This window comes from Rutilus rutilus, assembly GCF_951802725.1.
Source record: "Rutilus rutilus genome assembly, chromosome: 22".
In the NCBI taxonomy this organism is placed as follows: Eukaryota; Metazoa; Chordata; class Actinopteri; order Cypriniformes; family Leuciscidae; genus Rutilus; species Rutilus rutilus.
The window spans coordinates 22,290,044-22,362,132 of NC_140227.1; the positions used below are offsets into that span (position 1 = coordinate 22,290,044).

Sequence of the window (72,089 nt, forward strand, 5' to 3'; positions counted from 1 at the left end):
GTATATGTATTATATATACACATACATACATATATATATGCATATATATATGCATGTGTATTTTTTGTAATTTCCATATATGCTTTATGATAATTAAAAAAATTCTTTATGAAGATATGTTGTGACATTACTGAGAGCATATTTAAATTAAATACTAAAGAAATATGTAAATATTCATAAATATAAAAATATTTTACATTACGTAAATTCATCACATTATTATTTTTATATTATTTAATATAATAATACAATTATTTTACCATTATTTAATATTAAAGTATTTAAAAATGTTTTTGCTTCCTCTTCTTTACTCCAGTGACTTTGCCTTTGTTGTCATTGTATTCATTTTGGGGGTTTTCTTATCATTAAGTTAATTAATTCACATAACATTTTATTAATTTCATGAAAAGATTTCAGACATGAAGAAAATGCATATTTTTCACATAATTTCTTTCTGTCATCTGGCTTCATGAAAGACCAATTGTGTTCTGTCTTGTCGAAGCCAGTAGTCTATGAGGCCTCTGTGGCATCTGAACAGCTCGAGTCAGCAGTGGTACTCAAACAGCAAACAAATATGTTCACTTTCAGCCAAACCCCATTTCAACCAGGCACATAAAACACAATTCAGAGTTTCAGTCCTTCTAAGAAACTGTAAAATATTAAGCACAACATGACCAGTCCAAACAGAATCACACCCAGGGATGCACAGTTAGCATACTGTATAGAATTTCTGGCCAGACGTACTTCTCACGCCCTCAGAGGAGTAAAGTTCTGTCATTTGATGACCCTGACAGGGCGGGAGATTAACAAATGAGGGTACTGACAGAAAGGGCTGAATCTCTTCCAACGCGGGAAGCACAAGTCTTTCTGGCATTTACAGAAAACTTATATTATGGGCCTATTTTGTCATGTTATTTGGAAACTATGAGACACAGTTTGAACTAAAATGATTCTTTCATCGAACTCTTAAAAAAAATAAAAAAAATTATAGCCAAAGGCTTCAAGATTGTGTAGCTCTCCCAACCTAATGTCACAGCCATACTTAAATCATACATGCAATCATATCATACTTTGTATATGTGTATGTGTGTGTATATATATATTTGTTGTTGCTGTTGTTGTAGCAAAATTTTAAACATCTAAATACAATTCTGCTATTTTTGTGTGCAAATTTAGCCTAAATTAAGCACACTAGCTAGCTTGGTTTGTGATATTGATAAATGTATATATTTCTCATAATTTAAACAAAATTAATAGTTTGGTAATTTTTCTTACAATCACTTTGGTAAAATGTTTGAATGGTATGGAAATCGAGAAAAATGGAATAAGATTATTTATTTGTTGTCCCATTTGCTGTGCTGTGGAAAGGGTTCAAGTTATGTCACTTCCTTGGTTTTATGGGCTACTTCAGGCATAATTCTGTCCAAAGACAGACTCATAGACACTTTCCTGGCGGGTCTGCCCCAGCAGATGTGCAGACATGTAGCAGCCAGCAGCATGTCAGCGACCGGCAATGACAATGGAGTCTTCCCTTTACGTCTCTTTCCAATGACATGACTCACTGAAAGTTTGACTGGAGGCTCAGAGACCTGCCTGTATCCGGTCTAGGGCTTTGCCTTGAGGGTTTTCTCAACCATCTGTCGGCCCCAGGTCAAAGCAAGGTGCAAGTGTACAGAATAGCTTGAGTGCTGATTCTATCAACAGTGGTGATGGATTCATAACCTCTTTCCTATAACCTGCCCTGCTTTAGTATTTACACAAAGCTGATCTGGGATCAATTCCTGCATTTTCCATGCTCATAAAGAATGTGATTCGGTAAAAAGGAAAGTCACACGGTGTAAATGACACAATACAAAATATGCCCAGATTCCTGTACTAAGTCTCAAATGCTGCCTTTCAGTGAGGCAGTGAACCACAGCTATGAGTCAGAAATTCGCCACTGATCTTGTGAACCGTCCAATTGTATAAGGCACGAAAGCAGTTCCCTGGTATGAGTAAAGCATTTGTTTGTCACTGTGTTAATATGTGAATGCGCATGCACGCTATTTGAGAGTATGTGTGAGAGAGAAAGCACATTTCATTCCACATCAGAATCAGTGACATGGATGTGGCCTAATTTCTGTCCACATGCCAATTTATAATTCTACATAATTCATATAATATAAAAAAATGATCTGAGAATCAAAGTTCAGGTGTTTATTTTTATGCAAAGCAGTAAAGCTTGTTTGATACTTGGTAACACTGACACATGATCTGAGTGCTGTGATGCATTATTTGAGGTCTTTCCCTGGTGGTAAGTATCATCCTCACCCCATTAATACTTTCAGTAGCAAGTGTTTCATTTACGATCTCAAATTACACTCGGATCAGACACTAACATTTTGGGGACTGTGGTCTGAAGTCAAATTAGCCTATCTGACAGGATTTTAAAGCAGGTTAGAGGGTTTCTTTTTGTCAGCTGACAATTATTATTATTATTTTTTTTAAATATTTACTTTCAATAGTGCATGAGATTTTTTTCAATAGTGCATGAGAACCACCTGGTGTTGGTTAATAATCACAAGACATGACATGCAGGTATGCTTTAAAATATTTAATCTTTATTTAGTATGTATTTTATTTTGATTGTTTTTTTATTTATTTTATTTTAAGGTTTTCATCGACCAGTGGAAAAAAAAGAGACAATTCTGTCATAATTTACTCACCCTCATGTCCTTCCAAAACTATGACTTTTGAGATTTTGAAATTTTGTGTTTTTATTTTATTTGTCCATTCAATGGAAGTCAATGGTAACCAAAACAGATTGGTTACCAACATTCTTTAAAATCGTGTTCCAAAGAAGAAAGTAAGTCAAACAGGTTTGAAACAACATGAGGGTGGTAAATGATGACAGAATTTTCATCCATTTTTTGGGGGGGGGGGGGGGGGGGGGGGGGTGAACTATCCCTTTAAGAGTCTGGCTCCCTCTGATCCAATTTTAACCAAACAAACCAGTAAATCACACGTCAAATGTGTCAAATGTCATTCAACCAGAAACAGTTAGGACATAATCATGTGTTATTAAATGTAGAAACCCATCCGAATCAAGGAGGGTTACGACGAAGACATAAATATACAGACGAGAGGACCACCAACAACAACATGCTGATCTCCGCTCTGGAACAACATTACGACAACATGAAGTCTCATGATAACGACAAAGGTCACAACTTCTGGTGTCAGAGATTCCACGGTGTTGTCTTCCTTTCTAGAATTACACTACAGATAAAAACTTCAACCGTTGGACAACTTAATCTCCAGAGGAAATGGTGCAAGACATGCCTAAACATGATGTCATATATGCACAGCTTGTAATCGGTGTCTGGATTTAGGCCGAAAAGCTGGTAACCATACTTGCTATTTAATATAAACCAGTATAGTAAAATGTATTTATGTCCTTGATGCACGCTGCTCATAAGCACATCAACATTAAACTTAATCTTTTTATTTAAAGAACATAAGACTGAAGGAGTTACAAGGCAGACCGTGTTTACAGCCCTGTTGTTGGTCTGCGTGCAGATGTGACTGTTGCCATACGGAAACACTCATGATGAATTATAGGTAATAAGTAACCTCTGTTCAAACAGAGTAATGCAGTAGCCTACACGGAACTGACTTAATGCAACATATAACAGTAATGTAACTTAAAGTATTAGAACAAATAGAAGTGATTACCATGATTAACAGGGACTGTTAAGTAATATTAGTTTCCAGATAGGCACACAATCTTTAAATTGATCTGTCTTTATGACAGAAAGACGTTTAATAATAAAGATAGAAAGACGAGACATGTTATACTGATATATAATGTTGTTACATTTATACAGCTCTACCTACTGTAGTCAAATTCATATGGAAAAATGTACAACATTCTTTAAGCTAATTCAGCAATGCAGTAACATTCCAGCATTTGTTATTTTGACAAACAAGGAAAAGTTCCGTTTCCTTACCATTATATGTTTAGGCTTTCTCTCTCTCTCTCTCTCTCTCTCTCTCTCTCTCTCTCTCTCTTTCCTGTGCAGCAGTCCACTTTCTGGTGTAATTACTATATTACATATATTTTTCGGGTGTAACAAACTACTCCAAGCCAGTATTCCCCTGTTGACTCGACATAGCGTGCCGTACACACTACACGAATATACACAGACAGTTTAACTGCAACATATACCCGTCGGGATTATAATAGTAACTTCAGTCAACCAATCAAATTCCAAAGCAGGTTCCCACTTTCTACTTCTGACCAATTGCGTTTTAGCTGTGGGCGGGTCTTTGATGGCAGCCCAGAAATGAAAACAGGGTCGATGGGCTCCTACAGAAAGAATTGAATGATTTTTCTTTTTTAAAATGAACCTCTTGTCAAGTAGTGCAATATGATCGATATATGTTTTTTTTTTACAATCTAATTACAACCATAAACGCTTGTGTCAGATTCTGTTCTCATTAAAAATTAACTATAATGTAGCCTACCTTTTCTTTATTTATTAGTAGGCTATTATTATTTAAATAAATAGACCAATACGGAAAAGTTTTAGCTTTAACAGTAGTTCAGTCACTGCACAATCTGATCTGCTCAGTGATTCAAATCTTTTGAAATATTTCACTAACAAGATTCAAGCATGGTAAACTAATATTAGCCTTTTGAGCATTAGTGAGTCCCTGGGCACTGCAGCAAAATGGCTGCCCACTTCTCTGTGTGTGTGTATCCACGGTTTGCAGTGTGTGTGTGTGTTCACTACTCACTGCTCCTAATGTGTGTGCACTTACTTGGATAGGTTAAATGCAAAGGACAAATTCTGAGTATGGGTTACCACACTTGGCCTTCACGTCATGTCACTTTCACTGAATCATGATTTAAGCGATTCTCTAGAAACAAGTCACAAACAAGTTATTTTGTTCTTTATTAAAATATTCGAATCCATTTGATTACAGAACCAGTAAATCTACTAATATAGTCCAAAACAAGTGTTCATAACCATTTCCCCACAAATGTCATTGCAGAACTTATTTTTTCATCAATGTCCACTTGTCAACTTGTATGACTTTAAATAGGACTTATTATGGCCATTTACTTCTTGATTTAGTTTTTGGGGTCTTGTTTTCATGCTTGAATGTTCAAAAACACTTAGGCTACTCTTCTCAGTCTGTCAGTAATGCTCTATCCTGACACATCTCTGGGGTCCTGAGATATAGTGGTGCCCAGGAACCTAAATGACTCCAATGCTTCCACAGCAGTTCCTTCTGAAGTCCACTATCGTCTTGACTCTTTTGAGCGTGTTCAACTCCAGGTTGTAATAACTGCACCAGACAGCCAGTTGTTTGACCTCTTTTCTGTATGCAAATTCGTCACCATCCTGGATGAGACCAGTGACTGAGGTGTCATCTGCAAACTTCAGAAGCTTGACTGAGGGGTCTTTGGAGGTGCAGTCAATTTTGTACAGCGAGAAGAGCAGTGGGGAGAGGACACAACCCTGAGGAGCACCAGTGCTGATTGTGAGGGTCCTGCATATGAGTTTCCCCAGTCTCACTAGCTGATGCCTGTCAGAAAGCTGGTGATCCCCAAAAAGCTGGGTCAGTTTGTAGATCTGGTCTGATGTTGTTGAAAGCCGAACTGAAGTCCACAAATAAGATCCTTGCGTAAGTCCCAGATCTTTCGAGATGTTGCAGGATATAATGCAGTACCATGTTGACTGCATCATCCAGACCTGTAGGCAAACTGAAGAGGATCCAGCAAGGGTCCAGTGATGTCTTTCAGCAAGGCCTACGCCAGTCTCTAAAATGACTTCATGACCACAAATGTGAGAGCGACAGGTCTGTAGTCATTATGTCCAGTGATTTTGTTTTTTTGGTGGGGACCGGAATGATAGTGGAGCGTTTGAAGCAGCAGGGAACTTCACACTGCTCCAGTGATCTGTTGAAGATCTTGCGATTGGGGCCAGTTTGTCAGCGCAGACTTTTAAACAGGCAGGTGAAACATTGTCTAGGCCTGGAGTTTTCCTGGTCTTCTTTTTATGAAAACCCGGTTCACGTCCTCCACTGCAGGTTAAATAGCAGTAGGGGGGTTGCAGGAGATGTTGGTATATGTGTGAAGTGCAGATCAGAGCTGATGTGGGGTGTGAGACTGGGCTTTTCAAACCTACAGTAAAACAAATTCAGATCCTCAGCCAGTTGTTTATTCTCCAGATCGTGGGGGCATTGTCTTGTACTTGGTGATGTTCCTCAGACCTGTCCAGACTGATGCTGGGTCATTGGCTGAGAACAGTTTTTTCAGCTTTTCAGAGTATCTTCTTTTAGCCTCCTTTGTTAGTCCGTTTCTGGCCTGGTAATACAAGATTTTATTCCCACTTCTGTAAGCATCCTCTTTGGCCTGATGAAGCTGTTTGAGTTTCCCAGTAAACCATGGTTTATCATTATTGAATGATAAGAATGTTTTGATAGGAATGCATCCCCACAGAAACTGTTGTAGCCTATGATGTTATGGTATCTTTGAGCTCATCCAGACCTGTGGCTGCAGCTTCAAAAACACTCTAATCAGTGCAAACGAAGCAGGCTTGGAAATCCCGCTCTGCTTTATTAGCCTTATTACAGGTTTAGCTGATCTCAGTTTCTGCTTGAAGGTTGGTATAAAATGAACTAGACAGTGATCAGAGAGCCCAAAGCTACACATGGGACAGAGTGATATGCATTTTTTATTGTGGTGTGGTCCAGTATATTAAAGCCTCTGGTGGGACATGTAACATGCTGTCTGAATTTTGGCAGTTCATTGGAGAGATTTGCTTTATTAAAATCCCCAAGAATGATTAAAAGAGAGTTTATGTAGCCTACCTTTGATCCATTCTGTTTCAGCAGGCCCAACCAATGAAATGCTCCTTCACAGCCTGCACTCGAACATTGGTTTCCTCTTAATGTCCATCTTTTTTTCGAAAACAGGGAACCAAAATATCTACAACTCTTAGTATTTCTGCCATAGAAAGATATGGTAAAAGTAGCCTAAGAGTATAGTATGCGGTCCCGAATTCAGCGTCACCCTTACAAAAAAGAAGTTTATTCAAGTGTGCTAAACGTCTTTTCAACTAAAAATAAGAAAGTATACTTTCAGTCTACTTTTTATGTACTTCTCAGAAATATACTTTATGTACTTCTCAGAAATATACTTCAAATTCCACTTAAGTATACTTGACTTATACTGACAGAAAAGTCTAAGTATATTTGGCCTCTACTTGTTGATCGAGATATACTTAAAGGTATAATTAAGTATACTAAGTGTTCTTGGCTTGTACTTGTGTTTACTATTTTGATTGAGTAGCTTATTAAATACTCTTTTTTTTTAAACACACTGTCTTATAAACTAACATGTTCAAGTTTATATAGTAACAAGCTTTCGGGTGGAATAGTTTATAGAGTAAATAAAATAAGCATGGAATTGAACCCGATCTTGTACACAGCGATAATAATTCCCTTACGAAAAATAAGTTTATTCAAGTGTTCTATTACTATATTTCTTTTCAACTAAAAAGAAGAAAGCATACTTTCAGTCTACATTTTATATACTTCTCAAAAATATACTTTATGTACTTCTCAGAAATATACTTAATTACACTTAAGTGTACTTGACTTATACTGAGAGAAAAGTCCAATACTGGGCCTATACTTGTACTCAATCTTTTAATCGAGATATACTTAAAAGTTTAATTATTCACACTATTTTTACATCGTTTTTCATATACAGTCTTATGAAACTTGCATTGTTTGAAAATATTGATTAAAATATTGATATAAAACATATGTTTCTAATTCTGCGTATCTGCATTTTTGGGTAGGCTAGTCCACTGGTAGTGCACATAGGAATTTACTTTAATTCTTCTTTACTCTTTCCCCACCATTGACTGAATTTTCCAGCTATCCATGTTTTCACTGTTATACGGTATCAGAATCTCCGGATCAAAACACAGGAGAAGAAGAAGCTGAAACAAGTGATAGAAGATTGCTCACTCAAATGTAAAATAATGTGATCATCAAACATTAAACAGCTTGTAAATCAAAACTGCTTAATGTTTCCAAATGAAATGAAGCGTAACCCATGAAGAGAAAACGACTGTGAAGCTTTGGGGGTGTTCCATCTGTGTTAGTCTTTGACAAAAATGAGATTTTCTCATCTTTTTTGTTTAAAATGTTGCCTTTATTTATGAAACTTACCAACATTCAAGTGTTGATAAAAAAGGATGCATGAAGCTAATAAAATGTTTTTAAAATTAAAGTACAGTTAAAGGTATATTTCAAGTATAAAAAATAACATTTGAACATAGTAGTATAGGCCTACTGCAAGTGCAAAAATTATATATAAATAGTAAACTATAAGTATAATGTTAAGTTCACTTAAAGAAAACTTGTAGTATAAAACTACTGAACTAGTAGTTTACTGAGAGACTGAGAGTACACTAAAAGAAAACTTGTAGTATAAAACTACTAAACTAGTAGTTTACTGAGAGTATACTTCAAAGTTGCTACAAGTATTAAAATAGTAAACTACTAGTATACCCATAAGTTCACTTGTAGTAGGGAGACCGGGGACAGTTGCAACATGGGGATGGTTGCAACATGTCATTTTTCTCCAATCAGAAACAAGCTAGAGTGATGACACTCATACTGTACATGCACAGTTAGACCCTCCACCCACCAAGAAGACAGTAGACATATTCAACATTTGCTGATGCATTTATTGAACAAAACTTGTTTTGGAGGTATGAAAGTAAATTTTTTCATGAGATACTGTCCAGACATTTTGTATGAATTAATCAAAACTTACTTAGTTCGAATTATTGTTTAGTTGACTTCTAAGTGACATGGTTAGCATGTGTCAAAGTCAGTGTGTCTAGCAGGCACATGATGTTCTGTCATGGCTGATAGGGTTGGGGACGGTTGCAACAAGTTATAAATTGCATGTTTAATAAAGGTTTGTTGCATTGCAAATTGTTCAATTCTTCCTGTCTGACACTGAAATATGGACAGATTGAATAGCATCTGTAACACCTGCACACTGAATCTATGTAGGCCTATGTTCTACACATAAACAAAAAAAAACTCAATAACTGTTATTTGATAAATATGACTAAATAAATAAATTATAGGCTACAATAATATTATTGAAATAAATAATACTATAATATTATAGTAGGCCTAAAACAGTTAATATTTTCAGAATTATATGCTCATTGAGACAAAAAGCTCAAATTAAAATTTAGGTATTTTTAACGCGTTGCAACCGTCCCTGGTTGTGTTGCAACCGTCCCCTGGGTCGGGGTCAGTTGCAACATCGGACTTCTTCCATTCAAATAAATACTGTGAACGATATGTCATATATAATCATCTTTAAATGGTATGGGTAATTAGCAGACAGATGCAAGTTTAATACAAATTTGGTTGGTCTAGTCCAAATAGTCTCTGAGTAACTGAGAGAAATGCAAAAAGTGTTGCAACTGTCCCCGGTCTCCCCTACAAATGAGAAACGTAATTATGAACTAGTTGTGCACTTAAAGTTTACTACTGTTACACTTATAGTACACTTAAACATATACATTATATACTAAAAGTGGGCCAATTTAGTCCCAAGCGGTATTAAAATAGTACACTTACAAGTTTACTACTATATTGACATTAGTATACTTACTACAAAATGTATACTTCAAAAATATCCTTGAACATTACTTAAGTATACTTCATAAAATGAACTTTAAGTAGGCCTATACTTCTTTTTCGTAAGGGCAGTCAATGCATTGGAATCAAATGGAAGATTTGTTCACATAAATGATTCATTCATGAAGTAAATACTATTTAGAGGTACTTTTTAAGAAGAGATTATCAGGAAAAATACAGCTTTTATGTCTGCATTAGTTCATTCTGAGCGATTACAGTATTAGTAACTAATTTTACGCAAAACCTTTCGGAAATGACCTCATCCTTCACGTGTAAACATGATGTCAATCTTTAAGTAGCCTATTTATCGCTAAAAATGCGCTGTTAAAGTTATTAGGAGGTTTATGTGGATTATTGCGAGTCTTTAGACTTTTCACAGCTGGAAATCACTGCGGGGGAGCAAATGCCCACAGTAATGCAGGGTCAATGACCAGCCGATTACCAGTCGTTAGACTTTCAATGAGCGAGATAGTTCTCTGATGGGCAATCAAGCGCATTGTTGCGTTCTTAGTGACATCTTGTGGTTAGTCTGATCAGAATGTCAACGAAGTTTAGAAAGTCAGGGTAGAAAGTTTAGAGGTAATGTAAGGTAAATGCAAGACTAGACACATCATTAGCACATCAAGTCTCTTGAGACCTTGTTGTTTGTAAGCTTATTTTTGTTTTTGTCTTAGAGAAACACTTATAATGAGTTCTAGGTAATGAGTGCACATTATGTTGCACATTTGTTATTATATGTATTTTTATTTTTAATAATCCCATTCCCTGTAAGTTGTAAGCTTTTTTTTATTTTAATTTATTTTCTAAATGGCTGCGATAAAACTGAATTTCCAAAAACTTCTGTACGTTTTAGTGTTGTGTATTTGATACACCACTTGACCTTTATTTAGGTTTACATATTATATCACCTTTATATAGGATACATAAACAAGTGAAATTGCAAAAAATTACCAACTTCAATGTTTAAGGCTGCACTGGTGCACATATCACTTTTATTATATCTTTATATTTCATTGCAATCTATTCATTACTTTTACACTGCTTAATTCTTAAGTGAATCTGCTATCTGCCATGTCTGCTGCTTTGAAAATATTGTTGTTTAAGCAAATAAAAAAATGCAGGAATGAAAGAAGAGATATGTACGAGGTAAAATTAAAACTGCAAATCGAATCCTACATGATGTTCTTCTTCAAACGGCTCCTATCAACAGGAGGAGCTCGCGCTTCAGATAGCGCTATTAATTATAGTGGACTCTACTAACCGGGGGTCTCTCTCTCTCTCTCTCTCTCTCTCTCTCCTGGGCTGACGCGTTGTGTAGCGTTATAAAAGCCCGACTAGAGAACTACGTGAACGTGAGTCCTGTGTAGCTGGAATCTCAGAGGTGCACGGATACAGAACACGAGCACAGGGGTGAGTATAATCACTTTTAGCGCTGGTTATCTGCTGAATGACTCTGTTCATACACCGCCTCATGTGACTGGAGTTCTAATGACAACGCGGGGAAGAGTTGGGGAGTAGTGCTGTTATTCATTCAAACCAATCCAACAAGTTGCGTTGTGAATGATCTCAGTTTGTATAACGGCGAGTCGCTCTTCCAACTTTACTGCAATTAAACAATTTGCGATTCACAATGACTCGCTCCAGCGATGTGGGAAATGTTGATGGTTTTCCTGTTCTGTCGAGCGGTAATCGCGTGTTGGCATCCAATGGCTACATTGTATATAATCTCGAGAGTTAAAAGGATGTAATTGCTTCTCTGTGCATCACTGCACACGAGACACTGGTACATTGTAGGCAGGGATCCTGGGAAAACGATTATAACTGTAAAGACATAGAATTAATGCATCTGACTAAGCAAGACAAAATATAGGTTAATGACAAATAAATGTCAGACATGAGATATGTAAAACAGAAGAAATGTAGGCTACTCATTCATGTTGGTTGCATACATCAGTCAAGTACTAAAATACCTTTCTTGCTCAAAAATACTTTCATTTTAAGGCTAAAAGATTTGCTACAACGTTTTTGGGATGTAAATATGTGATATAAAAAAAAAAAAAAAAAAACTTGAATGACCTTGACACCTTCCCAAGGTCTGAAGGGGTCCTCTCTGTTTTATGGTGTCCTTGTCACATGACCGTATAATGGCTTCCTGCATGTTGGTTAAATCACATTGACTGGTGGTCAGAAGTTTTTTCTTATATTTGAATGCTATTTTATAACACTTCATCACTTTTAAAGAATCAATATTAAAAGAGTATGCAAAAAAGTTGGCCTATTAAAAAGATGTTAATTAAAGAGGTGAATTGCATTTTAATCTATTTATGAATAACATAATAGTCTAAGTGCATGTTGGTCAGTCAAGAAAAAACAACATACTGTTAGAGGTTACATAGGGAGAGATGCATATGCCTTTGAATATTACTCTTAATTTTTCATATACACCAAGTATATTACACTTTGTGTATATTGGATTGGAAATGGTTCTTTAATGTATTCATTTACATCATTTTAGGGCACAAATTCACTTTTCTGTACAGTTTTACCCTACTAAACCATTGAATTTTTTTTTTCCTGGCTGATCTGAATGAATGGAATTTCTATTGTAATTTGGAAACAATCCCAACTGGATAAACCAAAAACAAAAGTCATTTAAGAAATCATGTTTGATGAAAAACCTGAAAAATAGGAATTTTAGTTCAAGCAGAATCTTATTTGGATTTTTCAAGGATTCCTGTTTGATCTCATTATGATTGGTTCCAAATTATTATAAAAAATTCCGTTGGCATTCCTTTAGAAAGTTTGGACGAGGGATCAAACTGTTGAGACGGGTCTATGACATTCTGTCAGACTATGAATTCCAGCCTTGTGCCTCACTTTTGTCTTCCTCTGCTTTCTCATATTTGTGATTGTTGGCTATTAGAAAAGGTTTTCTTGTCTAAATCAGAGCATAACAGAATTAGAAGAAAAATAGAAACAGCATAAAGAGAAAACAATGCGATGCAGGGACAGGAATAAAAGGTTTTGTTTTACAACTTCCTAAGTGCTTCCCAGACATAATATGAGTTTGTTAGCTTTTTATTGATCATGTGCCCAACTGATTTGTATGCACTGATACTAATGTAGTTGTAGATGTAACAATAGCACCATTAGAAAGCCCAGTGCAGCCTCAGTTTATATAAACTTGAGAACATTTCAAATTTCTGCTCTTCCTTAAAAGGGTTTGTTGTTCAGAGAGACTCATCAGCATAATTAGATTCATTTTGTTTTGTTTTGTCGTGTTTACCAAGATGTACAGCCTAATAAAATTCTTATGTCAGTGTTTGATGTTCTGTGATTGGATGGCCTCTAGGATGTTTAGAGTTAAATGCAATTCATGTCACATGATGTGATCTAATGTTCCTGTTTATTAGAGCGATCGAGTTGCAGTTATACCTTCAGGGGTTTACTGGCATTAACAAAACATGACAAGTTCTGACAAAACAACATAACTGATTCGGTGTTGGTTGATTCACTCTAGGGTAGACATGAAATTGTCTGAAATGATGAAATGTCCTACAGAAAGCATTGATTTTGATAGGTCTGAATATATTATTCACTAATGTTCTTATGAATAATGTAAAGTCTCTTTTTGTAAGATGAAGGCATGAAGGAAGATTGTCTCCATCAGTAATAACACTAATCTAATCCTCTTGAGCACATACTTGCAGCTCTAATTCGCGGTTGTAGTTCAGGCCAGTGTGCCGGAAGGATAGGTGGTTTTCTTTTTCTGTTTTGGATGTGATTTTTATTTTATTTTCTTCCAAGAGAATAACATCTCTACATTCAGATGCCATGAATCGAGAAGGAGTTTCTGTTTTGTTGACAACTTTGTTCTCCGGTTTGCTGTTCCTTTGTGTTTTGGCACTGCTGTGTTTCTTCACCTGCAGACTAGCTTCTAGAATAGTGCCAGCTGGAGCCCCACTGCGTTTTTGACCGAGCTTGTGAACGAGCTTCAAGTCATGGTAAAAATCTCTCTGTAACAGAACTAGAACTAGTGGGGGGTGCTTAGAAGTTTACTGGTTCAAGTCGACGTGCAATGGTGTGTCGATTATAACACAGGAAACAAATGTTCTAAATGACTTGCATTAGTGGTTGGTTGTTGGCCTCTTGATTTTTATGGTAGTGAACTGTTTTATAATCAAACACCAAAGGGTTTGGACCAATAACTTGATCGAGCGTTGTTATCTGTGCGAAGCACGCATAAACTGAGGCTCATCACCGAATTTATTCCTCTTTCGCGTCTCCTTGTGTTTGAACAGACACATACACAAAAAGTTATGTTAAAAAACCCATCTCTGCTGGTATTCTCGTAAACACAGTCATTTTTATGTCATAACCTAAACAGTTGAGAAAGAAATCAGATGTGTATCATTATATTGGATTCATTCATTAGGGTTTAAAGTGATAGCAGCCTATTAATATCTGCTGCTAGGTCATTATTGTTAATCACACAACAAAACACATCTTTAATTAAAAAATGAACTATATTTAATTTATACAATGAACATTATTACTGAATATTTACTTGTCTTTGATAATGTTTAATTATTAAAAACAAGATTTCTGCTGTGGTATCGATGTACTTAAAGTGGGCTTTACGTAATAAATGAAAAGCAAAGTTACATTACCACCCTTCCCTCAATTTCTTTTGCTGATCCAAAAAATGATCCGGTCCCTGACTCAAAAACAGTAATATGATCCGACCTGTGAGTTTATTGAACCTTTGCACCACTATTGAAGCCTGTCACTAAATTGTTTTGCAATACAACTTGAACACAATAAGTAGCATTGTATACTGTGGAGATACAATTTTAAAAGACAGTGTAATAACAATTAACCATTTGTGTTTTTTATTCTAAGTTCTCTCCTCTTTGATGGGAGTCAAGTGTATAAGTGATATTGATTTAATCTCTCATTGCCAGGTGTAAGTTTCTGTAATGCTTTAGATGCTTTTGTTTAGTGGTCACTAAGGCTGTGTGTAAAGTCCATACCTTTAAGGACTGCTCACCAAATGCCTATAAAATACAGCTCCTTTAGAGTCTTCACGTCTGGGTTTCCTACAATACCTAACAATTTTGATGTAAGTACATAGTAGTTAATGACACCTAATATAAAGTGTCACCAAAACGGTTATGTAAACCCTATAGCTGTGCATTTCAATGTTTTACGTGGCTTTTTTTCCCCAGTTTTACAAATGTAAACACCAAGTGGTCAAAGCTCCAGCATGGGCAATGTATAGGTTGAATGAATGTATGGCTTTGATGATGATTGATGTTTTCTGCGCAATGACTAAAGACTTCATTAAAAGGATGTGAAGTAAGCTGAGGAATTGTGTGTTCGTAATAGAAATCGTGCGGTCCTGTGCCTTAGAACCGAGGTGTCCAGTTAATCAGCTTTGTCATGGCTATTAAAGCACTGTGTGCAATGGCACTCAATCCCGTTAAAGTGACCTTGACTAAAGGGTAGAAGACAGAGAGGCTTAATACTAATGCAGGTGTGAACTTTTTCTCAAATTAATGTTCAAATATGGCACTAAATGATTGTTTGTATCAGTTTTTGTGACATACATCCCCAGCTAAAACAATCTGTCCTCTTATTTCAGTTGTTTTCACACATGAATATAATATTAAATGGAAAAAACAAGTCTTGGGATGTTAAATAGTTGTTTTCTGTGCTTAAAGATGAAGTGTGTCATTTCTGTCACCAAACGTAACGGCAACAATAATGATTGTTTTCAAATCAAGGAGGTCTGTAATAGCTGGAGAAAGGAAGCTCCGCCCCAAACTCACGGCATTGGTTGAGCCAATATTATTATGTTAGTCCGCTCTAACAAATACACTGACACAGAGCTCAAATCAGCATATGAACGGCTTACTTGTAGTTATCTCTGAGCTTTAAATTGGGAATAGAAGAAATATTTAGCATTGACTACTAAAAACAACTTTTTTCACTACAGATTTTAGAGTCTTCTGAGATCCTTGGAACGTGAGTTATTCTGCAAACGGTGACAAAATGAAGGTTGCTGCACTCCTTATCCTCGTTTGCCTGGTTTGGGAAGGTTTGGCAAAGCCTCAGTTTCCAGGTCAGTTAAGACACTTCTTGTTTATTGGTCTTTTGCCTGTATTAGATAGGACAATGGCATACTTTTATACTTTTTCTCTGCAATGATAAGCATTTTGTCTCTTTAAAAATGAATAAGATACTTATGCACATTATAGAAGTGGTGCTAAATTCTGTTCCTGGATATTTAATTTCCAGGAACATTTACCTCCAACCCAAATCAAATACACTTGAACCAGCTAGTCAAGATCTTCTGGAAAACTTCAGGATATTTACAAATATGTATGTTGGAGCAGGTTTAGAATGAAACTCTGCAGGAAAGTAGCTCTTTTGGAATATGAATGAGCCCTGCCTTACAGTTTGCTTGTAGTGTCTTTGATTCATAGAGAGTAATAGTGTCAGATGAGTGCTTCATGAACAGTGTAACACCATCTCAAGCCAGGTTTATTTAACTGAAGGTTTAATAGTCTTCTTTTCGACCTTGCTCCAAGTATGGGCATAGAATAAAACTAATTTCAAATGTACGACAGCTTCTATAAGAAGATTGGACCCTCAGGTCAGATGGTCCCAGATATGTTCATTTACGTGATTGTGGGTTTAAGAAGCTTATGTGGACAGAAGAAGATATGCATAAAATCGAAATTCAGTTGTTGTTCTTGTCCAGCATTTGTTATATATTCAGCTCAGTTTAGTTTAGAGAGAGATTGCATACTCATCATCCCTAAATGGGGACTTCCGTCTGAGGCCATTATCATTATCTTGTTTTGCAGGAGCATCTTTGCTGGTTTTGTGTTATCATTTGTGGGCAAACGTATAAACATGTTTTCTTACGGCTTGTAGAACAAGAGAAGGAGCCGGATTTCTGGAAGGGCTGGGCTCAGCGCTCACTAAAAACTGCTTTGACCCTCCAAGAGCTCAACAAGAACATTGCCAAGAACGTCATCCTTTTTCTTGGTGATGGTAAGTCACGCCATCCATGGATCCCTGTGGATCTTTACCATGAGATATTTGTCTGGTTATAGTATTTACTGTAACTTAAAATACAATTTCATTTCTGTTCTTTCAAACAATATCAATCCACTTTGATTTAGATTTTTTTTTTTTAACCAAGACTGTTTGTGCAATACTAGGTCCAACAAAAAGAGTTAAATATTTTTAAAAGCACCGTTACAGAGTATGGACCTGCTTCAAAATTAAGCATTAACACGGGCAGTGATGGATATCAAGTTAATGAGAAATAAGCAAATTAACCACAGTCAACAACATCAGGTTGAACGTCAGGTTTCTTCTGGACAAATTTGAAAGCGCAATGCGTTTCAAAGTGAGCTTGGGCACTAAAAGGATGGAGGGAAGAGGCAGATTATCTCAGGAACAATAGAAATCATCATATTTATTGGAAATAATTTAGCTTATTGTACACTACGTCCCTGTGAAAGGAAAGCAATGCTGGTATAAAACACCTGAGTTGACAAAACCTAAAAAAATATATCTTATAAACCCTCAGTTCAACCGCTGTCATGTTGGTTTATTCCACAACAACAATAAACACATACCAGTTACAAAAAAGGATGATTTCACATACAGGATTTTCCAGAAGCGACTGTCAAAATAAAGATACAAAAGCATTGCGATCAGTTGACCTGTTGGTTCATGCATTAAGATTATTAAAATGACAATGTGTCTTATGATTTTCTTGGAGGTCAGCCAACCAAGCTCAGTAAAGACTTCTGAAGTTTCATATATGTTTTGTCATTCTGTAGATGATATAAATCATTTGGAGTCATGATCATTTTGATGTTAAGTTCATTCAAGGATTGACTTCAAATGGTAACTGATTTGTATGATACATTAAAAGGATCGGCACACTGTGTGCATTTCATTCACTAAAAAAGAACATATTAAAAGAGCCATTTGTTCGTGAATTGGTCTACACTGATAGCATTGTTATATGCCCGCAAGGACAACTCAATAAAAAAGTATATTGCCATTATTTTGCAGTACACGGTCTTTTCATCTCATCACATTCAATTCAGACTGCACACATGGATATAATATGACTTAATTTGCCGGTTGACTGTGAAAATGCTGGCAAGATTGATCTTGGGGTTTTAAGAGTCAACGTTTACTTGCTTTTCAAGTTATAGTTTTATTGAAGATTGGAATATATTTGACATAAGATGTCAAGGTAAATTAATAAGCATTTGCTTAAACATTTAGAGTACTCAAATTTAATTGCTCTTTTTTATAGTTCAGAGTACTTCAGATACGTTTTCAATTCACAGTTGCAACTCAAGCCACAACCCTCATTTAATGCATTAACACATTGCAGTAAATACATTTTATGTAATATTTTATCATTTAATTTTAAGCGTTCTATAAGTATAAGGTTTGAAGACAGACTTTGTGAACTCTTTTCAACGTGATTGTGCTTTTTGAACATTTCTTCTTGTACAGTTTTGTACAGGTCTGCAAGCTTGAGACTTTTAACTGTACTCTAATTTGGTTGTGCTTTTAAGTATAGCAGGTTGTTAAATGACAAGTAGTCCTTTCATCTCAAACATAAACTTCAAGAATTCATTTGAGAATGGCTTGTTCCTTTCTCAGGTACAGGCAGACCATGTTATTCATGACAGATGGTGCTTGAAGGAAAGCATTATTGCTAAAAATAGTTTGTCTTAATCATGACAACTTTTGTTGTTGGTAGGTATGGGTGTATCTACGGTCACAGCAGCACGGATTCTAAAGGGTCAAATGAATGGACTGAGCGGTGAGGAAACCCAACTGGAGATGGACAAATTCCCCTATGTTGCCCTCTCTAAGGTACATCCCTTGTGTTGTAATCCCATCATGCCATTCCTTTGTGTTCATAATCCATGCTGTCGCCCATCCCGGGTCACAGAGAACAGATTTAAATCATAGTTTGATTCAGCCACAGGTCTGGGATGATGATTCTCATTTTTCACAGATGTTAACCATTATTAAAAGTGAGAATAGTGAACTATGGTCAGTTATTATCTCCTAGATTTATTCAGCTGTTTTTCTTTTTGGCTTTATGTATATTTTTCTCTTAATCCAATAAAGCCTTCTGTATTATACTTTATATGGAGTCCTAGTGGAAGGCCATGGTGGAGATAACAAACTAACAACAAATAACAAACTAACAAGACTAACAAGGTACCGATAGATCCAGTGGGGAGATTTTAGAAAGAAGGATCATCGGCAGAGAAAGTGAGGCAGACACATCAGGGCAGGGCCGGCTGGAATCAGGCGAGGCAGTCAATCCAGGACAAATAATCTCACCAGATTCGTCAAGCTCTGGCAAGATATGGGGCATTGGGTGAGGAAGGAGAACCCCACAAAGATAACAGCTCTAAGAGAGACACAGCTGATGTAGTGGGCACAGGACAGTACATGTAGCTTGGTTGAAGCCGGCAGGGCAAGCAGTTTGGGGGGTGACCTCTGTGGCCATCGGGGAGAGCAGGAAGCTCTAGGACCACCAGATTTTGGAAGATGGAGGAAGCCTTTCTCCTCTTCCTCCGCACACCGACCGAACACAATGACAAACGCAGACAGAAGAGCGTACGGCCCAAGCCAACTCGAAACCGCACGCTTTCAAGATAGAGAGCGAGAGAACAAGAGAATACTCGCTCGCAACAGAATATCAACACTCGTAGCATGAATGTCCAAATCTGACTCAGAACCGAAATAAAACAAGACCGGATTGCGTGAGTCTGAACATCACACTCCGCACTCAAGATAACTCACAAAAATGCAAGTGGTTTTAGACTTTATGACTCACCATTGTGGGTGTTTATGATCATGCTAAATGCATAATAATGCTAAATAAACTATAGAACTACACTAAGTGCGCTTGTGAAATAATACCTTCAGCTATTAAAATTGTGCATGTTTTTTCCCCAGACATATAACACAAATGCTCAGGTACCAGACAGTGCAGGCACTGCCACGGCATATCTGTGTGGGGTCAAAGCCAACGAGGGTACGGTTGGAGTGAGCGCAGCATCTGTAAGATCCCAGTGCAACACCACTCAGGGGAACGAGGTCACCTCCATTCTTAAATGGGCCAAAGACTCAGGTGAGATGCTCTGTTGAATCCTCTCATACAGCAGCTATAATGCCTCTTTCCCGACTTCTATTGTAATTAGAATATAGATGGGATATTTGTTTCTGGTCTCATTTTTTTGCTAGCAATCCATTAGCTTATTTTTTGCATGAGAGAAACAAAGGTGACACTAGCACAAAAAAAAAACCCAGGTTGAGCAGATAAAGGATTTCAGAAAGTGGAAAAACACGTCCTTATCTGAAGGAATAGGAATAAATGAGAAGAGTGACAGTTTGACTGATGAGCACAGCACGCAGGCGGCTTTCTCATATTTTATTTTCATGTTGAAAATAAAAACAAATGAAGCGTTTCATAAGACGGAAGTCCTCCGCTGAAGGTAGAGGTGAATGTAGCCGAGTGGAATTTGCACAACATGACCAGAATAAACATTTTAAAATCCAGCTGAGAGGTTTAAAAGGCGGACGGTCTAATCAGCGTCAAACTGATAACCTGACCTGATGTGAGTACAGGGGAAAATGCTCTCTCACTTGGGTGCTTGTGTTCAGAGAATGCATTAAAATAGTGTACCAGACAACATGGCTTTAAATCAAGCTGTTTCCTTGTCCAGTACAACATTTCGAAACTTCTGCAAGTCAGTCTGTTGATTAAATATCCGTCATTTAACCAGTAGATAGATGAGGAAAAAAACAAGTAATCAACTAGAATATAGATATAGTGATGGACTTGTCTCTACAGGAACAATTAACAGTTGCACCTATCTGTATTTTTCTCCAGGCAAATCAGTGGGAATCGTCACAACTACACGAGTGAACCATGCCACTCCGAGTGCCGCGTATGCCCACTGTGTAGATCGGGACTGGTATTCAGATGGGGAAATGCCAGCTGAAGCACTGCAGAGTGGATGCAAAGACATTGCCAGACAACTCTTTGAAAATATCCCTGACATTAATGTGAGTTTTCTCATAATTTTGGTTTTATATAGTGTTGTGTTTGGTCATTCAATATCTGTTTCTGTTAATATTGTGTTTCTTTGCCTAGTTTTATTCCTCCATGGTATATGTTAATATATATTAGTAATAATAATAACAATAAATATTTAAACAAATAATGTATTAAAAACAAATAATACTAAAATAATTAATTATTATTATTATTATTATTATCATTAAGCATGTATTATACAATTTAATAATAATAAATATTTAAAATAAAATAACAAAAAAAATGATTGTTATTATTAATGTTATAATAATATGGTAAAATAATTTATAGATAATATTTAATTTAAAAAAGTATTATTATTATAATCATTGATAATAATAATGATACTAGTAATAATAATAATAATAATAAATTATATTTTTATTAACATGATTTAATATTAATATTAATAATTATTATTATTATTTTTACTGTGACTATTATTATTAATATAATTGTCATATTGTAAAATTAATTATATAAATTAGATTTATTATTTATTATTATTATTATTAATATATCATTATTAATAATAATTATAAGAACTATTATTATTAATATTATTGTTATATAATATTTAAACTATTAATTACAAATTATTTTAGCAGCATACATTTTAATAGTGCAGAATCTTAAATATTATTTCTACTGTATTTAACATCATAATGTTTTTACATTTTCAACATCTTAAACTGTTTTGGTTTAAATTGGATTTTCTTTTAGACCGCAGTGTGTACAATAAATGTGTGATGTTTTTCTTTTGTTCTTCATTTTGGATGGGCAGGTAATTATGGGGGGTGGGCGGAAATATATGTACCCCAAAAACACACCAGATGTGGAATACCCAGGAGACAAGAAACACAACGGTACACGCAAAGATGGCAGGAACCTTGTGGGGGAGTGGATTGACAGAGTGAAGGATAAGGTGAAAGATGAAACAAGGGAAAAACAGGGCACTTCATTCCATCTTTTCATTTACAATGTCATGTTCAATTCATTTCAACGATTCCACGCTATGCCTCTGCTGACAAATCTTTTTTTTTATTTTCTCTCTTTGCCTGACTCTGGCAATGTATTTGTGCTCTTTTGATGATGCCCTCTTTATTGACTTCCCTGAATCTAAAGCTCTTGAGGCCTTTAAAGCAGGCTTTACAACTGTGCACTTAATAACAAATGAAGACAAATTTGTACTTGTTGTGAAACTGGATTACAGAGATTTGGTTGCAGGATATTGGATCAAAGCTTTGTTATACATTCTATAAAGCATCTAAATATAAGATGGTACTGCTATTTCTCTAACTTATTTGTTGTTTCTCTCTTAACCTTTGTGTAATCAGAGAGGTAACTATGTTTGGAACAAGAAGGATCTCCTTTCCCTGAATCCAAATAATGTGGATTATCTGTTGGGTGAGTTTTATAAACATTCTGGTTAAGTGACCTTTTTTGAGATGATGTTTGGTGACACTATTTTAAGGTGACTTAGTTACACGTTACTACATGTATTTACTATAGTAATAACAGTTAATTATCCTTTGGAGGCAAGCTTATTGAAAACCCAGGTGCAGTTTATTACAAACAAGATCAAACATGAAATAAAAACATGGCATGGCATGAAAACTCAGATCATGAAAGACAGGAACATGGACTTACTTACAAAGAGAGATCTACAGGAAACAATACTTGACAAAGACACATGGCAAACATGAGGGCTTAAAGGGGTGGTTGATTATGATTTCACTTTTTTAATTTAGTTAGTGTTTAATGGTGCTGTTTGAGCATAAACAACATGTGCAAAGTTACAATGCTCAAAGTTCAAAGCAAAGGGAGATATTTGCTTTTAAAGAAATCGTTTTTTAAGGACTACAACAAACGGCTGGTAGGGATTACACAAGCTTCCTCCCGGGGTTCACGAGGTCACACGTACATGAAATCAGGTGTAGTATTTTAAGCGTATTTGGCATGCTGTCCGGGGGAGGGCTCCGAGCTCGGAATTTGGCCCGAACCCAGAGTACTCCCCTTTTTACCGGGATAGAAACCAGGTGATGGGGTGGTGGAGGGATGCTGTGAAACTTGACACGAGACAGAGGTGAGGAAAGGCTTTATTTATACCGGCTTCCTCTTGTGCTGATTGGTTGATTACCTGAACGTGCTCCTCCCGAACTTTGTTACATAAAACTTCATTTAGTGACATCACCAACCCTAAAATTTAAATAAACCCTGTCCCCGGGAACGCGTTTTATAGATTATCGTGACAGAATATGCTTATCAATGACTAGAAGATAACACATAAGGTATGTAAATTCATTAACTAACCATTCAGAAATGTTGTCTACATGTTGTCACTTCTTCTTGAGTCTCTCCACCTTTGTCTGACTCCGGTTTGAACATAAAAGGCTAAAAGTTTTTGAAAATTTTCAGTGCATGTTTGTGTGAGGTAAAAGGACATGAGCTCTTGAAGCTCCGCCGGGAGCAGCAGCTCATTTGCATTTAAAGGGACAGACACAAAAACGGCGCGTTTTTGCTCACTCTCAAAAAGTGACAACTTTAACATGTTATATAGAAATATCTGTGGGTTATTTTGAGCTAAAACTTCACACACACACACTCTGGGGACATCAGAGACTTATTTTACATCTTGTGAAAAGGGCATTATACCACCCCTTTAAATACACAGACTAATGACAAGACAAGGGACACCTGTGAACAATGAACAGACGATTAACCAATGACAAGACACATGGCAGGATCACATGGCAAACAGGGACTCACATGATTTGGGACTCCAAATCGTGACAATTATGCATAATTACAAGTAACTAACCCTAAACAAAACTCTTAACACTTACCATAAAACTATAGTAAGTACATGTAGTTAATTAATACTACTCAGTACTTATTTGAGTAAGTACACCGTAACTACGTCTTCTTAAAATAAAGGGTTACACTTGTACAGTGTTACAGTGTAATTATATATTTAAGTACTGAGTAATATTAATTAACAACATGTACTTACTATAGGGTTAGGGTTGGATTAAGGTATGGGTGAGGGTTAGTTGCATGTAATTATGCATAATTTTCTGTTATTTCTTTGATAAGTACATGTAACAAGGACACTGTAAAATAAGGTGTATTAAAGTTTAACCCAATGTTTTACTGAATTCCTGCTCTATTTGCGCTGCAGGTCTGTTTGAGCCAGCAGACCTGCCCTATGAGCTTGAGAGAAACATAGAAACCGACCCTTCCCTCACTGAGATGGTAGACGTGGCCATTAAGATCCTGAAAAAAAATGAACGTGGATTCTACTTGCTGGTGGAAGGTAAAATATAGTGTACATCACTATTCATTAGACCGCCGATGTGCAACGGAAGGTCATTTTAACATCTAATTAAACTAGTATCAATTATTTGGCTTTTTTTTTAGTGCTGGGGAAGCTGCAAAATAGCTGAATTTATAAAAAATTAATCTGTTTAAAAGTTTACACACCCTTGATTCTTAATACTGTGTTGTTTTTTTGTTTTGTGATGGTTTCTCTTGAGTCCCTTGTTTGTCCTGAGCAGTTAAACTGCCCAATGTTCTGCAGAAAAATCCTTTAGGACCTGCAAATTCTTCAGTTTTTCAGCATCTTTTACATATTTAAACCCTTTCCAGCTGTGACTGTATGATTTTGAGATCCATCTTTTCACACCGAGGACAATTGAGGAACTCAAACACACCTATTAAAAAAGTTTCAAACATTCACTGATGCTCCAGAAGGAAACACGATGCATTAAATTGTACTTAATTTGTCTTTTGGGAAACATGTAAGCATCTTCTGTTGCTTCCGAAGGGCAGTGCTAAATGAAAAAACAAAATATGAAAAACTTCATCCTGTTCAAAAGTGTTCACCCCTCAGCTTAATGCATTGTGTTTCCTTCCGGAGGAATATATACACATTACACACACACACACACACACATATATATATATATATATAGTATGTTTGTGTGTGTGTGTGTGTTTTAATTAAATATTTAACTATATTACCAGTTTAAAATGTATTTTATAAATGCAGTATTTATGTAGCATGAAAACAGCAAAGACGGTGATCAAAAAATGATTAATTTTTTTTTCAAATTCAAAGAAAAAACTAACAAGAAAAATAAAAACACTACACAGCTACACAAATCTATATAACTCAACTACAAACATAGTATAAACTGCAGTATTTAAATATTAATCTCATTAAACATTTGGATGGTGACAGAGTTGAATAAATTAATTGGAATAATTCATTCAAATTCATTTTGATTGCCCCAGTTCTCTCGTAGATATACAATGTGACAATGTCAAAATCAACCACTTATTAAATATTTTAAAATGAACTGAATGCATTTTAAAAGCAGCACTATAACAGCTCTGCTACTGTCAGGTACTGGCACTATAGCAACCCTTTCATCTACTGAAGTGAAAGATATTTACAGAATGAATGTATGTCTACATGCTCTATATGAGACCTCTGACCGGGCTGTCCAATGACAGGTGGGCGCATTGACCACGGACACCATGAGGGCAAAGCGAAGCAGGCCTTACACGAGGCCGTGGAAATGGATCGGGCCATTACTCGAGCTGATCTCCTCACCAGCGTTTACGACACGCTAACCGTCGTCACGGCCGATCACTCTCATGTCTTCAGTTTTGGAGGCTACACACCACGGGGAAACTCAATCTTTGGTAGGCAATGAAGGCTCAAGGCATGTTGGGAGCACTTTAATTACCGAGTGATTTCTTGGTGGTTTATGGCCCAGACTCAGAGCTTTCAATATCCTTTTCCGCAGGTTTGGCCCCCACTTTGAGTGATATTGACCAGAAGCCCTTCACATCCATTTTGTATGGAAATGGCCCAGGGTTCAAGTTGGTTAACGGTTCTAGAGAAAATGTCTCAACTGTGGACTACGGTAAGTAATTACAGGTTTATCGCTTCCTGGTTCTGCCCCGGGGACCTACTTTTGGGAGACTTGGAATGCTGGGTTCCCTTTCAGTCGGTCACGTTCGACTGTCTTCAGGGAAACGAGGGTTACATACATAACCGAGATGATTTACTTTTAATTGTTCTATGTTACATAGCCATTAAAACATAATGTAAAAGCCTATACTCCAGATACAATAAGGGTGGGAAAACAGCTCTGATGTTAATCTTGATGGATTGAAATGTTTACAATTCATTTTGAGGACATGGAAAGAGCCTGCTTAGAAATCAAGTGGGAATATAGCGTATTATAGATTTGCGGATCTGCTTCTCTCATCCTGTTTCATTGCAGTAAAGGTTAAAACCTTGCATTCAGGGTTTTCTTCATGGATAGAGAGATGGAGCAGATGTAAAAATCTAGTTGAATGATAGTAAAGTGAATCTCTCTCAGTTCCCACCACCCATTTTTCTTGCTCTTTCTCTATATGTTTGACAAGCCATAGAATTATGGCTATTGTTCTGGCTTCTTTTCTCTCATTTTCTTCCCCATCACTCTCTCCCCCTGTTTGTCTCATTACTATTCCACAGCATAGGTTTGACTCTTTCAATTTCTGTTTTCACTGATAGAACACAATCCAAAAGCAATGAAGAAACATTCATTGTCATCCTTACTGTTGACATTCTTCTGGGGATGTCAAATATTCCAGTACAAAGACAAATGGAACTGTACCAATTTTTTATATCCGTAGTTCTGAGTATTGACAAGTAAACAGCAATATAGAAAACTCACTGCTCTTATTTTTTTCTGTGTTATTTATTACTGTTGACTTGAATTATTCGTTTTGTTTTTTATATTGCTCATATATTGTATTTTTTTTTATAATTACTGAGAAATGCTTTCAGGCTACATACTTCTGTTTTAATTTTAATTTGTTAATAATCATATTAATAATAAATTGACCTTAATATTAATTGTAATTTAATTGTAATTTAACATAATTATTCATTTATTTATCTTAATTACTGAGAAATTAATTGTTAATATGCATATTTAAATAAAGTAGGGTTTTATTCAATATTAATTTATTATTAATTGCAATTTAGTTTTAATATAACACTTAATTCATTTCTCTTAATTGTTGAGAAATGCTTTCAGTCTACATGCTATGGTTTTCATTTTAATTTTAATATATTAAACTTAATATTAATTGGAATAATCTTTTTTATAATCATTCGATTATTTCTCTTAATCAGTGAGAATTTCATTTCATTTTGATTTGTCAATATTCATATTACTATTTAACTAAACTAAGGTGTATCATAAATATTAAAGTTTTTATATAAAAATATATTCTCTTAATAGTATGTAGCCTGAAAGAATTAAGAGAAATAAATGACTAACTATAAATGAATACATTTATATTAAAACTAAATTACAATTAATATGAAATAGTAATTGTAAACTACTAAGCAATTGTAAACTATTAAACAATAGTATGTAGCCTGAAAGCAATAATTTTGTAATATTCATATTTATATTTAACTAAATGTAAACTGTTCTTATTAAATATTAAATGAACAATTTACAATAACAAATGTCATTTTGATATCACGACAATTCTTCTTTCTTCTGCCCTCAGAGCAAAACAACTATCTGGCTCAGTCTGCCGTTCCCTTGCGCTCGGAGACTCACGGCGGTGAAGACGTGGCCATCTTCTCCAAAGGCCCCATGGCTCATCTTCTTCATGGAGTCCAGGAGCAGCATTACATTCCCCACGTCATGGCCTACGCCGCGTGCATCGGCCAAAACAAAGACCACTGCCGCACAAACTCCGGCTCCTCTTCTCTCAGCCACATCTCCCCAGTGCTGGCCGTTCTTCTTTCAGTCACATGGCTTCTGTGCTGACCCCTCTTCTTCAGATCATCTCTTATCCTACCGTGATTAGATCAGGAGCTGATTCTCTCAAGGGGAGTTTATGATTTTTTTGTATGATATGTGATTCGTTTTTAAAGCATTTATCAACTTCAGGACCAATGTGTGGGCATTTTGAAGAGGCCAGTTTGAAGAGATTCTGTTGCAATAATGGAAACAATTTGTAAAACGTGCATGGTTAATTCCTTTTACTTGCCATTCAAGTGATATCACACAAGTAGGATTGCTGGTGTACTGAATATCAGAACTGCTGTGATTCAGTACAGAAGCGCAAATGTGAGTGTGATATTGCTGTTCTCTAAAGAACATAATAGTGAATAATTGAGATCAAATCTGGCCAGCAAAAATACTTCAAAAGGGCGCCAAAGAAAATATCACGCTTTCTGTCGCAAGGCAACATGCAGATTGACCATCTGTCTGTGAAACGAATTGATGCTTAACAAGCTCACATTACAGCATTTTACCTCTGAGATTTTGTGAGGTCTGCTGTCACATGAGATCAGTACTTTTCTTTTTTTCTTGAAGGAAAGAAATGTTTATTCAGCAAGGATGCATTCAATTGATCAAAAGTGACAAAGAGAGTGACAAAAATATGTATACTTAAGTAAAAGCTTTTTTTACTTTCTATTCATCAAAGAATCCCCCCAAAAAAGCATCATGGTTTCGACAAAAATATGAAGCAGCGCAACTGTTTTCAACATTGATAATAATAAGAAATGTTTCTTGAGATCTAAATCAGCATATTAGAATGATTTCTGAAGGACATTTTGCCAACACAGGATTAAATTGCATTGTAAGTATATAAAAATAGAAAACAGCTATTTTAAAGCTGGATCAAATTTCACAATAATACTGTATTTTTACGGAGACCCTAAAGGGACATAGTGGTGAAAAAAATAGAAAATGCTTTGCGCAAACACAAAGTTTTGCAGAGAACGCAAAAGCATAAACATAATTTTTTCCCCCATCACTATGTCTCAAGAGCTCCATATTTTTTACTGTATTTTTGATTAAATAAATGCAGCCTTGTTGATCATAAGAGACTTTCAAAAACATTTCAAAATCGTACCGACCACAAACTTTTGAACAGAAGTGTATGTCAACAGATGATGTTTTAATGAGTTTTTTGCTCTTTTGGGAAGTTTATAAGATGTACAGAATAACAACAACAGAAGAGTTTGACAGTTGTGTTGTGTGAGCTTGGCCTTTTTTAGTTACCTAATATTGGTTGCCCAAAAAGTGTTAGAAAAATAAATAAATTGAATGATTAGAAGTATAACAAGAAGAAATCACGCATTTTTCAATTGTTTTCCTACATTTGAAATCAAATACAATCTACCTCACTGGCATGTGATGACCAGTTCAAAACTCCAACAAAAGCAAGTCACTCATTTTGAGCAACTATTACTATTGACAAAGGAGTAGTCAAACCACGTTTTCTTTTCTTTTTTCAAGAGGAATCCCTTGTATGCAAAACAAAAATGTACGTTTAAATTCATTGGAAATGCTTGATTCGTTATATAGATTGATCTGAAACATAACTGCTGTAACATGTTTGATGATCATCAGACCAAATGTGGTGTATATTTTTGAAATACTGTTTATCTTTCATGTTTTCACATTTTAATGAAATCCGAATCTGAACGTTGGTGCAATCGTTGTTTGTTTGTTTATAGCAGTCTGTGAGTCTCTATGAATGTTGGCAGGTCATGAATAATGACAAACATACGGATTTTAAGTAAATGAGAGTTTATATTCCTTGGCTATTCACTTGGACCCAAATTCAAATATCCTGTTAGAACAGACATTTCAAAAGTCATTAAAAAATATACAAAGCTCTGGCGATACAAGAAAGATTTCACAATAAAGGAAAAATGTGTTGGGAAAAATATTTTTGCATGGGTCATTTTGTTTTAGGTGGCTTTCATTCACTGTTGTGGTTTTAGCGAAACGCATCGAGCTCAGCCGCAATAAATGGCCCTGAGTGAGGAATATGAGTCCAACATGACACTGACCACAGTGTTTAGATGCATTTCCGTAAAAACAGCACTTATGCAGGACTGCAACAAATTTGTGGTAAAGCAAAATTCTGTCCTACATCATGATTTAGAGATTATAACACACATTTTTATCCTCTCATGTCTGTCCCAGAGTGTGACAAAGCAAACTCTCTCTCTCGGTCGGCCTGCTGCTTTAATGAGGGAATGTGGTATTTGTATTTGATGTCACCTGAGAGACTACCTCTATGGAAATGAGGGGATATCATGGCCCCAAACTCATCTTCTTTTAGCTTCTTTGACCTCTGTCGGAGTCCCAGTCGAGTTGACTTTATCATCACCTACCCATTTTGCATTACATGACAATTTGCCAAGAGTTTCCCCACCCCCTTCTCCAAGGCTAACGGCTTTTATAATGTACATCTGTCTATATCACCCTGACATTCAAATGCCAAAGCTGTTCATTTCCATAGGCTGAGAGCGCTAGTGTCCTTCTGTTGATAAGGAACAGTGGGGGATGTGGCGACTGAAGTTGTCGCTTGACCTTGAGAAACCTCAATTAAACTAATAGCAGAAAATATGAAATATAAAATACATTATTTTATATATTAAATATGTATAGTAATGTATTATATATAATTTATTTAATCTATAAATATTTAATATTTATTAATATTAATTAATATACGATGCATGCAGGGAAGCTGAAGACGGAAGACTCTGGTTCTCACAAAACACTAATACGTTTCATTCTTACTCAAAAAGCAAGCAAACAGGCAGTGCAAACACATCTGGACAATGAGTGAAGGCAAGGGTGAGGCTTAAATAACAAACTGAACCGAGCTAATAAATGACACACAGCTGAAACCAATGAACTAATAATGACGGTAACCATGGAAACTAAACAAAGGCGGAAAACTGAACAAAGGAACGTGAAACTCAGACATGAACAAAACAGGGAAACAGATCAAAAACAAACATAACCCTGACATATTCAACTAAAATATTATTATTATTAAAATATGAAATGCTAAACAATACAAAATATTTGTAATAGTGCTGTAAAATTGATTAATCACATCTAACATAAAAGTTAGTCAATATACTGTATAATATTATATATAGGCTATATATATATTCACACACAAACTTTTATGTAAGATGCGATGAATCATGAGTAATCGATTTGACAGCACCATTTACTAAATATTATTATGTTTACATTTCTATTTCTAATAATTATCTAATAATTTTATAGGAGGTTTGAATTTCAATTAACCCTGTTATAATACACATCAAATAGAGTTTAAAACTATATTTTCTTGCAAAAACATTGAATGAACATTGATATAAAAACTATAGCAAATAGTGGAAACAGTAAACATGCTCACTTAAGCTTTAGGTTAAATATTGGCTTGTTTGGGACCAAATGTGGATACTATTTATATTTTCCATAAAATATTTTTGGTAACCCTTTATTTTAAAATGTCAGTGTTACAGTATAATTATACATTTCAGTACTGAATAATAATAATTTACTACATGTACACTGTAAAAAATAATCCTGTTAAAAGACGGTAAACTACTGGCAGCTGTGGTTGCCAGCATCATACCGTAAAAATACCGTAAATTAACAGCTAAATACCGTTTTGTCAGCTACAGTATAAAACTGTAATTTAACAGCATATAGCTGTTTAAACATTAACAGTAACACGCTGTATTTTTACGGTATGATGCTGGCAACCACAGCTGCCAGTAGTTTACCGTTTTTTTACAGGATTATTTTTTACAGTGTACATACTATAGGGTTAGAATGAAAGTTTGGTTGAGGGTTAATTGCATGTAATTATGCATAATTTATAGTTATTACTACAGTAACTGCATGTAACGTGTATCAATTACACTATAAAATAAAGTGTAACCTATTTTTTTAATCATTTTTTTCATTGTTTGATTATTTCAAAAGAATATTTTGATAATTGGGTAATAGGCTTGAATGGTTGAGCTTGACCAATCCAGTCAACGTTTGTATAGACAAATGCAAAGTCAATTTTTATGCTAGGTTCATTTTATGTTAAATAAAAAATGATCCTATCTAATATTATTATATTATTAAACAAAAAACGTGGAATACCATATTCGCAGGAAAGTGCCAGTTACAGATGACCCTGAAGAGAATTTGATCGTATCTTCAAAGCCTCTTTTGGAGCGGCTGTGATTGACATAGTGAATCCTTCAGAGGAAGTCTTTATCTGTGAGAGCTGGGAATGAGGGCACTGTCTGACAACTCGCTAGCACGTGGCACCATTGCGACTTTATCTGCCTCTCGCTTTCTCTCCAAACGAACCTCTTCCCCAGAAAGGATCCAGTGTGAAAGACTGCGTCCTCTGCAGAGCTGATCTCATGATCTGTCTTTTTGAGAGGTCTGGCATAAGACGTGCGAAACTGGGCTGAATAATTTCGGGGGAAGGGGCTTGGGATGGACTCTTGCTCTCTCAGATCAAATCCAGAGAGCAGGGCCAAGCTGACAGTCGGCTGCCCTCATAAAAGGAGTGCTGAGGCTGCAACAAGACAGTAATGCTCCCTTTTGCAAAACCCATATCCTTCTTTAACCCCTATTGCTCTCTCCCTGACCTCTTACACAAGCCTTCAGAACGTAGAAGCAGTCATAAAGTGACAATGTATCTCGAACAATGCATCTAATATTTCAGATCAAACTACATATTTGATTCAATGTGTGCTTTATTGTGGTTTAGCAAACCAAACACAGTAATTTTGTGTTCAAACTTCTGCTAATCTATTTTTGATTGCTTTATGATATCCTTGTATGAGGAGTGGTGACGGATCCATTAAGTATTTATTGAAAAAGAGGGCTTTAAAGTGTGTTGACAAAGCATTAGTACTGTACACATTGGTTATGAGAGTTTCCCATAATTTATAAGCTTTTTATGTTATATAATCTTTTAGTCATTTTCTGTCATCCCTGTCCTCACCCAAAAGCTACTTTTCCAACGTGGTCCATACACTGAGACACAAATATTAATAAATACAACAACAAATGTATTGCTCATAGTTGGTTCATGTTAGTTAATACATTAACTAATGTTAACTAGTGAACCTTATTGTAAAGTGTTACCGATTATATATATGAATTAGAATGTTATTTTAATAACAAATTATTACATTTAATTGGTCTTTTAGACTAAAAATATGAAACACACATTCCAGATCAAGAAATTAAAGACAGATTACAGATATATAATAAAATAAATAATTTCATTTGATTTTTCATTAATAGATTCTGGATCAAATTCTGGAGTGTTGATCTGGCATTAAGCCCTGGATTTGTCAAATGTTGATGACATTGTTCTCTTTACTCTTAGTTATGATTTTAGGAAAGAAATGATTGTCCACATAGACAGCCATGGTGAACGTTCACAACACAAACAAGAATACTATCCTCTATCCAGTGCCTTCTTCCTAAGAAAAGCAAATGAACTTCCAAGTAGTTACATGCAGTTCACAAATATTTGGCTGTCTCATTTGTGACCCTGGACCATGCACATGGGTCGATTTTGCCGCATCCACTCACAAAAATAAATGTTTTATATATTTACGGTAGGAACTTTACAAAATATCTTCATGGAACATGATCTTTACTTAATATCCTAATGATTTTTGACATAAAAGAAAAATCGAATAATGTTGACCCATAAAATGTATTGTTGACCATTGCCACAAATATACCCGTGCGACTTGTGACTGGTATTGTGATCATCCAGGGTCACATTTCTTATTTATTACAAACCAGTTTTCCAGAAGAAGTTGAGCTCATTGCAGAAAGGCGAATTCCTGAAAGAATTATTATACACTAATATCAGTGAACAAGCTTTAATAATTGTAAACACGATCTAGCATGATATCTAAGAGCCTTTGACATTGCATATCATCCCTTCTCGCTCACATCATTTTAAATTTATACACATAGAATAACAAGTTCCAGGGTGATTTTTGCCTCAGTCTTTAAATTAATTGAGAAGGGGAACAGTTCTGCTTGGCCTCCCCCACATATTGCTTTGGTTTGTTCTTCATAGGAACTCAGCATAATGAGAATAATGAGAAGAAATAGCCATAAATGAGTCCACAGATGAAAAGACATAAAATGAATTCAACCAAAAACTTTAGCCCATTCATTTTTGAGAAGATTCTTAATGCTATTAAAAGACTAATTTAGTTTGTCAAATTATATAGTGTTACAATACAAAAGTGTATACTGTCATTTTCCAAGTATATGCAGATGGAGGTTTTATATTTTAATCAAAACATATTTTTAACCCTGCATTTTTAAATGTAAGCACAATTATGCAACCACTAAATCTTTCTATTTACAAGCACAGCTTGCATTCTGTTGAAACAGTTTATTTGTAGAGAAACGTGTCTATAAAGTGAGATCTTTTGCCATTACAGACTGGATTTCCCGGCATGATTTCAAGACACTATTCTGTTTTCTGTTCCTCCTAAATCCATCATCCCCAAACCCTGATCCTTCATGGTCTTTTCTTGCTTTTGCACCAGAAGCCACAAGCTTGTAATGATCATAACTTTTGAAAGATGGGCGAGTAAATCCTTCATTCACACTCTTAGAAAAAAAGGTTCTATAGTGTCCGTGTCCTTTTTGTGCCAAAAAGGTTCTATAAAAGGAGAAAACTTTTTATTATTATATTATATTTTATAATATAATATATTATATTTATATTTTATCCATTATATTATTTACGAACTGTGTTAAATTCATCAGGTTTAATCAAAATAAAAATTTAATTAAAACAAAATGAACTAAATCCATAAAATGATCCCGTGGGAATCGCCTGACGGTGACAGAATCCTATATAGAACCTTTTCTTCAAAGAGTGCAGACTGGTTTTATTTTTATTGTACTCATAGAGTAATACATCTTGTGTTTCCTCAGACAGAGTCAGCGTCAAACAATGAATGTTTACTGAACATTCATTGTCCTGTGTTAGTAGAACTTGTGCTGTAGTTTTAACAATCACACAATGTAGTGGAAAATTACAGTACAGCTGGCATTGGTGTATTGGTGTTTATGCCATTTTTCTATGGTTTTCAGCTTGTGAATTATGAAAGCACAAACACGGGGAATACATGAGGTTTCTGAATGAAAATATTTACCCATCTCATTCTTAACCCCTCTGTTTTAACCCTTTAATAGGCATTGGCATCGCACTTTGAGCCATGATATTATGTTATGTTCATTATAACTCAACCTGACCCTATTTGCAATGTTATTGGTAGCTAATAGCAAATTACTACAGTTTTATTCCAGGTAAAAGTCACTATAGTCTCTATATGGCAATTTATTTTTAACAACCTAAGGTTACCATGTTTTAAAGTTGGCCTAAAGCAGAAGATGCAATAGTATTTTCCTCCCTATTGTGGCGAATGTAAAGTGGCTTCTCAAATGAGAAAAAATGTTGGGCGAGACTTGATTTGGATTTTGACATACATTTTTTAAATAATAATGATGTGCAAGAGTTCATCATTTATAAAAAAAAAAAGTATTCCATTAAATACAAGACATACTAAATACTAATACTTTGACATACTTATTAATTCCAATACAATTAAATAATTAAAATAAAATGTATTAAAATACATGTATCAGTTTTGCACTAGTAAGCTAGTCTGATTTTATCTCTCACCTATTTTTCAGGTAATTTTATTCTGAGTGTGTCCATTAAAGGGTTAAGTGTGATGATTTGTTTTGGCTGAGACTGTTCAATAACTTTACGTTCATCAAGGATGAAAACATGTCAATAGTCAAAACAGGTTACATGTTGACTTGTACGGGAGAGATAAAAAGACAGTGAAAGAAACTTCGAAATCAGGGTTTGCAGAAAAAAGGACCACCGCGTGTACCGTGCCCTGCGTGATAGAAAACAAATGTTCAAAAACAGAGCAGGCCATGGTATATAAAAAGAGTTCATTAGTCTCTCCCACAGTTCCCCAGTAACAGTACAGCTCCAGAGACTTACAAAGGGCATCCGTTTAATGCTTTTACAAACATTACATGCAGTAGATGGGCTTAATCATGAACAGCCCATTCTGGGAAATAAAAACTAAACACAAAAAATGGCAGAATGAAATCTTTTGGTTTAGACTGAGACGTCATTGTGTTGTTTGTGGTGACCATAATATTTAGACCTATAACAATGTAAGGCCCATTTATGTATAGAAACGTACATAATGAAGTAAGGGACTTTGAGACCTTTCAAAGCTCTGTTATCCAAAGACTGTTAAACATTAATATTTTTGACAGAGTGAGCTTATGGTGACAAAAGTTCAGCATTTCACAGCCTTTTACTTATTTACTCTGTCTATAGTAGGTGATGTGCCCATAATATGTGTAACTTCATCCATAAAAGATATTTAACACCTAAGTTTGTCATGAGATTTGGTTACAATGGCAATGAAAAATGTGGCAATTTGCAACAGAGCTCAGTTGAGCAGTTTAATAAACAAGTTGTTATACGACACAAGTTACTTTGTCTATTTTTGCTCTGCAAACAAGGATCCAAACGTGCAATCGTGGCGTTCTTGAATGAATATTGAATAACAAATCGGTTAAGTAACCGATTCAGTGATTCACTCATTGGCTGCCTTGTCCAAAAGCATCATGAGCCAAGTTGATTATAGAGACCATTGTGACGATGGTTTTTCGTTCTACTTATGCTTACGATGCTTTCGGGAAACTCAGCCCTGTTTTATTCAAAACACTCATTAGGTGTGTTTGACTTGAAGTGGCGCTGCACAGACCGATCGGTGTATAACATCAAAGTATCACGAGAGCAATTAGAGAGAGGACGATTCTGCATGCTTTCGAATCGTTCTCGCGGTACTTTGATGCCAAACACCGATCGGTCTGTGCAGCGTTTTGAACGAATCGTTGAATCAATGATTAACGATTCACTCATGAAAATTTTATACTTAAGTTTTATAGTGCACCATCATTTTTTTATTTGATATAATTCGCATCATTTGCAATGCTTCATTGGATGTGTGGTTTGGTTTCTAACCTTGTGAATAAATAAATAATAAAAATTATTGAGTTTCCAAGTTTCCAACTTAGCCCTTCAAAAAGCCCACTCAATATAATAGCTGTTGCCACGTACTCGTGAAAAGTGTCATGACTCATAGCAATAGTCAGAAGTCAGGATGAAGTCTAAATCTACTCTGCATTCATAACAGTTGTCAAGCACTCACGCCACTGAGACTGAAGCTACTACCATCCCCCCAAATGCTAAATGAATCAGTGCCAAGTCTTTTTCTCCTTACCAATTTATACCAAAAGTAGCTGGGGGCTTTGGGATTACATTCCAAAGTGGGGCCATAATGGCATCCAAGACATGTTTTACAATGACTTCTAGTCCTACACTGTTAAGTCATTAACAAAGAACCACGGTCAGATTGTGACAATACATGTCATATAGCCTATCAAAGCCAAGAATTCAATGCTGAAGTACAAGCTTAATGTGTTTGAAACCATTTGGGTGTAGGAAGACATGACGTTTGAAATATTATCTTCTTATTTAATTACATTTATCTACAGCATAAAATATTATTAAGGTTGCATTTTCCTGATAAGTGAATCTCGACGGGTGGGGTGGATCAATGCTCTGTCTTTGTACGCAAGAATGTTGACATGATTTGGTAGAGCAGATGAGACATTTCTCCTTTATGATAAAATACTCATTCTGAAGCCTGACACATAAAATCAGACCAAAATCTCTCAAAGTGCCTGTTGTGGAGTCTGTGTTTACATCATCTCTGTCACAACATTCTTCCAACAATGATGATGCCCGATGTAAAAGCCGTTTTTTATTAGCTGACAGTAAATCACATCACAGAATGCATAACAAACAGCCTCTCGGATTCATGTTGGCTGTCTTTGTTTCAAATGCATTGCGTAATTCTGTTAACATCCAATTAACCTGGTCGGTGAACCTGAATGATGCCCATTGAGTGACTACACAGGATAATGTAACAAATTAAAGAGGACATTAGGCCAGACTTCATTATAGTATCTTTATCCAAGAGCAGCAGGCTACTCTTCATGTTACTGTTCAGTCATGGTAGCTTTATTTTATGAAATTCCAGTGCAACGTTATTGCATTCACATGAATTAATTCAAATTATGAGCTGTAGAGTTACAACAATAGCACTATTATTTAAAGGAACAGTGCACCCAGAAATGTCTTTCTCCTTTGGAATACGAAAAAACAACTTATAGGCATATACATTTTTACTTCGTACATATTTCGTACATTTATACGAATTCACTGCAGTTTCCAGTTGAAGTGATCATTAGAGGCAATTCAATGGCAACAACTTTTATTCTTTTCAAATTATGATTGCAGAGGCATAAATAATTATTTTGCACGGTTCCTTGCACAATACTATGTTATGAATTCAAAACACTTTTACGTATGATTTATAAACTAATACATTTTGACGTTTGCATCACATAACCAGATCCATATGGCTTTTGTAAACTCAGCAAATGCAAACATGCTTCATTTTCATCTCATGTTTGCTTTTGTTACCATTATCGATTTAACCTTTTAGCGCCACTTACTAGCATTTCATTTCTGAACTGCTGCGTTAGGCTATACAACAATCAGCTCAATAAAACATTGCCAGATTCACATTAATCAGTTTCGGATAAAACTAAACACACTTTTAGCACTTATTGGAAATTTCCCTTTGAAGTAAGACACTATCATTTTGCAGAACTGTCGCCAGAAGCACTTTTTTTCTATTAGCATGGGTTTCAACAGAAGATATTTTGAGGAAAAATTGGGGATCAAACAACATCTGACCCCAGTGATTTTCAACACCAACAACAAATCACTAAGATTTATTTCCCCAAAATATCTTTGTCACGTCTGTTTTGGGTTTCTTGACTTTTGTTTTGTAATTCTCAGTCATGTTTCCTGTTTTTCATGTGCTTCCCTTGCTCCTCATGCTATCCTGCCATGTGCTCCCCGTGTGAATGTGTCATGTTCTGATTGGTTGTTTTGGTCATGTGTTCATCAGTTCTGTTTTGTCAGTGGTTCATTGTCTTGATCATGCTCAGGTGTTTCTTGTTTGTCATTAGTCTTTTGCTGCAACCGAAATCTAATACTTCCCTTTTATATAGTATGTGAAAGTACGCCAACAGAGTTCTATGTCCGAAAGTCCTTGGATTTTGAAGTGTGCATTCGATGGACACTTTACTATCCCATGAGGCCACGGGAGAGGAATTATAAATGGAGGTGAAGGGACACAACTGACGCTGGTAGGTAGTGGAGGGCAGATCGAGGGTTTGTGGAACACTGAAAAAGTTTAAGCAAATGTGACGTCTTGTGTCGAGGCTTCGAAACAATCCAAGACCCGTCTCCACGGTGACCCCAAGTGGTCAGAACAGTATAAATGCAACCAAAAACCCGTGCCAAACATGCATAAAAACACCTTTTAAAAAACTATTGCAATATTTTTATTAAAAGTAAAATCTTTCAAATAAGATTTTCAAGTGTCTATATGTTCTTTAATCAATTGTCAGGGTCTGTTTTGTTTGTTCTATGAATGGCTCAGCTAAACAGGCCAATAAGAGACCTTATTACCTACCATTATTCATTTTTATTAATATCTAATTAAAACGTCTACAAATGTATGAAACTGATCAGAGATCAGGTAAAACCCACAGTTTCATGTTGATCTGTTCATTGGTTCTGAGTGCCTCCTCATGATTCATGGGTTGACAGAGATCATCACTCCCAGCAGTGAACCATTGAAATTTCGAAGTGTTTCGAAACGTTTCAAAACAGTTATGACGTAATGAAGCCTCGTTTACTGAAATCACGTGACTCTGGCAGTTTGATACACGCTCCGAACCACTGATTTGGAACAAAAGATTCATAAAGGTTTGAAGCTTCATGAAGCAGCGTTTTGAAATTGCCATCACTACTGGTAGGTCACATGGTAATGACAACATGGCAGATGTAGTACGTCTGGATTACATTAATTCTACACACATTCATCCTATATAGAACATACTTTTTTAACATTGCAAAGTTAAAATTCAAATGTAGTACCTACTCAGAGTACGTGATTTCGGATGCAGCTTTTGTATATAGCCCTCATGTTTTCATTGTCTCTTGTCTAGTGTTTCCTGTGGCCGCTGATGGTGATTATTTCATGTTCATGCTCAAGTCCAGTTCATGTATCAAGTCAAGCCAAGTCTTAGTTTACTTTGTATCTGTTGGGGTTTAATGAATAGCTACTACACATGGGTTCAACTCTGCTCGCCTTCAGTGGACTTTCATTACAATCTTCATTTGTGTTCCACATGGAGAAATAAGAAAGTCATACAGGTTTGGAACAAGTGGGTAAGTAAATGATGACAGGATTAAAAAAAACATTTTTGTACTATCCTTTTAATAGTATGAATTGTGTGCTTAGATGGAACAATGACAGCTGACTAACTACATATTGAGAGGTCAGTTGAGGACTAAATTGAATTGACAGGTGATGATTCAGAGCCATTTACAACCTCCACCTCCATTCTCATCATCAGACCAAACACTTTTTCAATTAAATCCTTGAACACCTTGCTTGTGCTCAAAATGTCTTTCAGCAGTTGCCTCAGACAGTCCAAGGACATTCTCTCTCAGTGACTACTGTATATGCCTGGCTTTGGCTTGCGCCTTCAAACAGTCCCTCAGTTAATCAGGCGATAATTAACAGTCTCTAATCCCCTCTCCACTACCATACTCTTCCATCTGCCCATGAAATGGGATTATTAGTGGAACTCCAGAGAGCTACACAACCACCGGCAGCATACTGCCAGGGACTCCGGGTGGAATTGATATATTTAGCTCTTTTTCCAAAAGCCCAAACTCCAAAAAATTGTATAGCTTGAGAGGGAAACACTTTCCTTCCTTACAAACAATGTCCCCTCTTTATATTGATACTGGACGGTATTCAGAGTGTCCCTGGTTCCCGTCAGTCTTCCAACAGTCAGTCAGACAAAACTTTGGTTTAGACTGGGAGAGGTGTTCCTGTATCCACATAGGAAATGGGATGGCACAATGTGAGAAGCTCCTCTGTGCCGAGTAGCCTTTTAGCATCTGGCAAGAATAAAATTGCTCCCTGTTCGATTCATTTTTCTAAATCTAATCTAAAGCTTCGACGCTATCAGTCATCAGCTGAAGATACAGGCGCCTCAACCCCTGTGATGTGTGGCAGCAGCAGCAGAGAGAGATATCTCGGGAGAATGATCAAGCAGACAGAGCCAGTGTAATACCATAACATACTATATTAAGGAAGATGGGTCATATTTATACACATACGATCAGGCAATAACATCCATGATGTCCTGGGAATCCAGTCATATTACTCAGAGGTCAAACCTCAACGTATTTGACATATTAAGAAATATAACAAGTAAGAGATGTGTGTGAGCAAACACGTCCGCATCTTGAGTTCGAGTGTCCCAGTGTGTCCAAGCTCTGGTTCTAAATGTGCATTTAACATAATTGAAAGAAGTTACACATGGGCAGTCTTACACAAGAACAGTCAAAAGTCAAAAGTCAAAATATTAACAGTCCCCTCATAGTCTTCTGTTTATGTATGTAGACTAGACTGTAATGTTTTGGAGGACAAACTCTGTAACTTGTTCAAATAGCTGTTTACACTATGTTCTTCAGCAAATACATGAATGTACAAGTACAGTGCTCATTCAGTAAATGCACAGCTAAACAGATGTGTTTTGAGTCTGGATTTGAATGTGATTACTGTAGGAGCACATCTGATCTCCTCTGGAAGCTGGTTCCAGCTGCGGCTGGCATAATAGCTAAAAGCGGACTCGCCATGCTTAGAGTGAACTCTTGGTATTTCTAGCTGATATGATCCTAATGATCTGAGTGATCTGTTGGGTTTATATTCAGTGAGCATATCTGCAATGTATTGAGGTCCTAGGCCATTGAATGATTTATATACCATTAATAATACTTTAAAATCAATCCTAAATTTAACTGGGAGCCAGTGTAAAGACCTGAGGACTGGTGTGATATGTTCATATTTTCTGGTCCTGCTCAGAATCCTGGCAGCAGCGTTCTGTATGAGCTGCAACTGTCTTATGGTCTTTTTGGGAAGGCCAGTGAGGAGTCCATTACAATAATCCACCCTGCTGGTGATGAAAGCATGCACAAGTTTCTCTAAGTCTTGTCTGGAAACCAAGCATCTAATTCTTGCAATATTTTTCAGATGATAGTATGCTGATTTAGTTATTGCTTTGACATGACTACTGAAACTAAGGTCTGACTCTAGTGTCACACCAAGATTCCTGACTTGATTTTTAGTTGTTTGACCCCTAGAGTGAAGGTGTGCGTTCACCTTGAGAACTTCATTTTTGTTTCCAAACGCAATGACTTCAGTTTTGTCTTTGTTTAACTGAAGAAAGTTTTGACACATCCAACTGTTTACTTCATCAATGCATTGGCACAGGGAGTCAATGGGGCTGTAGTCGTTAGGTGATAGGGCTAAGTAAATCTGTGTCGTCTGCATAGCTGTGGTAAGAGATTTGGTTCTTTCTCATTATTTGGCTCATTGGGAGCATATACAGGTTGAACAGGAGTGGTGCAAGAATTGAGCCTTGAGGGACTCCGCATGTCATGGATGTCCACTCAGACTTATGGTCTCCTATACTCACATAATAACCTCTCCCATCTAAGTATGACCTGAACCATTTTAGGACTATCCCAGAAAGCCCCACCCAGTTTTCCAGCCTGTCAAGAAGTATGTTATGATCGACAGTGTCAAATGCAGCACTGAGGTCGAGTAGTACCAGCACTGATAATTTGCCTGAATCAGTATTTAAGCGAATATCGTTTATTATCTTTATGAGTGCTGTCTCTGTGCTGTGGTGCGGTCGGAAACCAGATTGAAAATGGTCAAAGGATCCATTCAAGCTTAAGAATTTGTTCAGCTGATTGAAGACAACTTTTTCAATGATCTTGCCTATGAAAGGAAGATTTGAGATCGGTCTATAGTTGCTTAATATGGTCTTATCCAGATTGCTCTTTTTCAGGAGGGGCTTGACAACTGCAGTTTTCAGGGAGTTCGGAAAACTCCCAGAGAGAAGTGAAGCATTTACCACTTCTAGAAGATCTGCTTCTAAACTGTTTAACACACTTTTGAAAAAAGATGTGGGAAGTGTGTCAAGAGCGCAGGTTGATGTTTTAAGGTGCTGTACGGTTTCTTCCAAAATGTTGCCATTAATTTCTTTGAAATCAGACATAGTAACTACTTTCTCAGGTGGTTTGATCTGTCTGACCCCAGTGCAACTCAAGGATGTGCTGATCACCTTTCTGATATTATTGATTTTCTCAGAGAAGAAAGAAGCAAACTCACTGCACTTGTTGTCTGAGAGCATTTCACTGGGAATCTGGCTTGGAGGGGTTTGTCAGTCTCTCTACAGTAGCAAAAAGAGTGCGTGTGTTGTTTAAATTGCTGTTTATAATATTTGAGAAAGCAATATTGAAAGCATGAAGGCTGTCTTTGTAGATGTTATAATGGACTACAAGTTTTGTCTTCCGCCACATGCGCTCTGCTTTTCTGCATTGTCTTTTCATATTTTGCACTGCTGTTGAGTTTCTCCAAGGTGCTTTTTGTCTGCCACTCTTCTTCCTGACTTTCACAGGAGCAATATCATCAATTACACCTTTAACTTTTGAGTTAAAAGAATCAAGGAGAAAATCAACAGAGTCTGCAGATATGCTTGGTGTTAAGGATATAGCCTTCATAAATAGTACACTAGTGTTCTCATTTAAGCATCTCTTCTTGACAGACACAGATCTAGCTTTAATGGCAGGAGAGATCAATATATCAAAGAAAATACAGAAATGATCAGACAGTGCTACATCCTTAATAACAATCAATGAAATGTTTAGACCCTTACTGATAAGTAAATCTAAAGTGTGTCCACGATTGTGTGTGGGTCCACGTACATGCTGAGTCAGATCAAAAGTTTTTAAAACAGTTTTAATTTCTTTTGCCATATTGTTCTCTGCATTATCTATGTGGATGTTAAAATCTCCAGCAATGGCAAAACAGTCAAACTCTGAGGTAATTGTTGATAACAGTTCTGTAAAGTCCTCAGCGAAGGCTGGAGAGTATTTTGGAGGCCTGTAAATAATGATAAGTAAAATGCGTGGAGCACCTTTTAACACAATACCCAGATATTCGAAAGAAGGGTAATTCCCAAATGATATTTGCTTACATTGATAGATATCTTTAAAAAGAGCAGCTAGACCCCCACCTCTCTTAACAGCTCTGCAGACACTCATAAAAGTAAAGTTAGGAGGGGCTGCTTCATTGAGGACTGTTGCACTGCAGCTGTCTTCTAGCCAGGTTTCATTTAGAAGCATAAAATCTAGGTTGTTTGTGGTTATTAAGTCGTTAACTAGAAGTGATTTATTTTTAAGTGAACGAATGTTTAAAAGTGCTAACTTAACAGTTGTACTTTTTGTCCCCACATCAATCTTACTTTCACATGTAATAGGCACCAGATTAGATGGGTTTGCTGTACGGCTATTGAAGGCCTTAGACTTTCTATCTTGTAATAGAACAGCAATAGAGAAAGATACAGGCACACTGGGTTCCCGCTTGTTTTGTAAACATTTGAGAAAGTTACTGTTATCAGAGCGGGCACCCGACACATATCACTGAGAGCTGGTATCAGTTGTTTTTGGTTCACCTCAAGCAGATGGAGGAGGGTGTGGGCCCTGGCGTTGTGGCAGAGGCCAAAGAGCTCTCACAGGAGGGGGAGGGCGAGCTGGGCCCTCAGGCTTTGGTGGCAGCGGTGCCTGTCGTTTTTTGGTTGTTATCTGGGGGCTTGCAGCAAAAGAGTGGGATAGTTTGGTTCCAGCATACACCAGTTCTTCCATTTTCTGTGAGAAGCACAGAAGTGGCGTTGCTGGGGAGAGGGAAAAGGTGTCTGGTGAAAGGGGCTGTTCCTCTGGTGTTAAAGGAGGCTGTGATATGCTGTCCTGGCTTCCCTGGCTGTTTACCAGGAAGTCGTCCTTGGGTGCTGAATCTTGGAGCAGCTCTAATATGTCTGTCTGTGGTGAGCTCTGTGGGCAGGGCTCAGCTGAGATTGAGTCCGTGAGCAGAGGTTGTTGTGGCGGAGTGGTGTTATCATTGTCCTTGTGTGATATGTCAACCGCATGTCCATTTTGCTGCTGAAGTGAAGTCCTGTGGTCATTCATACTGTGTCCAGGTGTGTGTGTGCTATTCAGATTGAGTGGATTGGCACACATTGCAGAAGGATGATTGAGGGAGAAGTAGAAATTGTCCTTTAACACTCTTGAACCAAGTTTGTTTGGGTGATGGCCATCCCGATGAAAAAGTTGTCTCTGACTCCAGAAAAGATTGAAATTGTCAATGAAGTTTACTCCTTTTATATTGCAGGTTTTTTGCAGCCATGTATTTAGCCCAAGCAGCCATGAAAACCTGTTTGTTCCTCTTGCTGGGAGTGGTCCACTAATAAATGTTTGAACTTTCAGTCTTTTAAGTGTTTCAAAAAGTTCATTGAAATCCTTCTTAAGGAGTTCTGACTGCTCTTTATGAATATCATTCTTCCCCACATGAATGATGAGTCGATTTGCAGTCTTATGTTTCATCAGAATGTTCTGAAGTTCCCTGTTTATATCAGTTGTTGTTGCTTGTGGAAGGCAGCACGTAGTTGTATCCCTGCTGCTAATGTTTCTGATTATGGAGTCCCCCACTATCAGAGTCCTGGGCCCGGCTGCGCTCTGAGCTGAGTGTCGCTGTCTGCTCGACCTTGAGCGCCAGTTAGCATCAGTGTTAGCTACTGGCCCATTCAGTCTGTTTTCGATCACATTCATCACATTTGGGGATTCCTCATTTACATTCATTAGTACTTCAAATCTGTTCTCAAGATGTATAGGCGGTGGTAGCAGACCAGTGTTTGCAATTCTTGTCAGAGCTGTATCTGGGGTAGAGGATGCTACTGCGGCAATATGTGATGCTCGTGACAATCTGATGTCTCGAGTGCCTTTGGGTCTCGCTCCCTGTTTGTGCCATCGATTAGTAAGTCGATCGGCTTGTTTCTCTACCTGTCGAGGAGCACTAGTTTCATGGGACTCACCGGCTGTATGCTGAGGGTGTCCATGACGAAGCTCTGTTGTGTGCTCTGTCTGGTTTGGTGGTCCTGTAAGTAACTTTGTTTCAAGAACTGCAATCCTTTGTAAAAGTCTGTGGCAGTTGGTGCAGCAAGTAGATTCCAGAAGAGGCATTTTCTCTTATCCTTGAAGGCAGTTGTGTTTTCCTTTCCCGGAATGTAAGCTGGTCGGGTAAAATAATTCTGCGTTTTTGTAGTAATCCAAACTTTGTTGTCTGAGCACTGTGCTGTTTGCTGAAGATAAAATTAGGTGATAAAAGGAAATAAAATATAAAAATATAGGAGATAAAATGTAAAAGCGATAGAGCAAAGCGCGGAGCAGTAAGCAAGAGCGTCCGAACAGTAGCTGAGCAGGAAGTCAAGTTAGTCAATTAGGTTAGGCAGGAAGTCAATAGCAGGAAGTCAATAGCATCTTGCCAATTTGCCCTGTTTTATATTTGGGTGTTTCTGCAACTACAGGCACTTTTGACTCTCCCAAATTTAAAAAAATAAAACCCTACGAATTTCACTTTTAACCATCATAGTCCATAATACATAAAAAGATGTACATAAAATTGAACGTAGTCGTTAAGATTTTAATCTGGAACATGTTTATTTTTTATGGTTTTCATCTCTTCTTTTTACAAAATGTCCTTACCGCAACATTACAATAACGTTAAATTTAAACACTTTTCTTTTTAATTTCTATAAAAAAGATTACATTTACATTTTTGTAAAAACTAATATTAAAAAGTAATTTAAAATTAGTTTTTTTTTTTTAAATGATTTTCTTTATGCTGTGGAAAATGTTGATGTTAACCTAAGATAATTGCTTTCATACATGCCAAAGATAAAACTTTTAGCTTTTTATGACAAATATGATCATTTCAATGTGTAAATCATCACTCTACTGAAGTGTTAAAATAATTTTTAAAACCAAAAATCTTTAATAATTAAAATAAATCATTGCTGCGATAATGACAGTTTGTATCGGTAAGGACACAATGTTAATGGAACATGTTAATAATGTAATCTGAACAATAGGTTACTGTAGAGAAAAACAGTAACAGATAAAAACAGATGGTATTTTGTCAAAGATAGTTGAGGTATTGCAGAAAAGACTGGGACAAAATGATTTTCTTGTTTCAAATACTAATACATGTACGAATTTCTATTGTAACAACAAACTTAATTTGAGGCCTTCAGTATTTTGTTTTGTCCTCTGGTTTCTTTTGTTTATCCTCCACTGTCTTTTTTTTTTGTGTGTGTGTGCAATGCTCTTCATATCTGTTTGGGTCTTTTCTCATTACCCCTCTTCTGTCATCTTATTGTAGGTTAATCTGGTATCATCAAGGGTTGCAAAAATGACATGTTTATATTTAGTTTACAATAGATTTAATATTTGCAATATACACTGATCAGCCACAGCATTAAAACCTAATATCATGTAGTTTCACCTCATGCTGCCAAAACAGCTCTCATATGTCAAGGCAAGGACTCCACTAGACCTCCGTATGTGTCCTTTGGTATCAGGTTGTGAGGTGGTGCCTCCATGGATCAGATTTGTTCATCAAGCATATCCCATAGATGCTCAATCGGATTGAGATATGGGGAGTTTTGAAGCCAAGGCAACGCCTAGAACTCTTTGTCATGTCCCTCAAACCCTTCCTGAACAATTTTTGCATTGTGGCAGGGTGCATTATCCTGCTGAAACAGGCCACTGCCATCAGGGAACACCATTGCCACAGTTTGCAACAATCTTAGGTAGGTGATACTTGTCAAAGTAACTTCCACATGAATGCCATGCAGGACCCAAAGTTTCCCAGCAGAACATTGCCCTGTGCGTCACACTCCCTCCACCGGCCTGCCTTCTTCCCATAGTGCATCCTGCTGCTGTCTCTACACTCACATGCCCATTGTAGGCACTTTTGGTGGTGGACAGGGGTCATCATAGGCACTTTGTCCGGTCTGCTGCAAACCAGCAAACTGCTATGCACTGTGTATTCTGACACCTTTCTATCATGGGCAGCATTAAGTTTTTCAGCAATTATTTGAGCTACAGTAGCTCTTTTGTGTGATTGGACCAGGCAAGCGAGCCTTTGCTCCCTGTGTGCATGTGTGAGTCTAGGGCAGGGTTTCTCAAACTCTGTCCTGGAGGGCCACTGTCCTGCACAGTTTAGCTCCAACCCTGATCAAACACACCTAGCTGTGAGTTTCTAGTGATCCTGAAGACATTGATTAGCTTGCTCAGGTGTGTTTGATCAGGGTTGGAGCTAAACTGTGCAGGACAGTGGCCCTCCAGGACCGAGTTTGAGAAACCCTGGTCTAGGGCGCCCATGACCCTGTTCACCGGTTGTCCTTCCTTGCACCTCTTTTGGTAGGTACTAACCACTACAGACTGTAAACACCCCACAAGACCTGCTGTTTTGGAGATGCTCTGATGCAGTTGTCTTGCCATCACCATTTGGCCCTTGTCAAAGTCACTCAGATCTTTTCACTTACTCTTTTCTCTGCTTCCAACTCATGAAATTCAAGAACTGACTGTTCAGTTGCAGCCTAATATTTCCTCGACAAGTGCCACTGTACTGATATAATAAATTATATTCACCACACCAATCAGTGGTTTAAATGTTGTGGCTGATCAATGTAATATACAGTATAAACCTTGAATTTGTCTCTACCGCAACAGCTAAAAATGCTGCGGTAAAAACGTGCTGCGGAAATGACATTTTTGCTAATATTGCAGATAACTGGCAGCTAGCAAGGTCTGATACATCAGTTTTGACTTATAGCATCAAATATATATGTATTCAACTGTAATATAAATATATTTTTAAAATGTAATTCAAAATACACAATTACGAAGCTGAATGGTAAGGACGCACAATAAATACTTAAGAAGAGAAGATGCTCTTATCTTATTTTTTCTGGATCTTGTGAGTGACCAAATGGAGGTGGACCAATCTGTAAGCCATGTGCTCACATGCTAATTTCTATTTCCATAGAAACTAGATTTGTTTGGCTTTGAACAAATGTCATATTAAGAGTCTTTTTCAGTGTTGCGGTAAGGACTCAAAAGTGTGGGACATGTTTATTTAGATGGAAAAAATCATATAAACAATCAGTAAACAAAAAAATAACTTTAAGATTGTGTAAAGTCATACTAATTCATTTGAAATAATGTCATATTGTAAAAGAATGAGCTCATTTTAAGTATCTCAACACTGAAACCACGGGTGTGGGACATGAGCAAAAATGTTTGGACCTAGAAATGCTTCATAATTTTACATTAAATCATATTATTTATTCATTATTTTTTATGTCAAGGTGTGTATTGACACTACGTTTATATTTATGAAACATCAAATGACAAATTTGAACGTAAATCTAAAATTTCACTACTGGGACTTAAAAGTGCCCGTAGTTGCAGAAACACCCATTTACAAAGAGTAGGCCTGGTAGAAAATAAGGGTCCGTTCAGTTCAGCAATAGCTAATAACAGTTTATGCTACATTGCCAGGCAACACAACACAGATAAATTCAACACAACATACTGTGGGGCCTGTATACTGCTGTGTGTTCATACAAGGCTATACTGAACACAGATAGAAAGAAAGATATAATTGTATTTATTAATAATAATAATAATAATAATAATAACAACAATAATAATAATAATAAACAGATTTAGCTTTTAATTTTTGCTGTTAAAATATTGGGATGTCAATAGAACAAAAAAACTGAGATTAATTTCATGATTTTCAACCAGTTTTTTAGAAATCAGAACAAAACTGTATAATAGCCTAATATCAATTGATAGAAAAATATTGGTTCAGGCATTGGTTTAGTTTTTCCTCTCCCATAACCGCAGACTCCAGTTTGAAAAGATATTAAGTTCACCTAAAAATGAAAATGAAGTCATCATTTACTCACCGTCATGTGAAAAGCAGTCGGGTCTCCTCAGAAATTTTGGACTAAAGTGCATATGGATTTATTTTACGATGTCTTTATGAACTTTTTGAAGTGAACAAATAAATTATGACAGAATTTACATTTCCCTTTCGAAAGGGAACTCTACACTACGTCAGAATGACGCTATGGGGAACGCCTCAGGCGTGACAGGTGTCTGAAATCAAGTATCAACTCACAGCAATCATGCTGACCGGCGACAGCCCGTGCATCATCAGCCTAAATGATGAGCGCGCAACCCGGATATATAAAAAGGGCGCCTTGAAACCATGACAACATCCTTTCGTCTTCAGGGACTGTTTTGTTTGTCTGAGAGTGTTTTCTCTAGTGCAATTGGAAATGAAGCGTACAGAGAAGAAGAAAAATACCTTCCGCAAGTGTGCAGACCCGTGTCCCAGATATCTGACACCGGAGGATTCACACGATCTGTGCGTGTTCTGTCTGGGCGAAGAGCACGCGCGGGGAGCTCTCGAGGGAGCTGCCTGCGCGAGCTGCGAGCGTTTTTCTTTGAGGACGCTCCGCTCTCGTCTGTCTCACTTCTCGAGGGAAGTGAGCGCGGCATCTGAACCCCGCGGTTTCGGTCCCGCTCGGGCTGAGGCTCAGCGGCGCTTGAGTTCGTGGGGCTCTCAGATGGAGCTGGCAGATCAGCTGGAGAGGGGCGTTAACCTCGCGGATGATCTGTCAGCTGACGAGGGTGAGTTACAGGTCAATGTAGAAGATGTTCTATCTCTTTCTGACGGATCTGTAACTGGTTCTCTTCGGGCCGGGCAGGAGTCGGCTGCTGATGAGGTCAGTCTGGTTGAGACTGAACCACTTCAGCCCTCCTGCCCAGTGTACGCTGAGCTGGTGGACGTTATGGGGCGCGCCACCAACAGACTGCAGCTGCAGTGGAGGCGCGTCCGGGAGGAACCTGTTCGTGGTATTTTGGACGATCGGTTCCTCCCCACCCATAGGCCACCGGCTCGGATGAGCCTTCCATTCCTTCCCGATCTCCACTCTGAGATCGAGAAGGCATGGAAGAACCCGTTCTCTGCGCGCCTTCATTTGCACCAGCGGGCTAGTTTCGCTGCTGTGGAGGGGGCCGCAGAGCACGGGTATGTGTCGATGCCACCAGTGGACGAGACGTTGGCTAACTATCTCGCCTCTGGTCGGCCATCGTCACTGGGAGCTCCGACCCTGCCATCCAAGCCGCTGAAAACAACATCACGCTTGAATGGCAGAGCGTACACGGCAGCAGGTCAGGCAGGTGCGGTTCTGCACACCCTCGCGGTCCTTCAGGCCTACCAAGCCGACCTGCTGCGGGACCTCGATCAGGGGGCCGGCCTGCCCCCTGATGCGGTCGCAGAGCTGCGCCGCACCACGGATCTGGCTCTCCGGGCCACCAAACAGTCTGCTGTTTCCATCGGTCGTGCGATGGCAGCTATGGTGGCCACGGAGAGACATCTGTGGCTCAACCAGGCTGACATCGGGGAGAAAGAGAAAACTTTTCTCCTCGATTCGCCGGTTTCGCCTTCCGAGCTTTTCGGACCTTCCGTCGAGACGGTGGTCGATAAGTTCAGGGAGGCGAGGGCGCGCTCTGCGGCATTTAAGAGCTGTATACCGCTGAGGTCCTCGGCCCAGCCCAGGCAGGCGGGAGGGCCTGGTCCGTCGTGGTCTGAGGATCACAGACAGACCCAGAAGGCCAGTGTCGCTTCCCGTGCACCCCCTCCTCCTAGAAGAGGGAGCAGGGTGCGCAGGAGGCGTAACTCCCGCGGGAGGCAGGATCTCAGGGAGGTGATCCAGAGTAAACGTTCTCAGTCTGAACGTTAGGTATCACCTCCCTGGATCATTGCCTCCTAACCACCATCACTCCCAGGCTCCTCCTACATCAGGCCTGGGGCAGGGCCTATGATGAGTTCAAGAATTCTCTGATGGCCCGCTTCAGCTTGGTTGATAGGAGCGCCTTCCTACTAGGCTTAAAAAAAAAAAAAAAAGCAGTAGTACTTAGGTTTTGTTTTGAGTTTCTGAGCCCTGGCGTGCTTCATTCTGTATGCCGCAGGTTTAATGTTGAGTGAAAATGTTTTGTGCGCAAATAACATTTTCTTTCTCTTCTTTTTCAGAACTCATCTCCTGTACGGAGCCTGGGACATGTTTCTGTGGTTATCAGGTTACAGGCCTCATCCGGCCTTCCTGAACGTGAGCTCCCACATACTGTGGTCATCAGGTTACAGGCCTCATCCGGCCTTTCTGGTTATGAGCTCCCACATACTGTGGTCACCAGGTTACAGGCCTCTCCGGCCTTCCTGAATACGAGCTCCCACATGCTGTGGTCACCAGGTTACAGGCCTCACCGGCCTTCCTGAAGGTGAGCTCCCACATATTGTGGTCGCCAGGTTACAGGCCTCACCGGCCTTCCTGAGTATGAGCTCCCACACACCGTGGTCGCAGGTCTTCTTAGTTATGAGCTTCCTCTTGTCAGGTTATAGGCCTTATCCGGCCTTCCTGAATGTGAGGCCTTCCTGAGAATGAACTCCCACATGCTGTGGTCTTCAGGTTCAGGTCTCTCCGCCTTCCTGAGTGTTAAGCTCCCACATTCAGTGGTCACCAGGCTTCAGGCCTCCTAGGCCTTCCTGGTTATGAGTTTCCACATGTCAGGTTACAGGCCTCACCAGGCCTTCCTGGATGTGAACTCCCACTTACTGTGGTCGCTAGGGTATAGGCTATCAGGTAACAGGCCTCGTCAGGCCTCCTGATCATTGGTCCCACATGCTGTGGTTCCCAGGTTACAGGCCTCACCGGCCTTCCTGGATACAAGCTCCCACATTCTGTGGTCGTCAGGTCACAGGCCTCAGCGGCCTTCCTGAGTATGAGCTCCCACATGCTGTGGTCGCCAGGTTAGAGGCCTCACCAGGCCTTCCTGGATTCAAAATGGATAAGTACATGCACTTTCGTTTCATGCACTTTCTAAAATCCATATTTATGGTAAGGGTTATGCGCTGTACGCTCCGTTCCCTTTTTTATGTGGCTCAGACTCCGGTTCTTCACCTTGGGTCCCACTCTAGATGCGTCTTCTGTCGCAATGTTTTACGACAGGCGCTTCACTTTCAGGCTATCTCCCACATTCTGTGGTTACAGGCCTCATTAGGCCTTTCTGAAGGTAGCCCCACATTGTGTGGCTGTCAGGTTACAGGCCTCTCCGGCCTTCCTGAATACGAGCTCCCACTTACTGTGGTCGCCAGGTCTCAAGCCTCACAGGCCTTCCTGAGTATGAGCTCCCACACGCTGTGGTCGCTAGGTTAGAGGCCTCACCAGGCCTTCCTGGATTCAGAATGGCTAAGTACACGCACTTTCGTTTCGTGTACTTTCTAAAAATCCATATTTATGGTAAGGGTTATGCGCTGTCCGCTTCATTCCCTTTTTTACGTGGCTCAGACTCCGGTTCTTCACCTTGGGTCCCACTCTAGATGCGTCTTCTGTCGCAATGTTTTACGACAGGCGCTTCCCTTTCAGGCTATCTCCCACATTCTGTGGTTACAGGCCTCATTAGGCCTTTCTGAAGGTAGCCCCACATTGTGTGGCTGTCAGGTTACAGGCCTCTCCGGCCTTCCTGAATACGAGCTCCCACTTACTGTGGTCGCCAGGTCTCAGGCCTCACAGGCCTTCCTGAGTATGAGCTCCCACATACTGTGGTCGCCAGGTTAGAGGCCTCACCAGGCCTTCCTGGATTCAGAATGGCTAAGTACACGCACTTTCGTTTCGTGTACTTTCTAAAATCCATATTTATGGTAAGGGTTATGCGCTGTCCGCTTCATTCCCTTTTTTACGTGGCTCAGACTCCGGTTCTTCACCTTGGGTCCCACTCTAGATGCGTCTTCTGTCGCAATGTTTTACGACAGGCGCTTCCCTTTCAGGCTATCTCCCACATTCTGTGGTTACAGGCCTCATTAGGCCTTTCTGAAGGTAGCCCCACATTGTGTGGCTGTCAGGTTACAGGCCTCTCCGGCCTTCCTGAATACGAGCTCCCACTTACTGTGGTCGCCAGGTCTCAGGCCTCACAGGCCTTCCTGAGTATGAGCTCCCACATACTGTGGTCGCCAGGTTAGAGGCCTCACCAGGCCTTCCTGGATTCAGAATGGCTAAGTACACGCACTTTCGTTCGTGTACTTTCTAAAATCCATATTTATGGTAAGGGTTATGCGCTGTCCGCTTCATTCCCTTTTTTACGTGGCTCAGACTCCGGTTCTTCACCTTGGGTCCCACTCTAGATGCGTCTTCTGTCGCAATGTTTTACGACAGGCGCTTCCCTTTCAGGCTATCTCCCACATTCTGTGGTTACAGGCCTCATTAGGCCTTTCTGAAGGTAGCCCCACATTGTGTGGCTGTCAGGTTACAGGCCTCAGCGGCCTTCCTGATATGAGCCCTCATGTACTGGAGCTCCCCACATGAGGGGGTCATCAGGTCTTAGGTCTCAGTAGACCTTCCTGGGTTTGAACCCTCTCTTACTTCCCCAGTGTTCGGATCGAGCACTGGGTAGACCCGTGGATTGAGTGGACGACTTCCGTCGTTTCTTGAGGTTAAGTCACACTCTCTGGGAGATCCCGTCTCTGTGATCCGGAACTGAATGGTTTCTGCCAGCTTTACAGGCCTTCAGTTTCTGGATGCCTTATCCAAGGCAACTTCCAGAGGCTCTGTCTTGGACAGACAGGCAATGGCCAGACTGTGAGTCTTAGTATAGATCACCAGGCCAGCCTGGTGGCATTTCAGGAGGCATGCTCCCCTGAATAGTGACTGGCTGGGAGTCCCTTGGGTCCCCTAGCCACACTCCCTAGAAGGGACCCCTTCTATTGGAAGTTGTGGTCCTAAGCCTTTGAGCTGGCCCAGATATACCCCCCATTAACTATGTTCTGGCGGTTTCTTGGTTCATTAGCTTGGGTGATGACCGGTAGGGAGTGCTGTCACTGACAGCCCGATGTGACCTAAGGGTGAGTGGTTCCAGTGTTTTCTGAATTACTGGTTCGGACAGTTGTCACTGCCTTTGGGCATGCACTCCCCTCAGCATGGTGGCGTTGGTATATCGTTCCCCATAGCGTCATTCTGACGTAGTGTAGAGTTCCCTTTCGAAAGGGAACGTCTCAGGTTACGACTGTAACCTATGTTCCCTGAGAACAGGGAACGAGACACTACGTCTTCCTGCCATGCCTCGGGGCCTGCCTGCAACAGTCCCTTCAGACGATAGGGTGTTGTCATGGTTTCAAGGCGCCCTTTTTATATATCCGGGTTGCGCGCTCATCATTTAGGCTGATGATGCACGGGCTGTCGCCGGTCAGCATGATTGCTGTGAGTTGATACTTGATTTCAGACACCTGTCACGCCTGAGGCGTTCCCCATAGCGTCATTCTGACGTAGTGTCTCGTTCCCTGTTCTCAGGGAACATAGGTTACAGTCGTAACCTGAGACGTTTTGGGTAAATCCGTTCAGGACGCCAAACTCAATGACATGATTCTGTCACATTGATCTGTGATGTACCGCTACGTACGTGGAGCCAGAGCCGTTGAAAAAGTCTGTGTGGAGCAAAATTTTGGACCAATGAGATTTCACTGTGGGCGGAGCTACCCAGCGCCACAATTGGTAGACCGATTCCATAGGGCAAAAAACCAGGGGGGCAATGTTTCAGAAAACACTGAAGCTTCCCTGGGCGCCGCCATTGATTAGCAGACCCCCACCTGCTGTTAGCATTCCATTGACTCCCTTTCATTTTGGCGTCACTTTGACAGCGAATAACTTTACATCTGAGGCGTTTAAAGACTCCATTTGTCCATTATTTATTTCTAAAGAAACACGAAAATGTATAAAAGGCTCCATTACCTTGTATCTTACGTTATGGCCCCGTAGAAGCAGTTTTTTTTGTAAAAATAGACTAACGATTGCGTCATAACCACGCGACTCTCTGTCGCACAGTAGAGAAATTACCGTATGGACAAGAGGAGAAACTTGCGGCCAATCGGGGGACTTGGAGGCAAAATGACAAAATATTTAATCAGAATACTTAGCAAAAGTTTCTCCTGCTCCTAGCTCATGGACACCTCCTACTCACGCTCTCCGTCTCTGCAAGTTTCGGAAGGGAATGATTCAGATTTCTCTTGGCACAGCTACTAGAAGACAGACAGGTTGCTCACGTCACATCTACGTTGTCAAGCTCAGTTTGAGTCTGCGCAGTACAGGAAGTGAGTGCTTCTAATTGACTTCACTTTTCTCCGTTGAATCCAATGGGGTCGCTGTGTCCATTTCTTTTACTGTCTATGCAAAAACAAAAACCTGCAAGTTTAGTGTTTTCGAGTCATCATCATGGTTCCCTCCGAATTTCTCGTGGGTTTTTAAAATAACGCCTTTTGGATTTATGAAAATAAACTGAATAACAGTGGATAACATTGCTGTAAAAGACTAATGTTTTGTTCTGCAATGTAGGCTAAATGAAACGTCATCACTCAAACGTGAATATTCACAGTATAGGCTAACTACATAACACGCAAACTGCACAACATTAACAAGAAATAATATTAACAAAACACATGCACCTTTTTCAAACACATAGTGTTGCTTATCTCATCTCAAAAATAAGGAGTCAGTTTTCCAACGGAGTCACTGAAAGGCTATTTGTGTGGGAGGGTATGAATAGGCCACATCAATCTGCCAAACTGCAGTAAAATAACACCTCGTTCAAGAAGTTCAATATAAAGGCCATAGTAAATTCAATGCAGCAAAGCGCAGCAAAGGCAGATGAAAATAACTGAGTAACAGCAACAGAAATAACAAGCCTAAACAAGACTCCATCTGTCAAAATTTCAGGAATACCCAGGGCATTTTTCCTACTCAGATGTCACCATTGGCATGCCCAAGTCCAATGCCATTGTCAAAATAACCAGCCTGGTCTCATTGTTAATACTACATTATCATTAATACGTAATTTTCAAAGATAGAAAACGTTCGTTTTGTACGTTTGGATAGATGCTGAAACGTATGATATGGACGTATCTGCAACAATTAAACGTAACATTATTACGTTTTTACAGCTACAAAACGTAAAATATGTACGAATCTTTCATATCATTAAGATATCTGTATAATTTACCTTTTACCGTTTTATAGATAAATGGAAGATCCCTTAACCCTACTCCCAACCTAAACATAACGTTACCCATTTTATACTGAATATAAAAAGGATAAAACGTACAGATGTGTAGGGAAATGGCAATTTTATTATATAATATAGCATTCAAATATTTTTTTAGCAGCTAATCCTACTCCTACCCCTAAACCTACCCATAACAATTTCTTAAAACTACATAGGCTGCAATTATGAAGAAAAACAACATATGTGTAATCACAATAATTTATTTATTGCGAAAATGTCAAAACCGGTACCAAGTCGTTCACATGACGATGTGTTGCAGTCACAGTCCTCTCTTTCAGTATAATAGTTTTGAATGAGGCACAGAGCAGAATTTAAGTTATTAATCCATGAAAATGTTAATCCGGCTTTGCTCTGTGTGAAGGCGCGCGCGCTTCTCCATTTCAAATGTAGTTTACCGACTGAAATACGGCATGTAGCAATCTGTGACGAATATAGGCGAGAGCCAATGAGCGTTTGATATCACTGCCGTAAAACATGTCGTAACGCTTCTTGAGGGCGCAATTTTTGAATTTGAATTCATCACGAGCGCGGGATTTGACAGTTACGCACTGAGCTGCTGTGAAGTGATAGCCTGTGGAATGGAAATGAAGATCACTCACTGGATAAAGGGCTGAATGTGGATATCTTTCTTGCAAACGTATTGATTCTAAAGATTTGGATTATATCAAGCTAATAAAATTGATGTCTTTTGTGAATTTATGTTGGGTTTTGGTGTATTATTGTTCTATTGGACAAAACGCATTTTGTGTCTCACTGTAAATAAACTAAATATTGCAAAATGGTTAAACGATTAAATAAGGTTTTTTAAGGTTTTAAAGTGTATTCTTGTTTAATTAACTGCATGTAGGCTAATCCTCCGAAACGAGTTTGCAGCAGAAGGCACGAACAGCGAAATGTTAGCCTATTTCTTGAGTAAACTGCATTTAAATGCGACTGAAAACGTAATTGATAAGACATTTGAATGCAATAGAGTCAAAACATTAATGCCACGATTTTAATATGCATAAATAAGAATACGTACAAATATGTACGTCGGTAGAGTTATTCATACGTAAATAATTTACGTTTTTGTGCTGTTAATACGTAAATATTTTACGTTTTAGTGCTGTAAATACGTCAATATTATACGTTTCTGTGTGTATAAAACGTAAGTAAATGTACGTATGGTAGAATTATATGGCGTTCCGATCGGCTCTTTAATATGACTTTGCAACATGCACTCGTCTCAATGAACGTGACGTCTGCGTCTGCCGAACGTCTCGTCTGCGTCTGCCACATCACTCGTTCGTGTGCCGGACGTGACGTCTGCGTCTGCCATAAGGTGTGTTCGACATCGCCTGCGGCTGGATGCAACCGATCGGCGAGAGTAGCCGCGTGCAGGCGGGGAGGAGCTGCAAACGGAGACATGAAGTCGGACACTTTCTGGTTCCCGTACTGACCGCTCACGTGGTGTTTGCATACATTACCACAGCTGCAGTGAAATAAATGCAATATTTGCCAAAAAATGTTTCAGGGACATTTTCATTCAATACTTTATGTACTGCTTTATACAGCGTCTGTTTGAACAAGAATACATTTCAACATAAGCTACTATCAATGAAGTGGTGTCTACGTTTTTTTAATCAGTTTTAATTTGATAAATATGACACAATATATCATGACAACGACATGAAAAGAGTGTTCACTGTTATAATAAACTGATTTGAGAGCTTTAGAGGAACTAAAGGTGTTCGAATAAACACGAAACACACGTGATCGTTGTCATGCGGTGAATCCGGCCAATCGTGGAACAGCTGTGTCGTCATCAGCCCACGTGCAGCCCAGTGCAGCCGCTCTTGAGAAGCTGCGCTGGCTGAGTTCTCCGGCTACTCTCGAATTGCTCTCGTGGTACTTTGATGGCATACGTCACAGTCACGTGGCGTCGGCGCTGTATCAAGTCGGACAAAATTTCTAACCGGCATGCACTGCTTTAAGTCAGCCGCCGATCGGTCTGCGCAGAGCTGCATGAAGTCGAACAAGCCTATAGTCTGCTGCAAGGGCGGTTTCCAGCACATTCCACACACTCATTCTTTATTATTTTTTCCCACTGATCTTCAGTTGTATTTTATTAGCAATTAAGTGATTTTACCTTGCTTATGTATAGCTTTTATTCCAAATGTTCATGTTAAAATATTTGTTTGCCATTGTTTCTTGTCAACATATCCTGATATTCATTCATGCGCTGTAACTAGAGATAATCGATCAGTTCATGTCCTGCTTGGACAGTAAAGAGTCATAAAACGGTGTGTCTATTTATTATTTGAATTTCTTAAACATTTCCAAAACTGTAAAAGGTTAGGTTATATAAAAATAAAACATTCATAAATTATTTCATGAAAAACATTAGCCTACTGAACTCATTTATAGTTAGGTAAAAACGCAAATAATAATAATTCATTATTAATATCAGGCTAGTCTAGGCTACATATTTAGAAGACGCTTTTATCCTAAATGGGAACAAAGCAATTCGTCAAATGTCAGTCATAATATAAGATTATCACATATAAACACATGATTTTGACGCATATCCAGTGTTTGTGCGAAGTGTGGAGCGCGCTTGCTGCATGCCACGGAGGCGCGGGCGCGAACACTTTCCTATCAACAGTGGGAGCAACTTAAAATAGCCTGTAATAGCTGTAAACTCACAATAACAAGAAAACATTGTGCTTTTGTAAAATAAAATAAAACAATCAGCCGCATGATCTCCGTGAACTGGAGCGCATCTCAAAAATGAACTGAAACAGTGTAGGCCCTACTGCCTCACAGTCAGACTTGAGGAATATACATAGCTTGAAATGGCTACTTTTAAATGAACAAGTTCAAATCGAAAGTGTCTTTCTCTCTAAGGCGCATCCGCAGCGGAGGAGATATGTTTGCAGACACGAATAAATAAAATAAAAAAACACTTTAAACAATTAAAATGCCTCTTTATTTTTTCAGACACATTTATTAGCCTACTTTTGCTGGTGCTTTGCAGCAAGATTTATGCGTGCGCTTGAGCTATAGCCTACCATGCATGCACCCAGTATTTAATTAATATAAACGTGCGATTAGTCGACTAATTGCTTAAATAAATTACTACTAGTTGACTACAAAAATCTTTAGTCTATGGCAACTCTAATCAATACATTTATTTGACATTTTTTTTACTTATTATTTATTGGATAGTAATTATCCAGTTATTTACATTACATTAGTTGAGTTAACATATATAGCCTAATTAGTAAATGAACGAAAAAAAGAGATTAAATTAATATGCTAACCATGTATTTCTGCATTGCTTGTTCCTACACGAAAAGGACTGTTTTAAAGGTGGCAATCTACGTGAAGATTATACTGTATCTTGAAGATTGTTGTATTGTATCTTCTGTTATAAAGATGAAGATTGACATTTCGTTAATTAAAAATAATAAGCACATAATATTGTAAAAAAAAAAAAAAAAAAAAAAAAAAAATTATGTTCTGTTATGCGTTTTGACTACTTTTTGTATTTTGTATACGCTAATTTTATCTCTAGGTAATGAAGATATATAACTTTTTTAAAGGGCCTCGTTTTTCCTGGACCCGCTACAATTGAGAATCACTTTAAGCATGCACGCTAAGACAATTTGAAGTATTCCACTTAATACACAATATACAATAATTAACAACGTACCGCTTGCTGTTCTAGTGAGGACGGGCCGAAAAAAATATTCCTCCAATTTATACCCACCACACCACAATTCCCTATACACAACTTTAATAGTTGGGAATGCATTGCTGTACTATTTACTACATCTCACAATCCATAGTATATTGTTTATACAATTGTTATTTCCCTGTCGACTGGTGATATAACGGATTGCACTTTATGGAGTTTTTATTGCACTTATATTGTAAGATTCTCTGATGTTATTTCGTTGTTATTTATAACAATGACAAAAAATAAAGAAAAAATAAAGAACAAACAATATTTACAAGACGCTTTTATCGAAAAAAGGAACAAAGCAATTCGTCATATGTCAGTCATAATACAGGTTAGACAATAATAATACAGGGTTTTATTTGATTATCACAAATCAACACAAGATTTTGACGCATATCCAATGGTTTGTGCGGAGTGGAGCGCGCACTGCGTGGGACGGAGGCGCGGGCGCGAACACTTGTATTTTCCTATCAACAGTGGAAACAACTTAAAATGCTCATAATGTATGGTCATATAGAAAATAATAATACATAATTTGCAACTACTTTTATTTGAGTAAACTCACAATAACAAGAAAACGTTTTGATTTCGTGAAATAAAAGAAAACAATCAGGCGCGCTTTGATCTCCGTGAACTGGAGCGCATCTCAAAAATGAACTGAAACAAAATAAAGCTTGAAATGTCCAATTTTAAACGAACAAATTTGAATCGAAAGCAAATACTGTCTGATAATCCGCATGAACGCTGCATTTCTATCTAAAGGCGCATCCGCTTTACAGCGGAGATGGAGATATGTTTGCAGCCGACACTGATTTAGAAAATACTAGTTTATTAATAAAAACAATTAAAATGCCTCGTTATTTTTTCAGACACATTTATTATCATTAGCCTATAAACCACCTATAGCCTAAATCAGCTCTCTGTATGTTTCCAGAGATGGCTCTTCTCATTCAGCACTGCGGGAAAATAATTTGGCCTTAGAAAACCAGTAAAATCTAAAAAGAAAATCCATATTAATTTGTGAATATTTTAAATGTTTAATAAAGGGGCAAAACGTCATAAACAAAAAGTCAAATAATAGTTTACAAACTATTTAAAAAAAAAGTTTACAGTCGATTTATATATAAAAAATAGTAGCCTATTTTTCAATTCTATTCTTCTATTTATAGGATCTACAGAAACAGTGTTTGCGCGATCGAGTTGTCTGTTTTCTAGTTTACCAAAGTGCTGTAGCCTAGGCCTTTTAAAACTATAAAAAATTAAAAACACAATAACAACCCTAACAATAAGCTATAAAAATGCAATAGCCTATATCAAGTTTGTTTCTTCATATTTCTATCTTTGTGGGGGCATTTGGCCCTCAAAATGTGGGTTAAACAACACACACACACACACACACACACACACACACACACACACACACACACACACACACACACACACATACACACACACACACACACACACACACACACACACAATATCCAATATATAAATCACAGACGCAAGTGTCACGTTCATTGAGACTAGTGCATGTTGCACAGTCATATTAAAGAACCGATCGCAACCGCTGGCACACTGCACTGAGCTGTGTTGAGCAGAGTGTTAAATACGTGTTAGAGAAAAAAATAATTAATAATTTCACTGCCACACGTGAATGACGCGTGACGTCTGACTCGACACTTCACTGCCACGCGTGATTTACGTGACGTCAGCGTGACGTCTGCGTCACGTCAGCGTCTTAAAATGAATGGAATAAATAGCAAAAAAAAAAAAAAAAAAAAAAAAAGACGTTGAGTGAGACGTTCATTGAGACGAGTGCATGTAGCAAAGTCATAATAAAGAGCCGATCGGAACGCCATAGAATTACACACTTTACGTAAAAATACACACGTATTCTCATGAGATCACGTTGCAATAACAAACAGAAGTGTGTGGATCAGGACGAGCATGAGAATGTGATTTCTTGGGATTCTGTCAGATTTCAGGAACTGCATGTTATCACAGCCAACCCGCTGACTTTTGTCCTGGCTTTTTGTTTAGTTTTCTTTGACATATTATTCTGCTGTTAAAAGTTCACTTGCTCTGCTTGTTTGTATGCGTATATTGTTCTGAGTTAGATCATTGCAAGGAGCCAAGACCACAGCAGGTCAAGCTAAGTTACAGTTCAAAAGACCCTTTTCTGAAAATGCCACCCACTGAGATGGACACATTGAGGTTGGGTTACGACATCATTGTGTATTTGGGCATAATAAACATGTTCGAGCAAAGGGGTGTCCTTAAGTAACTTCTCATCAAGGAACCCCCTCTGTAAAGTTATTGAACAAAACACCCAGCTAACAGTGAACATTCTCCGAACTTTCGCGTTCTGGCAAGGTCTTTAATAAAGTTCTCAAAATTCATTAACAAAATTTAATAATAAATATTATTATTATTATTTTAGTTCATCTAGCTTCATTTTGTTCTTTTCTTTAAATGTTAGGCCTACTTCTTGTTTCAATAACATAGAACATTCAAAAGTAACATTCCCATAATGTTTCCAAAATGATAAAGTGGAATGTTACTAAGAAAGTTAAGTTTTCATAACTTAATGTGAATGTTAGCAAAATGTTCTTAAAATATATATTTTTTTTAGCTGGACATCAAATAATTTCGGAAGTTGTAAATAAAACATAGAAAATGTTTCACATTTTACAAGAAAATACTATTTCAGTCTTTTTACTTTTCACATTTAATTCAATGTGTTAAATGTCATTCCTTGTGAAATTTAGAGCATTTTTTAGTTTACAAATTTGGTTATGGACAAGTATTCCACAGACTCTCCTTTATTATCATAGAGGGAGAGATTTGGTGAATATGGAAACCACATCAAAAAATAAAAAATTACAATAAAGTACAAATAGGCTGTTCTCTGCTCCCTGTAAACATCACTTTGATATCCTTACATAACTGCCTCTCGAAACAACACATTAGCTGTTAGTATTCTGTGTGGGATTGTCTGATGCTTTTGGACAGGAACCGTTGCCGTTTGATTCTCGTAGATCTGATGTGAGTAAACCGCACAGACTGATGAGTTATCAACTCGTGGTCAATACATTCAGCATTTTTGGAAGCTTCGAGCAAACACGTGTTCTTTCTTCACAAGTGTAATGTCTTTTTGAGCATACGTTTCTTATTAGTGCGTTATTAATTGTGTGGCGCAGGTTGTTTATGCAAATGTGTTTCAAACACTGAAATCATGAGATGTGAAAACAAATAGGCCTATAGTACATCTGTTTCTCAAGTATACAAAAATACATGGAGTTTCCCAAAAGAGCTGAGGCAACTCTGTCCTGCCAAAGTAGGCTATGTGTTCATAACCTACAGCTTAAGACATTTAGCTGCTATAAGCAAAGAAAAGTGCTTGCCTGAAGGGAATGTACTTAAAATGTACTCTATGGAACACCTGTTTCTAATATTCAACAGTACTGGACATCAATGAAAGACCAAAACGTTACTTGGGACAGTGCTGTCCTCTAGTGGAAGAGATGGGTAAATGCATTTTGTCTAGATTTTTATAATAATAATAATTATTATTATTATAATAATCAACTGTTTGGTTACCGACATTCTTCAAAATATCTTCTTTTGTGTTCAGCAGAAGAAAGAAAATCATACAGGTTTGGAACACACTTTTTTTTGTGTGTGAACTATTCCTTTAGTAGTAGTAGTAGTAGTAAAGTAAACATAAGATGACCATTGTTGAAATTAAATGGACATATTTAAATTTGTATTTATTTTTTTTAACGCATCTAAGCACCAAATTGAGTTCTCTTTCGGGTCTTCTTGTGAAACATATAATTTTCTCAAACGTCTTGACGAGTATTCACGTAAACACAGTCAGTTTTGTCGGCGAACGTAAACAGAAAGAAATCGGATGCATCAATATATTGGATCTGTGCATTAGGTCTTAAAGTGAAAGCAAAATGTTAATCAAGCAACTAAAAAGACAAAGAAAATCACTCCATTGACTGACAAACTTTTGTAGCTTTAACAAGGATTAATCTGTATTTCATTTATAGGGTGAAGAGGGTGATATACAGTGTGATTATTCAATTTCTGTACCTGAATAATGTTACCTGAAACTGTCACGGTTGTTGAATGCATTGTTTCCTTCTTGTCTCGTGTCATTGTTGTTATGTGTGTGAGTGGGCGTTGTCCCGCTCACGTGTCTGTCAGCGCTCCAGCTGATCATCATCATCTCATCACTGTTCACAGCTGCTGTTCATTCCTATTGCCTACATATACTCACACCATTATCTGTTCCAGTGTCGGATTGTTTGTTGAGGTCCTGTGTTGCTGTTCCGTGTTCCTGTGAAGTCGCCGTCCTGTGAAGTTGCCGTGTCTGTGTCTCGCCTGCCTTGTCTTCTTGCCGTCCTGTTCCTTGTCTTTGGATACACCGCACTTCACCGGGATCGGGATTCTGCACATCACAGCACCAGAGCACCACAGACCATCTTAAGTCCCTGCACGAGCCTGAGTCGTCGCCCTTCTTTGTTCCTGAACTGTTTCCTGACCATTTGAGATATTAAACGTTTTTGAGCACCTGCAAACTGTTTCCTGTCTGTTCTATCATGACAGAACAATCCGACCAGTTGATGGAAGCAGCAGGTGGCGCCGCAGCTACAATGGATGACTTTGTTCGTGCAAGTATTCAAAGGATGGACGCCCAAGACCGTCAGCAAGGGGAGGCGGCGCGCGCGATTCAGGCTCTCGTCACGCAGGTGTCCGAGCTGACCCAGCGTTTTCAACAGCTGCAACCTCCCGCTGCGCCAGCCGCACCGCCCGTCCCTCCCACACCACCGATGACCGCCTCCCAGTCGGAGCCACGCCTTCCTACGCCTGAGCCCTATTCTGGTGAGCCTAACTTTTGCCGGCCGTTTTTGACTCGATGCAGCATGCACTTTGCTCTCCAGCCACGGACATTTGAGAGGGAAGAGACGAAGGTGGCCTTCGTTCTCACATTATTGACTGGGAGAGCGGCACTATGGGGGACGGCGGTGTGGGAGAATCGAGAACCATGCTGTTCCTCGTTCCAGGAGCTCTCCTCGGAGATGAGGAGAGTTTTTGACCGCGCGGTCGCGGGAAGAGAGGCTGCCAGGGTCTTATCAGAGCTACGCCAGCAAGAGCGTTCGGTATCTGATTATGCCATCGAGTTTAAGACCCTGGCGGCCGAGTGTCGCTGGAACGAGGAAGCGCAGTGGGATAGGTTCCTGCATGGGTTGGCTGACCGCGTCCAGAGGGAGATCTACGCCCTGGATCTACCCCCCTCACTGAATGGACTTATCGATCTGGCTCTGAGGGTGGACGCTCGACTAGCCCGGGTCGGACCACGCGCTCCACCCAGCCTGCCTCGTGGGGGGGGGGGGGAACATCAGCGATCCAGCGGCATGGACGCGGTCGGTCCCTCCGATCCCGAGCCCATGCAGGTGGGTCGAGCTCGGCTTTCCCGGGAGGAGAGGGAGAGGCGGAGGTCCCTTGGCCTTTGCCTGTACTGCGGGGGAGCAGGACACTTTGCCAACAACTGCCCGGTAAAAGGTCAAGCCCGATAGTAAGTATGAGGCTACTATCGGGTGGGATCTCCGCCGAAAAGTCCTCATCTACATCCACCATCCTCCCGGGGAGACTTAGATGGTCTGTCCACGATCATCACTGCACCGCACTGGTGGACTCCGGGGCAGAAGGTAATTTTATGGATCGCACCTTTGCACTTCAGCTTCAGATCCCACTCAGAACACTTCCCCAGAGCATCACCGTACATGCACTCAATGGACAGTCACTACCCACCATCTCCCAGGCCACCGAGAACATTACACTCATCATCTCAGGAAATCACGCAGAGACAATATCATTCTACATCACGGACTCCCATCACACCCCCATTGTATTGGGTCACCCCTGGCTCAAGAAACACAACCCCCGCATTGACTGGAAACAAAGAACCATATCAGCCTGGAGCACTGAATGTCATAGTTCTTGTCTTGTGTCTGCCTGTTCTGTTGTCTCTGTTCCTGTATTGCAGGAGGAAGCAGTGGATTTATCAAACGTGCCCGCGGAGTACCGTGACCTGAGGGAAGTGTTCAGTAAGTCAAGGGCTGCTTCTCTTCCTCCGCACCGTCCCTACGACTGTGCTATAGATTTACTGTCAGGTAAGTCTCCGCCTAAAGGCAAGATTTATTCACTCTCGGTTCCGGAGAGGGAGGCTATGGAGAAATATATTTCTGATTCTCTAGCATCCGGGTTCATCCAACCTTCCTCATCTCCAGCGGGGGCGGGGTTCTTTTTTGTGGGGAAGAAGGATGGATCGCTGCGACCTTGTATTGATTACCGGGGGTTGAACAACATCACGGTAAAGAATACTTATCCTTTGCCGTTGATGTCTTCAGCCTTCGAGAGGTTGCAGGGAGCATCCATCTTCACAAAACTGGACTTACGTAATGCATATCATTTGGTTCGTATCAGGAAGGGGGATGAGTGGAAGACTGCCTTCAACACCCCTAGGGGGCACTTTGAATACTTGGTCATGCCTTTCGGTTTGTCCAACAGTCCCGCAGTCTTCCAAGCACTCGTCAATGACGTGCTGCGAGACATGATCGATCAGTTTATTTATGTTTACCTGGATGACATTCTGATTTTTTCCTCGTCTCTCCAGGAACACGTGCAGCACGTCCGACGAGTTCTCCAAAGGTTGCTAGAGAATGGGCTTTTTGTCAAGGCGGAGAAATGCGCTTTTCATGCACAGTCGGTCCCTTTCTTAGGACACATCGTGTCGGCTGAGGGTATGCGTATGGATCCTGACAAGGTTAAGGCTGTGGTAGAGTGGCCAAACCCAGATTCCCGTAAGGCCCTACAGAGGTTTCTGGGGTTCGCCAATTTCTACCGGCGTTTTATTCGCAACTTTAGCCAACTAGCCGCACCTCTGACTGCCTTGACCTCCCCCCGAACTGCGTTCAGGTGGTCGGAAGCAGCCGAGACTGCTTTTACCAACCTCAAGAGCCGCTTCGTTTCGGCTCCCATCTTAATCGCCCCTGATTCCTCACGTCAGTTTGTGGTGGAGGTCGACGCGTCAGAGGTGGGGGTAGGCGCAGTTCTTTCCCAACGCTCACCTTCAGACAACAAGATGCATCCATGCGCGTTTTTATCCCATCGCTTATCTCCAGCTGAACAAAATTACGACATTGGCAACAGGGAGTTGTTGGCGGTCAAGTTAGCCTTGGAAGAATGGCGTCATTGGTTAGAAGGGTCCGGGGTACCCTTTATCGTCTGGACGGATCATAAGAATCTGGAGTACATTAGATCCGCTAAAAGGTTGAACTCCAGGCAGGCGCGGTGGGCACTTTTTTTCGGCCGATTTGATTTTACTCTCTCGTATCGTCCGGGTTCCAAAAACATCAAACCCGATTCTTTGTCCCGTATTTTTGATCGATCCGAACACGCACCTACTCCCGAGCGTATTTTTCCTGAGACCCTAATTATCTCTACGCTCACTTGGGAGGTCGAATCGAGAGTCAAGAAGGCTCTAGAAGGGGTAACGCCTCCGATCCGGTGCCCACCGAACCGCTTATTTGTGCCGGAGAAACTACGTCCAGACGTTATTCGATGGGGCCATTGTTCTAGTCTAGCCTGTCATCCAGGAGTTACTCGCACCCTCTATTTGGTCAGACAACGATTCTGGTGGCCGCTTATGGCTCGCGACGTTCACGATTTTGTTTTGGCTTGCTCAGTTTGTGCTATTGGTAAGTCTTCCAATCGACCCCCAGATGGGTTACTCCAACCGCTGTCGGTGCCTTCGAGACCCTGGTCCCATATCGCTCTAGATTTTGTTACCGCCCTCCCACCCTCCCAGGGTAACACGGTAGTTTTAACCGTGGTGGACCGATTCTCGAAGGCAGCCCACTTTGTTCCCTTGCCCAAATTACCCTCAGCCAAGGAGACAGCGGTTGCAGTCGTTAATCACGTCTTTCGGTTACATGGCCTCCCGACAGACGTGGTTTCTGACAGGGGTCCCCAATTTGTGTCCAAATTTTGGCGAGAGTTTTGTAAGTTACTGGGGGCGACGGTCAGTCTGTCTTCCGGGTTTCACCCTCAGAGCAATGGTCAAACTGAGAGAGCCAACCAAGACCTAGAGAGAACCTTGCGATGTACGGCTGCCAGGAATCCTTCCTCCTGGAGTCAGCAACTGCCTATGGTGGAGTACGCCCACAATTCGTTGCCAGTGTCAGCTACGGGCCTATCTCCTTTTGAGTGTAGTATAGGATACCAGCCACCGGTCTTTTCTAGTCTGGAATCCGAAGTCGCGGTCCCCTCCGCTCACGCCTTCGTCCAGAGGTGTCACCGCACATGGACAAGAGCCCGTGAGACTCTCCTCCGTGTGCGGGCGCGCACCAAGGCCAAAGCCGATCGCCACCGGTCTAGGCCTCCTGTATATGTCGTCGGTTCCAAAGTGTGGCTTTCTACTAAGAACATTCCGCTCCGCTCCGTATCCAATAAACTGGCTCCTAAATTCATTGGCCCGTTTTCTGTCACCAAAATTGTTAGTCCGGTGGCAGTCCGCCTCAACCTCCCTCCAGTGTACAGGAGAATTCATCCGGTATTCCACGTGTCCAAAATTAAACCCGTTTTTTTTTCCCGCATTAATCCGCCTGTCCCGGTTCCCCCACCGCCGCGACTCGTAGATGGGGAACCATCCTATTCGGTCCGTCGCATTATGGACTCTAGGCGGAGGGGACGCGGATTCCAGTACCTGGTGGACTGGGAAGGTTACGGTCCGGAGGAGAGAAGTTGGGTTCCGGCTCGTGACATCCTGGATCACTCTCTTATCGATGATTACAATCGACAGGTAAGGGAGTCTGGGAACGCCGTGAGGCGTTCCTAGAGGAGGGGGTACTGTCACGGTTGTTGAATGCATTGTTTCCTTCTTGTCTCGTGTCATTGTTGTTATGTGTGTGAGTGGGCGTTGTCCCGCTCACGTGTCTGTCAGCGCTCCAGCTGATCATCATCATCTCATCACTGTTCACAGCTGCTGTTCATTCCTATTGCCTACATATACTCACACCATTATCTGTTCCAGTGTCGGATTGTTTGTTGAGGTCCTGTGTTGCTGTTCCGTGTTCCTGTGAAGTCGCCGTCCTGTGAAGTTGCCGTGTCTGTGTCTCGCCTGCCTTGTCTTCTTGCCGTCCTGTTCCTTGTCTTTGGATACACCGCACTTCACCGGGATCGGGATTCTGCACATCACAGCACCAGAGCACCACAGACCATCTTAAGTCCCTGCACGAGCCTGAGTCGTCGCCCTTCTTTGTTCCTGAACTGTTTCCTGACCATTTGAGATATTAAACGTTTTTGAGCACCTGCAAACTGTTTCCTGTCTGTTCTATCATGACAGAAACACTTAAAGCCATGTTTAATTAATTTGTTTGATCTGTTCTGTTGTATTTCTAGGCCTACTATGGTGGCAAGAACGCACAGAGTGCTGTGAGTAAATCTCAGTGAAATCAGTGATTTACAAGGATGGCCAAGTTATAGTGGAGGATGAATTTTTAAACTTTCTTATTATCAAGGTGAAAACCTTGAATTAGGATGATATCAATTGAAATTGGCATTAAATAAAGTAAGTGGCAATGAATAGCAGCGGAACATCTGAAGTATGCTATAGCCAAAACATTTTAGTGTTTGCTTTGTGTTTCACAGGATTTTGAATACATGGTGTGTTACCTCAATCTACTGTATGTTAACAGTCTTATCAGTAATTAAAGATAAAACTGGTAAAATTTTGACTATAGAAAATTATAGGCCAATTGCCTTAGCAAGCATAATTCCACAAGTATTTGAGCATATAGGCTACTTATGGATAGGCTCAAAGCATATTTGATACTGATAATCAGTTTGGTTTTAAAAGAAAGCATGGAACTGATGTATGCATATATTCATTAAAGGAAGGTTAGTAAGCACAATTCTACTTTATTTATGTGTTTTTTAGATGCATGCTTCTAAGGCATTTAATAAAATTAATAACAGTAAGCCGTTTATAAAGTTACAAGACAGAGGGGTTCCCCCATATTTGATTACAATTTTACATTACTGGTTAATACATCAATCCATACAAGTCAGGTGGGGTAGGAATGTATCGGCTCACTTTTATATGACAAATGGGGTTCGGCAAGGTGGAATATTGTCACCTCTTCTGTTTAATTTGTATATGGATGATCTTTCTATTGACTTAACTGTAAGACCGGATGTTTAATAGGTGATAGTCTTATTAACCATCTGATGTATGCTGATGATCCCCTTATAGTGCTGGATAACAACAGTTGTTTCATATATGTTCAAACTATGGTATGCAGTATGATATTAAATTTAATACTAAAAAGAGTGTGATTATGATTGTTAAAACTAAAGAATACCTTAAGCAAAACTTTCCCTCTTTTTTATTTAAGTGATCAAGTGTTAAATAAAATAAAATAAAATAAAATAAAATAAAATAAAATAAAATAAAATACTTGGGTCACATTATTAGAAAAGATCTAAATTATGATGATGATGATGATGATGATGTGCAGCGCCAGTGCTGTAAATGGGCACAGGTGATGTTAAAATGGCCCTTTTTAGAGCTTACTGTACATCATTTTTACGGCACATATATGGTGTAGATATAGTAAAGCTAAAATGAAAAAGCTTCAGGTGGCATTTAATGATGCATTAAGAATTTTGCTTAAACTCCCAAGGTGGTCAAGTGCACGCTGTGTTGAGGAATATGTATAACTTCATGTGTCGATTTTGTGATTCGAGAAATACAATCATAATGTTCATTAAATTATCCTACATTAAGTGATACAAGGTATTCCTCCTGGTTCTGGAAGCACTGGAACTCAAGTTTGTATGTTCTTAAATAATGTCTGTTGTATGTAAATCTATGTTTGTATGTTAATTATTTTCTTTCTGTTTCTTTTACTTTGTGATATGGACCTAAGGGTCTGGAATAAATAATTAATAATGAATAATATAGAATGCGCTTCTTTTTTAGCGGTCGCGAAGTAATTACACTTATTCAAAATAAGTAGGCTAGGCTACCTGAGAGTATGCGATTTGTGAATGGCAGTAAAACGACGTAACTGACGCTGGAAGGTCACATGATAATGACAACATGGCGAATGTAGTATGCCAGGATTGCATTCGTAC

The 72,089-nt window shown here is 38.9% G+C and overlaps 2 protein-coding genes across 5 annotated transcripts in view; one reads left to right on the forward strand and one right to left on the reverse strand.

The window, feature by feature from the left end:
• The window catches only part of ece1 (endothelin converting enzyme 1), a 19,824-nt gene extending 15,584 nt beyond the window's left edge, over positions 1-4,240 (reverse strand). For both annotated transcript variants that reach the window (XR_014625866.1, XM_084395399.1), the window contains exon 1: positions 3,990-4,240. Coding sequence is in view for 1 of the 2 variants with exons in the window: in XM_084395399.1 (XP_084251525.1) it covers positions 3,990-3,992 (3 nt within the window). In the remaining variant the exon portion in view is untranslated. The remainder of the gene's footprint in view (positions 1-3,989) is intronic.
• Positions 4,241-11,033: 6,793 nt separating this feature from the next.
• alpl (alkaline phosphatase, biomineralization associated) lies at positions 11,034-29,423 on the forward strand. Of its 3 annotated transcripts, none has more exons than XM_084395788.1 (12): positions 11,034-11,139; positions 15,728-15,853; positions 16,672-16,791; positions 18,536-18,651; positions 19,753-19,927; positions 20,690-20,865; positions 21,681-21,821; positions 22,234-22,303; positions 24,078-24,212; positions 25,415-25,606; positions 25,711-25,830; positions 27,482-29,423. In XM_084395788.1, the coding sequence occupies exons 2-12, from the start codon at positions 15,784-15,786 to the stop codon at positions 27,745-27,747; spliced, it is 1,581 nt and encodes a 526-aa protein (XP_084251914.1). In that variant the 5' UTR covers positions 11,034-11,139; positions 15,728-15,783; the 3' UTR covers positions 27,748-29,423. The 3 variants fall into 3 exon arrangements, with proteins under 3 accessions (XP_084251914.1, XP_084251915.1, XP_084251916.1); XM_084395789.1 differs by lacking the exon at positions 11,034-11,139 and adding an exon at positions 13,424-13,948 and having other exon boundaries at positions 15,631-15,853; XM_084395790.1 differs by lacking the exon at positions 11,034-11,139 and adding an exon at positions 13,436-13,747 and having other exon boundaries at positions 15,631-15,853.
• Positions 29,424-72,089: the final 42,666 nt, after the last annotated feature.

Excerpts from the sequence above, each read along its gene's own strand:
- alpl (XM_084395788.1), top strand. The coding sequence starts at position 15,784 with ATGAAGGTTGCTGCACTCCTTATCCTCGTTTGCCTGGTTTGGGAAGGT. Across the intron at positions 16,792-18,535 it reads CATCCTTTTTCTTGGTGATG|GTATGGGTGTATCTACGGTC; the intron begins GTAAGTCACGCC and ends TGTTGTTGGTAG. Across the intron at positions 21,822-22,233 it reads TTGACAGAGTGAAGGATAAG|AGAGGTAACTATGTTTGGAA; the intron begins GTGAAAGATGAA and ends TTGTGTAATCAG.